Here is a 72,089-nt window from a genome sequence, read left to right as displayed (position 1 = left end):
GGGTTTACTGATTTATGATGATGAAAACTGGAGTAAGTCAATGTTGGATCAGCACAACCACAAACTGCTACATGTGCTGCTTCTGAGTGAAGTGCAATGTCAGTTCGACATGATGGGCCTAACACCGGTGGAAAAGTAAAGCTTTGAGCATGGATCCCATGACACACTGGTAGCATTTCAGCATTCAGTCAGCACTGACAGGGAGCTGATGGACTGAAAGGCCAGGCAGGGCAGCCATTACATTATTGCCAAATTGTCTTAAAAAAAAGACGTGAGAGGGAGAAAAAGAGAAGTCTACAGTCTTCTGTTTCTGTTATTATGAACTTATTTTCTATATGCTTTTTCACTGTTCACCTATTAAAGGAAGAGTAAACCAAGATAATTAGGTGATTCATGAATCCTCCTTCTGATTTTATTTATATTTATGCCATCTCTCTCTTCACCGCTAGATTTTAATCTGTTCCATAACTTGCAAAGCTTTTAAATTTGTGACTTCCTAACAAGTTGGCTTTCTACAGGATCCCAGACAAAAGCAAATATTGGTAGTTATTGCTTTGGATAGTAGAACGCTTGAGTGTGTTGTAAACAGTGAGTTACAGGAACATATGTTTTAAATCCTTGAACAATCTTCAACTTTGTGTAAAGTTTTAAACTTTGTGATAAATACTTTGTTAAGTTGATAGTTGAACAAATACGTTCCAGTTATGATCATATGTTTTTGAACTGAAGACTGGAGATTGTCATGTTTAAAACTACACATTCATGGCCTGAGATAATCAGAAATCTCTTTGGTAAACATAAATGGAGCTATATGTATACTTTTTATTTTTGCATGACCAAGAGAAAGACTAAAATATCCAAGTTAATATACACAGGAAAATGAGTTTCATACTTTTTGAGCTGGTGTTATGCATTTATGGCATAGGTAAAGGGACAGAATTGTGAAAGAAAAATATGACAATCTCTCAAGCTCATAAACAAGAAAAAATGTTTTTTGACAACAAAGATGTTGTCTGTCTTTTTATCTGCCTGTCTGTCTATGAAACCAGAGAACTATCATATTATTCTTTGATTGAATTTTTATTGTTCATAACACTTCCAATTAGCAGTGTCATATTTGTTCCACATAATAAGTCTAATACAATACATTAAAGGGAACTTATTTTAATTATTTCACAGAAGTGTGATGAATACATCCAGTCATTACAGGAATGTATAGGAAAATCTTGAAACCTTTGTAGACACAATGCACAAATATTTAGTCGTTATTTCTTTTCTATTCCCTTCAGATGTATTATGACAAAGGACTGCACCCAAAGATACTACTTTTCACTATAAGGCTTTTTGGTGTTTATTCCAGGTGTAAGGTATCTTCAGAGACATTAGCTATGCTGTTTCCATTTACTTTAAGTATGTTAATGCATGCACTATGATTTGACACGGTGGTCGCAATTGCTTGCCTATATGTAGGTTTCTATTGATAGACAAAATGCCTAGGGTAGATGAGACATCTGCATGGGACTGGCAGATATGTTCTGGGATCTCTGCCCTTCTGAAAGTGAAGCTGGAGACTAGATCAGTCCAGGCAACCTGGCATTAGGTGACAGTTGGCATTAGGTGTGTATGAGGTAGGATTCAGTTCAAATATCTAAACAGATGTCTCTATGAATAAATAAGCATGCCCAGACTTCTATTTTAGTAAATGAAAAGCTTCTCTATAAGGTAATGAAAGCTACAGGGTGATTAACCTCATGCCAAAGTAGGCAGCTACTGTCTGGTCAGCTGAAAGTCTATAGTTTTCATTGACTAATGGCTAAATCTCCATCGACTGCAATGGGCACTTGGGCATACAGGAGCTATGTCTATATTTAGGTATCTTCACTTTCACTTTAATTCTGCCTAAATCTGACTGCTGTAAACTCTTGAGCAGCAGTATCGTTGGAAGCCTGCTCTCTCTGGCAGCTCATGAGCTGTGTCTGTGTAACAGGGCAGACGTGTTCAGTGGTTTGGACACCGGTCCTGGTCTGTCCATCCCTCAGACCCACAGAAACTGCCAAGTTTTCCTCCCTGCTAATGGCAAAGATTTCCTTCAAAAAAAAAAAAAACATATTGCATAACAAAATGAAATGGTTAGGTCCCTTATTATATACATTGATGGCTGGATGTGCTATGGAGTGCATTAGCATTTGGTTTACCAGTCATGGGGATAAAAACAAATGAAAGAAAACTAAACTGTTTAGTGTGTGTTTTGTCAATTTGCAGAGGTCATAGTGGAAGTCCAGGTCATAAACAATGAAAATGTAATGAAATCTTCTCATTCTAGAAATACAGTTTTGCTTTTCCCATAACATATCTAGGATATGTTATAAATAGGAGGCACAAAATTCTAAAGGAGTCTACCTTGATCTTCAGAATATGTATGAAAAATTTAGCCCTGAAGAAATGTTCAGAAGAAAACTAAACTTCTGGCTATTTGCAGAGAAACCTGACTGTTTAGGTACCCTCCCCATTATGTTTTTGCAGTGTAAAATATTGCTTTTCCTGTCTCGAGAATACTCTGAAAGTTCTTTGTCTTTTTCTAGTGTGAAACAGTGAAAATTTTAGAACTTCAGAAGGTTGTTAGGGAAAGGAAATGTCCTTCCTTCCTTCCTTTCTTCCTGATTTCCTGCCTTCCTGCCTTCACCTTTATGACTGTGCAATTCCCATTTTCCTGTTTCCTGAAGCATGAATACTACTGAACACCTTGCACTTTGACAACCATAAGTTAAAATGGAAAAACAAACTAAAAGAGTCAACAAACCCTACTACTCCTGTGCCAAATATCCTATGCATACCCTAAGCCTCTTCCGCTTCCTAGCATAGTTCTGCTTCTTCTAGAGGGTACATTTAGTCGCTTTCTTATCTACTTGTGATAATGGAATATCTTCTCTTCTGTTATTTCAGATGCATTCTCATAGTGGTTAAAATTGCATATATGGGATCATTAAAAAAAAATAATCTGTCTATATGTCTCTTTTTTTGCTGTTCTTTCCAAATGAGTTAGAAAGCACAATTAAGAATGGTCTGCTCAGTCTGAACGTGTAGGTTATACGGTGCTCCTAACTTGTACTTATATATATATATTTAATAAACCACAACTTGTTGAATGTAAGGTTGTGATTTTCCTTTTCATAAGTATCGTTTGCAGAAAAGGAAAAAAACGTGGATTTTAAATTTATTTTTAAATTTTTTTACCAGTCTCTCTGAGGATTTTGTTATATTGCACTTTGGCGGGGCAATAATGCTCCATATGAAGCAGTGTGAGAGGAATGACTCAAGTCTTCCATCATATTTCAGCAAAGAGAGTGCTGAAATTTATGGAAAACTAATGTATTACATAATGTATGATGATAGGGACAATAGTGAGAGTAGTGCACTCTCATATGTGTGATCTCTTCTTTGTACAGACCTTGAGTTCCAGAACAATTTTACTGTTACAGAAACAAAATTTATCCTAAGCCTTTCATAAAACAAAATGGATTCCAGTGGTAGGTTAGTGTCAGAGACCTTCTTTTGTAACATCAGACTGCAATGAAGTCTGTGAATCTGAAAAGCTTTAATTTTTTTTTTTCAGTATACTTATACTCATCAAACTGTATAGACTTGCATACCAGAGAAGTTTTTCTTTTGCTTTTGCCTCAGGCCTTGATGTTGTACTCTCTTCCCACAGCAGACACCAGAGCAGGGTATAACAGAGGACAAACAAAGTCATATTTCAATGTAATCTGAGACAACTCTATAAGATAAGATTTGTTATCAGTGCACATTTATTAATGTTGTTTTCATTTTTCACTGAAAGAGTCAAGCTGAAGTATAGATACAGGACTCACATTTAGACAGGCACCAATTTAATACCTCTTACTCTGTTCAGTTTTTCAAGATAAAAGCTGATGCTATTTATAAAACAAGACATTTAAAAGTGAGACACAAAATAAGACATTTAAGTTGATGAAATATTTATTCTTCAAATTTGTTGGTGAAACTGTTTTCCAATATACATACGCTGAGCTGTCCTTTTCTTTTCCACTTGATGGTGTTGTGGAAGTGTAAAACTTATGATGCTATATGGATCATGTCATTTAAAAAACAAACAAACAAACAAACAAAACAACAAAAACAACAACAACAAAAAACAAACCCACAAACCTTTAAATATTGATATCAAGATCTTAGGTGTTAGATTATACTTGAGAGTAAAGAATTGATGAAACACTCCTGTTAAATGTAGGAGAGTGATGGTGAAAGGTATTTAGAGGGGAAAAATATGGGGTAATTTCTAGCTCTTGTGATACGCTATTTAAACCCAAATTATTTTAAGGTAAAATTGTTCCTCTGATTTCGTTAAGAATTATTCAGATCAACTGTAACTAAACAAAAATTTTATTATCTGTCTCTGTGTGTGAGAAAGACCCTGCATTTAATTTAGATTCTTTGTATTGGAATAACCCTCTAAAGAGCTCAGTAAGATGAGTGAGTTACACATTCCAGCACCACTATGAGGTACCAGTATCTTATTTTTTCACAGGAAAAATAGAAAGCTGTTGAGTGTGAGTGTCTCTCCCATGGTCTTGCAGAAAACTGTAGCAAGTCAAGAATATGATTTCCTGTGCAGACATCTTGGTTCCCAGGCCTATGGTATTTAAAACCAGCCTTTCTTTTGGCTCTGCTTTGGAGTGTTAATAAAAGCTTTGATTTCTGTTGTTTGAAAGAGGACAGTTGAAATGGATATTTCAATAGCATCTTAAAAATGTATTTGTGCCATCACATTAGTAAGAAAAATATATCAATACAAGATTCTGGGAACACGCCATGAAATGCAAGCTTGTTTTTGCAGAGAACTTTTATGTAGTAGGATCTAGTCAAGATAAAAATAATGATTTTCTTTTTTTTATTTTTTATTTTTTTTTCTATGATGGTGGAAACATTGACAAACTTTAAGGAGCTTGTGTCTGGTCTATTTATCACCCTCTGATACAAACTGGGGACAACAAAGATGAAGATGGATTGATTTGATCTCAGATGGCATTAAATGAAGAACTGAAAGGAACTGTATAACAAAGAACAAAAAGCTTCTCTTCATTTATACACTTGTCATGTTTTTGGTATGTTATTTAGTTTCACTGTCTACTTTTTAAGTTCGTAAGTTAGTCTTCAAAATAGGTGGTGTTCAATAAAATAGAAATGAAGAATTCCTTTGTTTTCATTTATTCTTTGATTAGTAATGAGAATTGAAATTGTTGGTCATGTCAGTGACACAAAAGCAATAGCAACTGAAAAACACTGTTGAACATCAAAGAAGTTATCTCATAGCTGCTTGTCATACCTTTTTTTTTTTTTAAATTATAGATCTTGTACTGCCATTTGGTGATACTTATAAGATGTTACAATTATTCTTATACCTTTACAATTAAATTATTTTTCTGTAGGCCTGATTTTGAACAGCACTAGTAAAATAACTTGAACGCATTTTGTATTGCAGGGGAATTGTTTGACTAATTTACAGTTTATGATAGAAAAATAAAATATACTATTTAGGATAAGGAAGCAGAAGAAGTTTCTAAAACTTATAGATTAATTTTTAGCTATGTAAAAATGGGATATTTGAAATGATATTATTTTCCTGAGCTGTGTAATGTTTTTTCTGTCTCTGCTGTCTTCTGTCTATTTATTTATTTATTTATTTATTTATTTATTTTATTATTATTATCTGCTGAAGATATATTTTGGCCCTACAGTCTTAATTCCTTTTTGCATCTTGTCTCTCTGTTTTTGACTCACCATCTACACCCAGAAGTATGAATAAGTGATTATACTGAGAACAAGAGATTTCAGGTACTACTAACTACAGCTATACAATTAAGCAAATCCATCATTTTGTGCATTGCTGTTGAACAGTTGTGCTAAAGTTTGAATTACTTTTACCTTTTTTTTTTTTTTTGTAAAAGTTTTAGTTTTAAATCATTGACTAAGGAATGAAACTAATTCTACTGAAGAATTCAGATTTGTGGATTAGTTTATACATTTGTTGTTTCTTTGATATGTCTGGCTATGTGTTTATGCCCTCAACTTAAATGTTTCTTTAGGGAACCTGCTTTCTCTAGGGAGCCTGCTTTGGCAGGGGGGTTGGACCCGATGATCTCTTGAGGTCCCTTCCAACCCCTGCAATTCTGTGATTTTGAGATTCTGTAATGTTCTCCCAATATGACCTCTAGTGAATACAGACGGTATTTCACTCTTAAGAATCAGACATTCTTGAGTTTCTTATGAAGAGTTTTTTATTATCTGATCAAATGATGGTAGCTACCTCATGGTGACCTTTCAAATTGATGTGGAGTAATGGGAATTAAACTGAAGTAGAGTAACGGGAATGGGCTGTCCATCTCTGTCTAGCTTGCTAAATAGAAATGAGTAGGAAGTAGATTAACATGGTAGCAGGTCTTGTTGATCATTAGATAGTACTTCCTCTGGCAAAAGAATTTACAGTCAATCAAAAAGCATATTTTTTTTTTCCCCAGGATGCCACCCAATAGATCAGGTTGCCCAGGGCCTCATCTAACCTGGTCTTGAACACTTCTAGGGATGGGGCATTCACAGCAATCTGTTCCAGTGCCTCACCACCCTCTGAATGAAGCTAAGTATCTCCTCTTTTAGTTTAAAACCATTCCCCCTTGTCCTGTCATTATCTGATGGAGCAAAAAGTTGCTCTGCATCTTTTTTATAAGTCCCCTTTAACTACTGAAATGCTGCAATGAGGTCACCCTGGAGCCTTCTCTTCTGTAGGCTGAACAGCCCCAACTCTCTCAGCCTTTCTTCATAGGAGAGGTGCTCCAGCCCTCTGATCAGCTTCGTGGCCCTCCTCTGGACCTGTTCTAACAGATCAACATCCTTCTTGTGCTGGGGGCCCCAGACCTGGATGCAGCACTCCAAGTGGGGCCTCACAAGGGCAGAGTAGAAGGGGACAATCTCCTTCCTTCACCTGCTGGCCATTCCTGTGTTGATGCAGCCTAGGATGCAGTTGGCCTTCTGGGCTGCAAGCGCGCCCTGCCTGCTCATGTCAAGCTTTTCGTCCACCAGAACTCCCAAGTCCTTCTCTGCAGGGCTGCTCTCAATGACTTCTTCTCACAGTCTACTCATGTCCGAGATTGCCCCGGCAAAGAGGAAGGTTTTCTGTCTTTGCTTCCTCAGTACCTACCTACTTTTCATCTGAACACTTACAGCATTGTTTGTCCATTTCCCTTTAGTTCCCTTCTACTTCTCTCAACTGAATTCCTGTTGAGAATTTGATTATTCTTTGCTGCTTTTCCTGTAGTCTCATTACAACTTTCTAAAATATCACATAAAGTTCTCATTTAATTGTGTTCACATTTTACGAGAAGATATAAGATAAATTTAAATGGTGGTTGTTACCAGGAAAGTTTTTTTTTTCTCTCTCTTTTTTTTTTTTTTTTTTCCTTTTAAAGATGGAAATTCTATTGAACCTTTTGTAAATCCTCTGGCATTTCTAAAATAATTACTAGCTATTTGGTAAATCTCTTGACTAAAAGTATTTCAGTCAAAGCAGTCACAAAGGTACATGCTTTGAATTCTTGGGCATATGCATTTTGTGGCTTGCTGAGTTGTACTTTCTGAAGTTTTCACCCTAGCTAAGGTGCCTTTATCAGTTATTTTTAGCTGACTTTTAAAAACATCTTCTGATACATTTCATTTTATATTGTTTGTATTCTGGAAACTTTTAATACCTATCCCATTCCTATAAATTAGTGACTGTTGGAGTTCAGATTAATGAACTTTCATTAGTTATTTCCTTTGCATTTTGTTTCCTGTATAACTTTGGAGATGATTGCTAAAATAAATTACTTGTACAGTCAGTGGCTTTAAGTGCTTTTCTGTTTCTTTCCTGCTGTGGTGACAAGTGCCTCACTCAATTGTTTCAAAATGGATGCCTTAAATGACTTTTCTACCTTTTGAGTGTCCTCTTCAGTTACAAACTTCACTGAGATAAAACTTTGATTTGTAGGATCATTTCTATTTGCTAGGATTTACTGCAAGATTCCCCCCCCCCAAAAAAAAATTATTTTCCAATAAGTAACTGCTTCCATGACATGGTTCTGAAACAAATTGCAACCCCAACATCTAATAACCTTATTGAATTAAATGTACCAGGTCTTCAAAATGGCACCAAAAATCTATTTATCACATATTTTTGGGATAAAATTTGGTCTAGTCTGTATGACAAGGACCACTATCTCCTCTGTAATAGAAAGAATGACTTCTCTGTCTCAAACCCAGGGCTATATTGGAAAAGAATTACTGTCGTTCTACTTAGAAAATTCTACTACTGCCATTTCAGGCTGAATCTCACATCACCAGAAACAATAAAACAGAACAAAGACACTCGCAATGAGCATTTTTTCCTCTCTGGATTCATCATGTTTACATAACGTACTGCAAACTGGAAAATATTACATTTTCAAGAATATGTATTTTAAATTGTCATAGCTAGTGAATGCTTCCTTTTAGTAAGAAATAAAAATGACTCTTTAACCTTTAGTACACCATTATTCAAACCATTATTCAAATTCATTGGTAGTCCAGCTATTAAATAAAAAATTCTGCAATGTCTTTTTCCAATTTATCACAAAAAATTTAATATAGATGATTAATTAGGACAGGTTGATGAGATTTGAGCAATGGCAGATGAAAAATCTGAAAGTAAATTTCTATTTCTGTGATCATGATTCCCAAGACCAGAGAACATGAATACAACTTTGCTGGCCAGTGTTTTCTAAACAAATACAGTCATGAGAATGCTTAAAAAAGTAAGTTAATCTGTGTAAAGTTATATTATATTACATTGTTCTTTTTACTTAGTTTTCATATGTCTTTTGCTGTTTTTATTGCCTACAACAGATGCGTTATGTGCCAAGAATTTACTTCTTTTTCTGACTTATCATCTAATCTTTAACTTATGTTGAAATCATGATTGGGTGACTTTCTAAGGCAAAAAGGAATTCCAGAGAAAGTGAGATGTGATTTTGCAGTAGAAGATTTAACAAAAGCCTGGGTAATGGTGAATAAGGGTGTGATTGGTTTTTCTTTTCTTAAAACAAACAAAGTTCTGACTGGGTTTAGATATTTTATGTCAGACGTGATAACATTACTATTATCAGTAACAATGTGGTAACACACACAAAAAAAAGATCAGTGAATCTTTATATTGTTTTTAATTTCTCTAGGACAATGCTAATATCTCCCTTAATTTATTTGTTTTGTTTAGGCTGGTTAGACTGTGTTTCCTTCATTTAATTTTGGTTAAATACTAACTTTTAAAAATAATTTCATTATTCCATCATAGTGTGGTTTTGGAGCCTGTTTCTGCACATGGATCCATCTGAGCTGTTCTTTGAAGGTCTCCATTGGTGCTGAGTAGGCATAAGAGGCTAACTGACAGATTAAAGTACAATAACAGTCTCCTTTTATTAACATTTTAAAAATTGATATTATTGATTGACATTAAAAATCCTAATTCAGATGCTTGTCTCCTACTTTAGCAAAAAAAAAAAAGAAAAAAAAGTAGATAATAATTACACAGATACACAGAAAACAGGAAAATGCAGGGATTTTGTGACTGGGAAAAGCTCCCTAGTTACACATTGAACAGGTAAAATTATTTTTCTGCAACTTTTGATCTTTTCATCATGCTTATTTTGTATCTTTTCTTAATACAATTATAATACCTCACCCTATTAAGATTTCAAATGCAAACATTCAATAATTAGAATTAGTATCAATGGAAACTAGGAATTACAACAGCATAAATTACTTTATGCTCAACTGGCCTATTTTTTTAAGCTCACACCAGTATTAAAGTTTCTCATTGCAATCTAAATTATTTTAATATGACTTATTGAATTATAATTAATATAATTAAAAATAATAAAATATTATTCAAAGACTGTTTATTAAATAGAACTTGTTCCCATAGAAACAAGGAGCAAATGATTAAATTTATTCATGTTTTGTAGCAAATAAATATTCTTCTGCTGTGCATATTTAACGCTTTCACTTCTATGTTTCATAAGAATTTCATGAAACATCAATAGGCAACTATATACAGGATATTTTGTTTAGTCTTTACATGGAGTTTTCGCTGCATTCATTATAAAAACAGCAAACCAAACCAAAACAAAAAAAGCAGAGCAAATTTGTTTGTGTACCAGGAAGAGGCACAGATGTTTTCTTGGTACTGATCTTCAGCAAGAAAGATTTTTAAGCATTGAAGAAGTGCATATGGGGGTTTTGTGTGAAGGCCAAGGAAAAAAAACAAAATCAAAAAAACCCACAAACAAAACCAGAACCTGGAAGAAATAGGAGGTTAAAGAGCTGCATCAAGACTACCAGCAGTCAGCACAGCTTTCATCTTATGCAAGTACTGTAGGCTTGTGTTTGCAAAACCTCATGATTTATTTAGAATTTTAATTAAAGGAAAGAAGTTATTGGAACAGCATCCTAGCAGTACCTAGCATCTGCCGACTGTGGCTAATGATTTTTACAACCTCATCTGCAAACACTCCATTAAAGAAGATAACCATGACATGTGGCACAACTGAAGCAAATGAGTGAGGGAAAACAAACCTTGCCTGCAGCGATCACTAATATAAGAGACAGAATAAGGGTAAAAAAACAACCAACCAACCACCACCACCACCACAAAAAACCACAAGCAACCAACCAAAAAAAAAAAACAAACACAAAAAAAACATCAACCCCCCCATGCAATTTGTGTTAAGTGTTGTACCTTCGAGGCTCAATCTTAAGTCCTCAGGAAGAAGGATCATTACATACTCATGAGCATGAACATCATTACAGCCTCTGGACGTTCCCTTGAACAGAATTTTTCAGAAGTTGCAATTTTGTTTTTGTTTACCAAAGAAAAGGAAAAAGTTGACATTTTAATGTTTAAAAACATGATGCTGTTGAATTTTTCTTTACTTGTACTTGCCATTTTGTCCCTCCGTTTGTAGCTCTTTAAAAAACTTATACTTTGCATTTGGTTGGGATTTCACTGGGCAAAGTAAAGAGCGAAATAAAACAGCTGCTGGGTACAGAGGCAGATTATGGCCAGAAGTCTTTATTGACAGGGACTACAAAAAGGACTATGTGGCTGCAACTTCCCTGCTCCATGGCTGTTGTTTTTCTTCTTTGTTTATGTAATCTATCGTTGTCTTGGTTTCAAGCACATTAAATATCTTCTGGAAACTGGATCCAATCAAGATTCTCTTCAAAGATCCCCCTTTGGGACTTAGCCTAAACACCAGCAATACTAGCATTTGCCTTGGGGGGAAAAACTATAAAAAATAAAAATAAAAAGAGAAGTAATTGCTACAGTATTAGCCAAGCTATTTCAGATTCATTGCTCCTCTTACATAGCTGGAGAATCGAAAGAGCTAGTAAGTGCTGCAGCAATTTCCTTGCCAGTGCAGGGTGCTTTACTGCATTATAATTCCAATACAACAGTACCACCACCAATAACCAGTAGCTATATATTGTGTTTATCTCTGTGTATCTTCTGGAGAAGTCCTGAATCTTAGATCCAACTCTTCTCCAGGCCAATCCAAGCATAAGCACAAGGACCACATGTGAGTGTGCCAGCATGCAAAAACAGTGGTGTCTGCAACAAGAGCTGAGCTCCTCCTGATAGTCTAGGAAAACAGATATGTGTATTTCAGAGTTTAGGAAGGCTTGAAAAAGATGTCTAGAATAATAGAGAATTTCATCTGAGAAAAGTAGAGAGCTTCATTTGGCACAGAATCTTTTAATGGGCAGGCTCTTGTGATAGCTGAATAGTGGTAAAGTTTGACATGTATATTGTGCGGTGTATCACAAGTTAAAAAAAAATCTCCCTGCTGCTGCCTAAAGGCACTCTATATCTGGGTGTATTTAATGAATGTATTAAATTTGTGGGTTATAAGAGACTGTAAAGAGCACTGATACAAAGAAAAGAAACATGCTGCGTTTTCCTTCCCTTGTTCCTTTCCAGCAGTGAGAAAGTTTCTGATCACTGTAAATGACTCTACAGAAAAAGGACTTGCTTTCTTTTGGAAAATGAAGTTCTCCTCGGGGAAATGGGTCTCTTTTCTTGGCGGATTTGGTTTTTCTTCCAATCCCAAGAACAGTATAGCAATGTTTTGTATTGTTCTGGAAGAAAATATACCTGTATAATAAGTATTCTTGCAGTTAATACAATCGTTTCACACCAGGCATCTTTGTTAGTTAGCATGCACTGGGTTTCACTCTATTGTCTGGTTGGCAGGTTTCAGCTGCTTTTTGTAATACTGCAAGCACATATAAGTCCTTTTACAGCTCAAGTGAAAATCCTTAAGCTTTCTTTTGACTGCCAATCATTCTCTATGCATTAAACTTCACTTAAATACTATAATTAACTGTATTTTTTCATGTCCCACATCTTCTCGGTATGTTACCTTTAAATCACATGGGTATCATGGAATTGATTTGCTGAGAACTAGTGGGATTTCAGAAATGTCCTCTAAGGAGATACATCATAAAATGCTGCATGCAGAAGTATTCAGAAAATTCAGCTGAACTTGTATGAGATCTTAAAAGACTTAAAATATTCAGTATTGATTTACAGAAAAGCTTCTGGACTTATGGTGCTTCATGCAACACTACTGACAACTTTCAGACAGAAAATAGAAAAAGTCATTTGGACACAGCTCAGAAAAAAGTCATATCTACTCTTACTGCCCATCTTGCAATTTGTTAATGCTTCAGTTGGGAAGCTGACCTCAGACACATTCAGACTAAGTAGTTTTATGAGGCACTGAAGTGGAAGAAGCAGTCAGAGGTTCAAATGTATCTGCATGCTCAAGCCAAAAATCCCAGATTTAGGTGTTTTAAGTTAGTCATTTTGCTCTGTAATTAGAAACTGAAGATATTCAGCATGTATTTTAAGTATCTGCAGCTAATACAAAATTGAATGGGGTTTTCAGATACCCTCAATTACTCCCAGTGATAGTTGCAGCAGATCTGAAAAAACATGTCTTATTATGCAATTGTCAAAATATATATTTCAATATTTAATCTGAGAAAGCTAAATGCAATTTTCATGGTTCATTGGTTTCTTCTTTCACTGTATGAAACATAGCTATATCAGAAAATCTATTACAGTCAGATCCTGCTTTCTTACCTGGCTGGAATTTGTGCTGCCTGGTCACTTGCGGTTCAAATGGTTTGGGTGGTCAGAGATATACATGCTAGCCTTGTGAAAACAGTGCAGATATGGAAAACATGCCTGATTTTCTTCTGTTTGTTGCATTACCTTTGTCTGATTTGTTTTCCGGGAATGGATTAATGGGCTAGAAACAATTCATTTTTCATATTCTTAGATAAATTGGAGGGGGCAAAGAATCTGTTTCTATTTGAAATTGAATTATATTAAGACAGTAGAGATCTGTTTTTAGAGCAATTTTTCAAACTATTGCATCACTTCTTAAATTTAAAATTACAGTACCTTATTAGCTCTAATTAAATAGATGGATAGGTGTCTAATCTTGTATTTCTAGATTTCAGTATTTATACAAGCTCCCTTTACATCTCTGCTGCCTTACAAGGTAAGATATAATCTATCATCCTTGAGAAAATAAGTTTGCTGCCGTAGTACTTTGCAAGCTGTGATCCTAAAGAAGTGTTCCTTACTGTTCTGTGAAGGACTAACAGTTTTTACAGTCAGGTCTTTGTCAACCAATAGTAAATTATCTTAAAGGATTATAGAATATGCTAAATACTTCATATATACAACTTTAATAACTGCTAGTTAGGTGGCACACAGTTGCAAACCGGAAAGGAGGATAGTTCTAGGAATTATGAATTAAAGGCAAGCTAAAATCAGCTAGCCTGTGGGAGAGACATTCATAATGATTTTGTGGATTTTTTTTTTTTGGTTGTTTTAAAAAATGAAATTTAAAAACATTGAAAATTGGCCTGCACTTGGACGTTTTTAGGGGCAAATAGTCCCTTTCCTTTTTTTAGAGATAGCAAATACGCAAATGCCCTGGACTTTCCCTTACACATGACCAGACTGCTGAGTCTTTGCAGAAAAATAGGGCTAGTAGGACTAATTTTACTGTGGACTTATGGGACCAATACATGTGTTAGCTGGCACACAACAGCATTCCAGAAAAATGAATACACTGTATAGCCATACCAGTAGTTCTGGCCCAAGTGCCTTTTGCCCTGTATAATTTTTGAAAAGCAAATGCCTATCCTGTCAACATTTTGTTATTTATAGGTGAATTATTTGGCTTGAGGATTAAATGTACTCAGTGACCCAGCAAGTAGGACCTTTTATCAGATATAGTGCAGTGCTGTGATCTCTCCCCCTGCCATATGATTTGATGTGGTTAATTGGAATACAAATTCTCTATTTCAAATCTAAATAAAGAACAGTATGGTTACCAAATGCACTGATGGTTTGAGTTTATGCTTTTATCTGACTTATGACTCCCTATACAGGTCCTCTCTGTTCCCTTGCTCTTTTGTGTGATATGAAGCACTCCTAGACAATTCAGATTTTTTTTTCTTTTTTTTTTCTTTTTCTTATCAGTAAGGAAGATCTAACACCTGGAATGTTTTTATTGACCCTGGCAGTTTTTCAGTTTGACAGGTACAAAAAAAGTGGGTAGCACCCAAGATATTTTTAAGAAATGATGCAGTCATTCTCTGCTAGTTCTCTTCTCAATTTGTAAAACTCCTTCAGTTGATGTGAACATTGGAGGTGAATGTGATTTCCGAACTTGGTGAGAGGGGAGTACCGTTGGCTTTGAGGTTGTTTTTGGTATTTTGTTCAGAGTGCTGATGGACTACCTTGCTCGTCTTCTCTTTTGCTCTACTGGCATATTCTTTGTTTGGGGTGGGGAAAATTCACTAATAGAAGGTTGACTGGCAATTAAGAGTTATTACTGTTACTTTGAGCTGTCTTTCCATCCATATTCCTAAACTGGTAGCATTAGTTTTGCCCCTTAAAGCACAGCATGTGAAATTATTAGAACGGTAAGAAAGATTTTCTTGAATCTACTGTTTTTGTATTTACTGGGTTTGAGTTTTTACTGTTTAGCCTTCTGGAAGTGCATAGTATAGGCTTGAATTGTCTGTTTGTGAAGAGATGCTGAACAGAACCCATGAAATGAGATAGTCAGGACTGAATGTTTGGAATTAATATTGTGGTGTGCAAAGTATTTATTACAGAGATGCTACTGCTAATTAATATATTTGGTTTTATTGTTTTAACAGTTGTATATGGCAACGGATAGGTTTAAACAACCCTGGAGCAAAGCTAAACTGGGAGCTTTATAGCTCAATGATTCTTTTATATTGTTTCCTGTATTTATTGGAGATCCCACACTACTTGAGGCTATGACCCAGTTACCCAATGATACCAAACACAATGCACAACAGTTATATGTAATCTGAGTGAATGTTTCAGCATGCATTGTGGTTGAGCTTTTTCAGCTTTCTTCCCTGGTACCACTGGATTTTTCAGCTTTTTCTAAGATTTCTTTTCCTCTTTATTTAGGTTCATTTTATGTTTCCTGCTAGTGAAATTTGGTTTTAGAAGCTCAATCATATTTCGTTTAGATTCCTTTCCTGAAACTTTCTGTTTCTGTTGTTTGTCAGTGTCTTTGAAACTGCATCTGCTGTAAGAAACTCCTCTCTGGGTCCATATTTTCCACACATAATTTTCTTGAAAATTCCAAGTGTTAAGATACAAAATATTTTTATGTAACCCAGCATACTGCAGTTTGTACTGTTACTGACATGACCACATTCTGCATATAGAATGAATGCAAAATCTCTCATCTTTTTCTATTTAAAGATGGCTAGCTATTCCTCTCCTATAAATATATATGTATTAGGTTTAAGACCTATTATATGAAACATTGCTTTTTTTTTTTTTTTTCCAAATCTTATTGCAAATTATCCAGAAACATTCAAGCCACATAACTCCAGAGAAAAAGAGAGAGCAAAACTCTGGGCAGGTATATTCCTCTTGAAGTCACCTCCTTCATTGCCCAGTGTCTTGAACTTATGGCCACACTTCAAAGTTTGTTTCTTTCTGCTGACTTCTTTTCTTCAGAAAGATGTACTAAGTATTGTAGATGATTCAGTTGACTGAACTGAACTGGTTATTTCTAAGTTTTGATTGGTGGCTGAGTGTGCATCATCTTATGCTGGGTAAGAGTGCATTTCTAAAACATTCTCCTGTGATGCCTAGAAACCCTTCAGTTTATATAGCGAGTTTGGCAACAAGATGGCTTAATTCCACTGCTGACAGTTATGAAGTGGAAACCTGCAAAGGGCTAGTAGTTAGTATATGTTGATCAGTGTTGGTCATGGTATATAAAAATGTGGAAAACTAACCTTTCTGGTAACTCAGGCTTGGCAATATGAAGAGATCTTTATCCCTCTGCTTTCCTTGCAGCCTTCCAAATGACTGCATTGTGGGTGTTGACTCCCTGCAACCTCCCTGATCCCTTTTGGATGTAGGTGAGAGGAAGCAGTTTTCTGCAAATGGAAGCATGGAAAAATGTGTCCAAGGACTAAGGGGTTACAAGTAGGAAATACAAATCTGAAGAGGAGTCCTGAAGTGTTCTCTCTCTCCTTTTTTTTTTTTTTTTTTTTTTTTTTTCCCTGAGCCATGCCATGCACTAAATTTTCCAAAACATGGGAAATGGGGACAGTTCAGGTCTTCAACCCCAGTGTGCTTTGTGTGCTGGAAAAGGGCATGTCATAGTTTTGGCTGGGACAGAGATAATTTTCTTCATAGAGGCTTACACAATGCTGTGTTTTGGATTTTTGATGAAAATAGTTGTGATAATACATCAATGTTTTAGTTGTTGCAGAGCAGTTCTTGCACAAAGCCAATGCCTTTCCTGCTCCTGGTGTTGCCCTGATGTCTCACTCCATGTGGTGTCATGCTCAGTGATAACAGCTGGGGGAAAGAAGAAGGAAAAGGGGGGTGTTCAGAGTGAGGGTGTTTGTCTTCCCAAGGAACCATTCCACAGGATGAGCCCTGCTCTCCTGGAGGTGGCTGAACCCCTGCCTGCCTATGGATAGTGAATTAATTCCTTTTTCTCCTTTGCTTGCACACACAGCTTTTGCTTTACCTAATGAACTCTTTTTGTCTCAATCCACGACTTCTGGCACTTTTATTTTTCTGATTCTCTCCCCCATCCCACCTGGGAAGAATGAGTGAGGGGCTGTGTGAGGGTTAGCCACCTGCCAGAGTTAAACCATAACCGGGCAAAGTAGTAAACCATTAGGCATGGGTAGGTGCAGAGTATGCGCTCAGGTCTGCTTGGACAGAGACATACATAGGTACTCATTCTGTTTATAGCCTACTCCTGTCATGTTGGTCTGAGAATATATTGTCTAGACACTTGATTCAATGGCAATGAATGGAATAAAATGACAGTGCCAGTGTGCAGGGCACATTTTCTCCAATTTGCAGCTAATCAGTTTGGTAATGTGTGTGTTAAATAATCTCTGTAAATGCCTGAAAATACAGCTTAATGAATACCCACTCATATGCTTGAACATAAATGATTACAAAGATTCCATATTACTACAGGCAATTAACTTATACTTATTTAAGATTTACTTTTTCATGGCCAGCAGGGATGTATCCCTCCTGGGTTGTGACCAGATGTTTAAACATGAAAACTGTAATTTTAGCTTTTATAGCAAATATATGCCTCAGTGGTAATGGATTTGACTCTTTCCAGCAAGCATCTCAAATCCTGCAATTTGGTGGTCAGCTTAAGGAAAAAGAAATGCTCTGCAAATGAGTAAAAACCAGTCTGCAGCTCATATCAGTGGATCCTCTGGAGCCAGCTGCATAACTAATGGAATCAGCTGCTGGCCTTTTCACCCATGGGGAGCACATTCTCTCTTAATAAAATAACTGCAATCCTGCAGTCTGACATAGTTTGGGAAGAAGTGAATTTTGGACTCACTGAAGCACAAGCCTTTCAAGCAGCATGTTTGGTTAGGAGTGAATGAGTCCTGCGTTAGAGCTGGTAATGGAGAGGCAAGATGCCTAGAATCTATTTGCAGCTCTGTCATTGATTCCCAGCAGGCGCACAGACGCATTCAAGTGTTTGAAACTCTCTCTCTCTTTTTTTTTTTTTTTTTCAGTATCCATCTCCAGCAAGCTCTGTTTAATAAACATTTGTTTCTGCAATGCCCCTACACCTAGTTTTATGTGCTTGGGAATCTAATGCACTTAAAGATGCAGCTCCCAGGACTGTCTCTCTTTCCCTGCCAAAGCTTAATACCACTTAACAAACAACATATGATCTCAAATACTTACAACAAATCTGTTACCCAGATATAACAACTTTCTTTTTTTTTTTTTAATCCATGTAGAATTTTACATCATTGATTGGACTTTTTCAAATATAAGTGATATATATATAACTTTTTCAAAAATAAGTGAGTCTTACTCACTATTTTTGCAGTGACTAGATCGGAGTGAGACTATATCAAAGTTACAGTTTTTGAACCTCAAATATTGTTCAGGATGACTGGTTCCATATATTTTCATGGGAAGGGAAGGTTATGCATAGCCAGCATTTCAAAATCACTGTCAGCTATGCCTAGAAAAGCAAGGGCCTGAAGACAGAACTGTAAAGTCCTAAGTACATTAATATTTGTCAAAGAAAAGTTGTATCTTTGAAATGGGAAATTTAGTACCCTTTGTGGCTCCCATCTGGAATCTAGGGTCTATTCCTCTTGCAGCACGTCTATTTGAGGGAACAATCTGGTGAGAGAAGGGGGCAATCTCTGCACTGATTGTTACTGTATGATTTACACAGTATGATCATTGCAGCTGACAAGCACTGGATTCCTCTGCACACCTGTATTGCCCCATGTTAAAGACTTCAAAGAATACAGTTCCCAGTTCTGTCTCTTCATTTCCTGAGCAAAAAGTAACAATCAGCAAAGAACATACAATCCCAACTACTTTTAGCTATAAGATGGCAGATACTAAAACCATTGTTTTAAAATAGCTGTTTCAGCCTCTTCATATTGATACAAATTCCTAGTATCTCTGAGAGTGCCTAATATTGGGACACATTATTCTAATTCTTAGCTATTTACATGACAAATCATGTTTTATTGAATTCACGTTTCATCAGGGTCATCCTGTAATTTAAAAGAGCAGCTGACAAATGCTTGAAAGGCTGAGGATGGAGCATTTATGCTTCCTGCAGGAAAGAAAGAAGCAGAAGAGATCTGGGGAGTCAGCTATTCTAGGAAAGCCATTAGGTTCCTGGCAGCTCACGCCCTGCGTTATTGCTGTGCTCTGCATGGACCAGGCAACCTTGCCTGAACAGATACTGAGCTCTGGCAGCTCAGCCTCCCATGCTGCAGACATAGACACGGAAACGTCATTTTTTACATGACAGCAGTATATCAGCTGAAACCTATTTTCCTTTAACCATTTGAAGGGCATTTTTGTGTGTTCTCAGACAGCAAGCAGGTGTTTCACACTTTACCTCCCACAATAGTATAACAGGGAACACGCAACCTTAGGCAATCTGTAACTGTTCCTCCTCTGCCTCATCCAAAGCTCTCCTCTAGGAGCCTGAGTTCACACCTGGGAATGGACAGGCTTGTTGGGCTGCTGTTTCCCCTTTGTTTTCTTCTGAGGGGAGTATGTATTGAGTGGTGGCAGCTGGGGGAGCCCAGCCTTGCAGCCCACTCATGTATTGCATGCAAGGGCGCTGGCTCAGGTGGGGGCAGCTATTGCCCTCCGGACCTGGGGTGAGAGGTGCAAGATGTGAAATAACAGCAGCAAGGCTGGTACTCTCTCTCTGCCTGTCTCTCTTTTGAAGCAAGTCAATGTCAGAGTACCTGCTATAAAAGAAATAACTATAAAAGAAATAAAAGTTGAGGTGGCTAGATAAATCATACTGTATCATTTAAGGGGTAATATCTTATATTTATAGTGCTTTTTCATAAAAACAGAAAGCTCTTATAAGTAAGAAAAAAGGGGAAGACACTGGAAAGCCCCAAGAAACTTCCTTTAAAGCACTAGGAACAGAAAGTGTTTCAGGAATGTGCACAATAGGGTGTAACATTTGCTGTCCACACCACTAAGCTATGCCTCTCAGGGTTGTGAGCAAAGCAAAATCTGCTGTCTCCTAGCTGGTATGTAGTTGTTACGTAGAATGTAGTAGCCTCAGGAACAGCCCCAGCTGCTAGCTATGGGGCTCTGCATGGGCCAGACTGGAGCAGGCTCTCTTGGCAAGAGCTCTTCTGCCAACCTGGGCTTTCTGCTGCCACAGGCAGCAGGATGCTCTGGTTATACGTATATGTGATCCTTTTAATATAGCCTATCCATGCTGTCAGCAGGGAAAGCCATTATTGGGGTTTAGATGGTTAATTTACCTTGGAGATCTGGTTGTCAGGTGCAAAGCCCTGTTCTGAAGTATTTCTGATTGAGCAAATTGATCCATATGGTCTGTAATTATAAAGGGAAACCTCCTCCCCTTCCCCATCTCCTAAACCTTCTCCCTCTCTCCTCAAGGAAAACAAGCATATCTAAAGATCAAGAAGTCTCCAAAGGTTTTCAGTGTCTAGGAGAAGGCTTCATTCAAAGAAACATATAAGTCAAATGAGACCTGGGATAATTCAGAATGAGAGAACAAAGCAAACACAGCCACAGAACAGGTCACGCTCCCCTCCACTTTTTATCTTGCTGGCTGAGGAAAGGCACTTCAGGTTGGCTTTCATCTCTTTGGGATTGCTGCTTGTGGTCAGCTGGGGATTTGGGTTTTGAAAGAAGAGTTAGCAGCTTTGTGATGCGTGCATGGAAACGTCTACTTCTGACCTAGAATTTATCAAAGGAGCAAAGCAATAATGGCAGTAAAAGAATTGTTGGAGTTGCTCTGCTCAGTAATGCAGAGATGCTCTCTGCAGTGATGATGGATGTAATTGCTAAGGCCAATTAGAATAGCCAAGAGGGGAAAAGCCAGTCAGTATCACTTTTTTACCTTCTTGATAGCATTAACAAATCTACAGGCCACAAAAGTAAGCCATTTACTAGTGACATTCTTGCAAGTGCACACACATACACACGTAAGACACTATGTAAAACAAGGGACATGATCTCTCCAAATATTTTTGGTACTTAACATTTTTTTCTGTGGAGAGTAAGCCTTACTCTTCAGAGCCCCTTACTGACCCTGGATAAAATTGATTAAACATTAGCAATTTAACTCTGCTAGTTTTAAAAGGTATTCATTTATTTATGCATTTATTTATTGTCCTCTAGAGCGACAAACAACAAGAACATACAAGCAATTTTGAAACTGTTATATTAATTTTGATTGAGGACTGATATTTGATTTGTGACTTTGAATACCTTTGACCATGTGACTACCTCTTTTTTGAAGAACTACAAATATAAGCAACATGAATATTTTTACGGGGCTGTGGTGTATTCTGCTGGAAAAGCTTACTTTCTGCTGAGTCAAAGATCAGGGAAAACAATTGAATGTAATGAAATCAGCCTGGTAAAAATAAATATTTTCTTTATGTGACACAGAATTAAGAAACTGCTGAAATTTAAAAATTAAATCAGTCTCTGGTGTATAGCTGAGCCCCTTAGCAGCAAGTGCTGCCGGATGCAATTGCTAAGGGTAATTAGAATAGCTGAGAGTGTTTTGAAAGCATTGTAGAATTTATTCTTTTACTTTTATTTTTTTAACCTACAAGATGTCAGGAAGAGGCTTGTCTGTTGCATACAGTCCTGTATATCTACTTCAAAAAGAAGCATCTCAGACTTCTTCTCAAAGCTTCTGACCATGTCGGTATTAGGATGTTGAAACTGGATAGACTCAGGTCATAGCCAGTACGGCTTTTACTCTTTTGGAAGAAAAATGAAAAAATTAAAACTGACTAAATGAACTTACCCGAAAGAAGGCACCTCACTGAAAGAAACAGAAAGGTGAAAGAAAAATGAGGGCATGAGGATGGATGAGCAGGCAAAATTTGAAGAATGCATCACAAGAGCTAAAACAGAGGCATGTGTACAGGGAGGATGATAATACAGAAGGTATCTGCAGTCTAGGGCCTGCCTTAGTTGCACATACAGATGACCCATATGTTAAGTACAAGTCTGAAAACTTTTAAATGTGTGTTTCCATATCCTGGACTAAGCTCTATGATCAGCCCATGATAACAACAGAATTAAACCAAAATCTATTTGTAAAGTTTCTTAAACAAAAAGGAATAAAAGTCATGTTTGAATTTAAACATAGTGGGTTGTTGCCACTCTGAATTTAGAAGTGAACAGCAGCTTATTCACACCACGAAAATCATCAAAACGTTGCCAGTGCTGGGACTTGGTTGAAGATAAAAGATGTTATATATGAAGAAGACTACCTAAGATTGCTGACCTACCTTTGAAACTACAAGTTAGTTTTGTGTGGCATGTGAAAACCTCAACTGTCAAGTAACATTAAATAGCTGTGAGCTTATGTGGTAGTTTCTTTTCATGAAATCGTTGGTAATGAAACATTACATGCTTTTATCAGCTGATGCTTTCTGATGTACATAGTTTGTTTATTCCTTATCATTTCTAGTGACAACATTCACAAATACAATTAGTATCCATACCAATGTCCAGTATGATTAACAGGCAATTCAAATACAGTCTAAATAACCATTTTTATCATTAGACTGAATATGTACCTGAGATTCGTGAAGAAATACTTTGTTGTGGGGTTCCAGATTTCCTTTCTCTGAGCTACAGTCTGACAGCTTTTTATTTGATATTTTGAAACATGAGAGTTAGCCGTTTCCCTGTGATTTTTCTGAGAGTTTCTCTTGGTTTCCTACATGTTTTTAAGTGTAATAATAAACTTCCCCTACATCACTAGGTATCCTCTTATACTTTTTTTATTTTTTCCCCCCCAAAAAGGGGTGACAAATTAGGTGATATTTATAATCCATTTCCTTCTCGTGACTGTTGTGATTTCCATTTGGGATGAAAGTGTACTTTGCTTTCTATGGTGTCATTATGAGTTTTGTTTGGAATATGTATCATTCTCTCTCTGTAATCCACTGAAATGTCTTGTTGCTTGTTTAAACACTCAGGACAGATAGCTTCAATGAGCAATCCCGTTCATCAACATCTCTAGTCACACCTACTACTTCCTGGCTTGGAGAATATGTTGCCAAAATGTGTTAGGCAAAAGAAGTCCTGTTGCCTCAGTGACTAATGGTTCTTCTCAACAAAGATCTTTTTGCCTATAAGACACTTTCTCCTATTTTACCATTGCCCTATAACAGCTCCATCAATGTGGCACTGTTCCACAAGGCTGGGCCAGCATTTGGGAGTACATATTTTTGCTGCTGCTTGGCAAGGCTGGGTCAGCAGCTAAGAGCCCAGTCCAAGAAGCTGTACTGTCACATTGGTGGGGTGCTGTATCATGATAAGAAGCTTTGCTTAATGGGCTATACCATCTCAGGTTCCACATCATGTTAGTGCAGTGTGGGATTCTCATAGATGATCTGGTTCATCTCTGGCTACTGTGCCTCATGGTCTGACCTGTTCACTTGGGTGCAACAGAACATGAACACACCTCTAGCCTGTGCTTCTCTACCCTAGGCTGCTCAGGAAGTGAAGTCTGGGCAAAGTTTTCTGCCTATCCAGTTTTTCACATACTAATTAATAACCTTTGAATCCATTTGTCCATTTTCAAGTAACATAAATGAAGTTCTCAAAGACATCAAGATTCTAAGCATTTCCTGGAGCAAACACCTAAAAAAGTCTGAATAGAGACACACTTGTATTACTACCAGTGAAGCAGGCCCCCAGTATCAGTGAAAGCTGAACTCTTCTTAGACATCATAAAATTTGCATAGGTGTAGAGGAAGATGATAAAGCTTAAAGCTTAAAGGTGTGAGCTTACTTAGTGTCAGGAAGGATTGATTTGTTCTTTAAAAATACCCTCTTATCTTCTTTTACATCTCTTTAAGGTAAGGATTCTTTCACCTTCTAGCAGAATCTCTTTAGGATCTTCACTTTTTAGGGGGAAAATTACAAAGGACATTTTTCCCTTCTTGCAGCATATATACGATATTGCAGGGCAGTACCATGCTAAAGCAGAATTGTCAACTCCTTTACGCTTGTAATGCATTCAGCTAGTTCAGCAGAGCTTATTGCAGACAGATTTTGTTGGAAAATGCATTAACATTATGCGGTATTGTATACTGAAACTATCAGATCCATGCAAATTCAGTAATCATGTTATGTGAAGCATCCTGTTTGCCTGGGTAGCCAGGGGAAATAAATGTATTAATTAAACATTTATCCACATCCAAACTTTATTTTTGAATGATAATGAGCAGTGTGAAACCTATTGACCAGCCTAAATAATGAACTATGAAGCAAATAAAGAAAGTTTGCTGGAACCCTCTTAGATAAGTGCTAATGTATGTGTCGTGTTATGCTTCTATATTTCCATAATGCTTACTAATTTTTCCTTTGTCCCCACTATTTTAAAATTCTGCCTTGATAAACTAGGTGCTTCCAGCCAGCCAGAAAAAGAATTAAGCCATTCTCTATATATTTTTTTTTTCCTGGAACCGCTTGCATGATGTTTTATGTTTTCCTGTTATTCTACTAAAAGAAGATTGAAATATACCTTAATATTGGACATGATTATAGTAGATCAGGTTAGCTACAATTCCCACCCTGATGGTGACTTCTTCCGAAATGGCTGAAAAGTTGATGTGAAGAAGTTGTACTTGTCTGTAAAGCAGAAAGTTTGAAAATTAAAATGAAAGATTTTTGAAGATAGGATAATTCAAAAGTTAATGTCTACCCTACTGGTTAGTCCTTCTGAGTCCACTTGTACAGCTGAAATGGTAGCATCTTTGAGAGAAAAAGTTACTCCATTAGCTTCACTGATAGTGTGGAGTGTTAGGATGGATGAGCTGAAATACATTGTTTAGCTCCAGGTTTGAGATTTTCTGAATTGGGTGTTCCAAAAAAATGAAGAGGAAGTACACATCGTAGAGTATGGTGGATCTCTGGAACCTTTGTTTTCAGGCTAGGCCACAATTGATTTTTTTTTTTTTTTTTCCATCTAGAAAGTAAGGCAATTGTTAAGGAGTATTTTAAATCATTACAGGATTCCTGTCTCCAAACATTTGATATTTGTGGGACTTAATTCTGTTCAAGTTTATTTTGATAAAGCTTTGAGAGATTTGTTTTTTTGAATGGATTAGTCATTTCTTGGAGGCTAACAATCTGGGTCATCTTTTTAACTATGCATTTTGTTTTAGAGTGTGAAAATTAAAAGATGCGAGAATTACAGTCAGATAGGGATACACCAAAAAGCTGCCAAAGTTTGCATGCACTTTTAAATAGGACCTGATTATCCACTAAACCTCTTATGGAAATGAAGGATTTTCTATTTATGTAAGACACATAGAGTAACATGAAATAGTTCATAAAGGGTCTTTTGCTTACCTTTTTTGATTTCCTTCAAATTTGTCCTGTTTGTATAGTGGTTCTACTTGCACTGCATCTACTTAAACTTCAGGTTCTTTATACAGAGATTATTCCCTCACATATCTGTTTTATTGAAATAAAGTTGCAGCTTAATATTAACAGATTAAATGTAAATAGGAGAAAAATTAAATGTAAATAGGAAAAATATAAAATTCTAGTTTGTACACATCTGGAGTACACATGTACCATGTACACAGACATGGTATAGGACTGATATTAGAAAAGAGATAAGAGAAACAATATAAAGTCAAGAAAAGAGAAACAGATAAGCAGGTAAGACATAGGAGGACTGAAGAACTGATGTATTCTTTAAAAAAGAAATCTCAAGGGATGTAAAAATTGTAAAGTGCCTTCAAGTAACACCTCCAAATGAAGTTGCTACCTACAGTTCATTGAACACTGCACAATGGAACCAGATGATCATAAATAAAATCTTATTCCTGCATAGATTTTAAAATCTTTGTTGGTCATCTCCATTTCAGAATATTCTATTCTATGAAAATCATATTTATTCAGAATCAGTAAAATGCTAGGGGAACGATTAATTCATGTAATTGATGTTTAAATGTTATTTATTTACAACACAATCAAAAACCAGACTTCACTGGAACAGTTATTCTATATTAAATACTAATTGATTACTAACGTGGAAATTGAAAATCAATTATCATGGGTTTTGTATGTAGTCCTTTATTTCCTGATCTCAGCAGATCAATTTTTAATAATTTGTTATTAACTAATATAGATAAATGTCTTCTTGAATATAAAATAAATTGATATTTGAGGACTATCAATCATTTAATTTCTTTATTTCAAATAGGATTCTTTTAGAACCATGCCTGTTTCATTTCCTCCTTCTTACATATTTATGCCTCAAGTTAGCAATGACTATAAAGTGAGTAGAAAGTCATAAGAATCTTTTTGTTCTTTTGCAGGTAGTAAAACCCTTTCTCCTCCTTCAGCTGCACAGAATGTGCTTGTGATTAGATAACAAATTCAATAAAACAAAGCATATTGACTGCTTAAGGGAGGATTTTTTTTTTTCCAAACTAATGGTGCTAAGAGCTGTAGGAGGCTGTTCAAAGTAAAGCTCCTTCTTCAGAAAGCTGTCATTTACAAGAATGATCAGGATATCGGGCACAACTCAGTTATGGGGAAAAAACAACAACAACAACAAAACAAACAGGATTTTATTGTTACAGATTATGCCTGCAGAGAAATTCTGGTGGAATGCAACTGTTCTAGATATTACCAAAAGTTAGGTATTTTTTACAATACATGGCCTATCTGCCTATTTGCAGTCAAGTGTTGAAATTCTGCGTGGAAGTAAAGTTTTGAAAGAATTTGATGCGCGTTACAACGTGGTGTTCAAAAATGTGAAAACCTTTCCTATAAAGTAGAAAATACTAATGTGATCAGAGAATCATCGAATGGCTCAGGTTGGAAGAGACCTTAAAGATCATCTAGTTCTAACCCCTCTGCCACAGGCAAAGATGCCACCCACTAGATCAGGTTGCTCAGGGCCTCATCTAACATGGTCTTGAACACCTCCAGGGATGGGGCATTCACAGCCTCTCTGGGCAACATGTTCCATTAATATGTACATATTACAGATTAATATTAATTGCATGTAATTAATATTAAATGCATGTTAATATAACAAAAATGATAACTGTTTCACTATATCTAAGAACAATACTTCAGCGTTATCCTCATTATTGTAGCGATAAAATAGAAAATATCTGTTTTGACACTTTTACCCCAAAATATAATAAAATTGGATAGATTCTTGTGGCATGTTTTCATTTTAATGTAACTGTCATTTTTCTCAGAGGACACTGTCTGTCCCACCAGCACTATTTTAGCTGGCTTAGAATTACTTTCTGTTTAACTGAGACACAAAGGGCATGCTTTCTAGATCACATAGGAGCTGGTGACTGTCTTCCATTAAACACTGGAGCTCCTGGCTTTGTAAGAATTGTTCTTTTCACAAGAGAGGTAATTTGGGTATGTTCATCTCTGAGCTGCATTAGCCAAGCACACACTGTGAATACAAGAACTGTGTCAGCATTCATCATAGTTCAAAAAGTGAAGATATGTCTGGCCATACCATTTTACAAACTGGGACTAGATATGAGGTACAATAGCCTTGCTTGCGATTTCACAGTTCAGGCAACAGCTTAGCGTCTAGAAATCTGAGAAACAGCATGCTGTTTCATTACAGATTATCCTGATCTACACATTTTAGTTTGGAATTTGAAGAAATGTGCTTCCTGGTGTTCTTGCTCCTTTAGGAAATATTTTTTTTATCATTGCTATTTTTTTGTGTTAGCAAAAAGGAAACAAACCAACGACAATGTAATGTCTGGTGTATCTCCCCTCCTTAAAAAGGAAACAACAGGTCTGGTTAAATGATTTTTACATGTGCCTAGGAGCTTTTCATGGAAATTCCAATTCTTGAATGTAATGCATCACAGTGTGAGGATCTAAAGTTCAATTCTGCTTTAAAGATCTTCTAGCCTGTGCTTTTATTGCAATTAGGGCTGATGCTGTTATTGATTTAAAATAGTTGCTAAAATAAATCTCTTCAGTAGTCTATATTAAATCAGTTTGATATCCCCATCCAGTTCTCAATATAAATGCTAAAAAATCATGATCAAATAATTCTTACAATCTATTGAAGTCTCTAATCTAAGTATCTTGGTGATTCTCAAGTCCTCAAGGCCCCATGAAAGTACTGTATTTTTGAAGGCTGGTGTACTGCTCGATACATAGGAAAATAGGGTTCCACAACACAATTAGAAATTGATCAAGTTTCAGTGTGAACGTAATCACAAACTCACATAACAACTGGAAGCTTGGAAACACCATTCTTACATGGTGTTAAAGGAATGAAAAAAACTCAGGGCTTCTTATAACAGGAGGTGTTTCATAGAATGCTACACTAGCACCTTGTCATACAACAGCTAAGCAAAAGAGATCTGTGTCTTCTTTTCACCTCAGAACTGTCCATGTGCACATAATTGCTTTGTGTCAAGGTTAATGAGGGAAAATTTCATTTAAGCTTTTTACTCAGACAATAAATCTGTCAAAACACAAGAAGTTTCAGGTTGCCTGAGTCTACCAGTGAAACATAAGTGACAGAGGTTTTGTTCAAAGTCACTAATCAAATTAGTCTTTCTACCTAGTCATAAACTGAGGGACCTCAGATTTAGACCCTCCTTCTGACTAAAGCTATGCTTATCCAATTGAGGAACTAAAACAATATCATTTATCTTGTTTCTAAGCCTGACTAACTCTGCTGGAAAAGTGAAATGAAAACTATTTAATGAGAGTGAGAACTCATTTATTAAAATGTGCAAAAAGTATATCTAAATAATTTGAATTGATAAAATAAATCAGATGAAATTGCATAAAATATCCAACTCCCCTATAATCCCATATCTGATATTTTACAAGCAGAAATCTAATCTAACTGAACATGATATCCACTGCAGCATGTATGGTCAATTATTAATGCAGAAAGTGATCATTGTGGCCAGATAGTTTGATTAAACATACAAAACAGGATAAATGGCTTTAATTCAGACTAGACAACATCAAATCTTGATCTGCATATATCAGAAAATTTAAGAAAATCCTGTGTGTTGTTTGAGTGGCTAGATGAATGCAAGTTATGACCTTGTGGTCTACTGAAGTGGGGATAAACTGATGCTGCTTTTGAATGAGTTGCTCATTCCCATTCCCACACTTTCTCCTTGTGCCTCCACAAGCATTACTGCCATCAAACTGTGAGCTGCTCGAGCAAACAAGTCAGATTAAAAGCAATGTAGAAAAAGAAAAGTGAGTTTTCAGCTGTCTTGAGTCCACAGCTCTGTTCACTATATATTCTCCAAAGGATTAGTTTCTGTGTAAGAGAAACTAATTTTATTTTATTTTTTCATATTTCTAGTCATTGCAGTATCAGGCTTATTATTTTCACCTGACACTTTCTTTAGCAGAAATAACAGTTATGTAGGTCATCTATTGGTAGTGACAATAGTGACATGTGGTGTGCATCTACTGAAAGTCTGTATGCTGGCTGTCCTGATAAGGTTTCATGAGTGTGCTTACCTGTTCCTTGGAGATGTTCTACTTCAGTGAAAAATTGGATTTTGTTACTTGTGTTGCACACTATATAAGCAAACATTAGTCTCAAGGTGACAACAGCAATGAAATACTTTTTTCCTCCTCAAAATAGTAGCTTTGTATTATATAAGCAGTTAGTTCCTAATGGCAGAACCTCTCTTTGCAATGCATCTTTCCAGTGTTCCCTCAGACCACCACTGTTTAATCTTTGACTTTTTGGATTCATATAACAATGTGCTACTCATAAAAAAGTTTAATTGCCACTTTCTGCTTCAGCACTCTTCTAGTTGCTAGTGATGAAGAATGCTGGCAATCTTACATTTCTAAACCATGTTAGCTTCACAGGCAAAAACTCTGTATTACTTCAGGGATTCAGAATTTAAATATTTTTATTAGGTTTAGTGTGGCTATTATGACTATGGTTATGGCTTTTATCAATATTTGCCTTTGTCAAAAGTTCTTTTTTCTTGGTAGGATGGTTTTGAAGCATTCACTTAGGGACCCATTTGGAGACAAAAGAATGAACCTATGAGTAGCAACCATTTATTTCATTCATGCCCCGACTTATGTTTTACTTATCCCCAAGCTATTGAAACATCTCTGCATATTTATTTATTTATTTATTTTTAAATGTGGAGGAAAAAAAGTCTATGACCTTGAAAAATCCAAGCATTATCACAAATATATATTAAAAATGTGGTTGCTGTTTTTCCTCTGTGCTCTGTTGAACCAGTACAAACAAGCTTAGATGTTTCTTCCACAAAGACTCATCCATGCATGGTTTTCTGCGCACATGGAAGATACAAAACACAAGACAAAGTTTCAGGTATTGTGTAAAAATGGCTCGTACTGTATAATTATTACTACACAATACACAAAACTATGTGAATGGAAAGTAAGTCTATGTAGTGGATAAGAGCAATAACTTTGAATGTTGGGCGTGATTGCCAAAACCTGTTCTCTGCTTCTGGAAAGAGACATTTCAAATACTCTCCTGCAACATTGTAAACAGGGGTCTCAGTATTCATCCTCAACTGTTTTTAGCCAAATTCTTATCTTTACTTAAGAGAAAGTAGCATGGTCTTATGAAAGTCACAGAAGCTAGCAAAATTTCCTAAGTTAGTCTCTTAACGCCTATTGAGGCACCATTGTGTATATTGCCAGACATCTCTGCATAGTACATAATTTAGGTTTTGATGAGCCATTGTTTCCATGGAGATTCTAATTCAGAGGTTCTGAGGTCAAAAGAGATTTATCATAGCCCGATATTGGGAGGCTTTAATTCACGTGGAGGGCTTAATTTTAATTCTTTCGTTAAAAAAAAAAAAAAAGTTAAAAGGAATTTTTGATTTTAAGAAAGCAAAAAGACAGCAGCTAAAGACAGAACTAAGGGCTTAGTTGCTGAATATAAAGGGTAGGGTAATTTATTTTTGATAAAAAGAGCATATGATTTTTGATTATTACATTACAGGTGAGTAAATGCTTCTTTATGTATTGATTTTTTCAGTGTGTTTTGACTAGGTAGAGAGAGAAAATGCTAAGATATTCTGAAACAGTTTATTTAGGTCTTGAGTAAAGATAAACCCAGAGATCAATAGTGAAGTGCTTTAAAATGAAATGAAACAGAAAATACTAAATATCCCTCTTGCTGTTTGGGATGGGTTTTTGCTCATTCTGTACAGCTTGTGAGAGCAGCTCTTTATACTGCAGTCTGTTGTGTACATGTGATTCATCCAGTTATGAATGTTGTAGTTAACTGGATGAATTGTTGGAGCTTCTCCACAACTTCCAGCTCTTTCATAGAACAAGGAATGAGGGGGAAAAGGAAGGTGCATTGGGAGAAATGGCAACATTGCCAAGATCACCATCCTGACAACAGGTCTTGGCTTTCCTCAAGGGGTTGTGTTGCTTCATGCTCCCCTGTATTTTCATAAGAAGGAGCTTTTGCTTTCTGGAAAGCTGTTGCTGGCTTCTGGCTGGAGATTGAGATTATGATTTTTTTTTTTTCTTTTTTGTCCTCAGAGGAAGAGAATTATATGTACTTTTTTCCCCTGCAGCAGAAGAGACAGGTTATGGTGGGGGCACTGAATAAATGGAGCATTTTGTTATGTAACAACCAGGGTTGAGCATGTATGTGACAGGCACTAGTTAGTCTACATTCACCATTCTGTTGAAGATAATTGTGTGCAATAAAGAGCCAGCCCCAGCATCTGTGTTTGTGGGGATATGGAAGCATGCTTCCTCTATTATGTGCTGTTATAATTCACAGATGTTTGCTGGTGGCTAGTGCTAAAAAGACAGTGAATCTTTATATCAGGATTGCACAGAACAATACTCACAGTGAAATTCCCTCTGTCTGGAAAGTTTAGTCCTGCAACAGATGTAAAAGCCCCAGTATGCACAATCTCACTGCTCAGCCTTCTGTCCTCAGTGGATGCAAAGACCATGCCCAAGACAAAGTATGTAGGAATATTGTCAGCCTGCCTTCCGTTATGCCTTGCTGAACCCGGGGCAAGTTTAATAATGCAGTATACAGAAACACAAAATTAAAATCAGTAGGGGTTCTGTAAAGCAGGATGCACCTGTTTTACAGAACAGTAGGGATAGAATGTGGCAACAGAATAACCGTACTAAAACATATTCAACCGTCTTTCAGCACCTTCAACCTCTGAAGTTTAAGAATTCCTTCTATGAATTCACACACAAAAATTAAGAGTCAGCTATAAAAATCTCCCCTCCAATCAGAATGTAATATTTCATCGTGAATAAAAAGGACCCTCACAATCAACTTCTCATTGTACTCAAGGAGGTCTATGAGATCACACACTTAGTAAAAGAATAATTCTTCAAAACTATGAGGAATCTGAGGAACTCTCTTGAGAGAGAAGGAATAATCATTTGTGGCTCATTTTTATATGATGTTTCTATTGCAACAACAACATTAAGACCTACAGAACACTGCAAAATTTATGAAGCTACCCATTAAGATTTTTCTAAAGTTGTTAATGAAATTGTAGTTGCACAAGTCAGATGTTGGAATATTCAGCTTTTATTACAAGCAAGATGAACCTGAAATGAGATTCCCAGGTGCATCGTAAAATGAAATATTTTCACTCTGCAGCTCCCTCCAGTAATTTGTAATACTGGGGTTTGATTTCACTAGCTTGTACATGCATTCCAAAATTTTACTTTTAATACTCAATCTGCCAGTTAATTTCTACTTACAATCATAGAATCACAGGGAAAAAAAAGGGGGGGGGAGGGGGGAGGGAGGTGGAGGAGGGGGATGGGATGTCATCTAGCCAAACCTCCTGCTCAAAGCAAGACTAATTTCAAGGTTTAGGTCAGGTTGTTCAGGGTTTTGTCCAGTTGAATTTTGAAAATCTCCAGGGATGGAAACCTATTCCAGGGCTTAATCCTACTTACTGGGAAGAAAGCTTTCCTTATATCAAGACCGAGTTTACCTTGCTGTAACCTGTGCCTTTTTGCTGTATACCTCTGGGGTGAGTCTGGTTTCACTTTCTGTATAGTTTCCCTCTAGACTGTGTAAGATAGAAATTAGAAAAAAATTCCCTTAGTTTTCTGTTCTCCAAGTTAAACAAACCCATCTCTGTCAGCCCCCCCTCCTACCCTGTGGTCTCTCTCCCCTCAGCATTTTGTTGTCCTTTGCTGGACTCTCTCCAGCTCCTAATCACAAGTCATAGGTCTTGACAATGCATAAAAACGCAAGTCTTCAAGACTGACTACTTGTAAAAGACATCTCTTTTGATGGTATAGCCAGCTTCTTATTAGTGACTTCTTTTGCTGCATTTGTCATCTGATGACATCAATTCTCTTGATGCTACCAATTAACTGTCTTCCTTCTCCACTATATCTATTACTGTATGAGGAGCTGAACATGGGAAAACTAAGGGCTATAATGTACAGCAGACTGTAGAGAACAGAGGAAAGTGGCATTTTTGCACTGACTAAAAATTGCTTTGTTTTGATCTCTTGAAATTTTTGTGAACATTTTTTTTTCCCCTCCTTTCTTTCTTTAGAGTGCCTAAACATTGGGTCATTGCTATATAGATCTTGGACTTGTTCTTATATGCTTTATTACATTGAACAATCCAATTTCAGTTTCATGTCTTTGTTTCTTAGTTGTTTTAGACAGCCATGGGAGACATACCTACAAAGCTCAAGGGGTGTTTGGGTGCTACACTAAGTATATGAAGTAGACAAGTGATGGCTAAAACTCTGCTATTAGTTACTTTTATTGTTCTCCATAAAGAGACCTCATATGGCATTTTCATGACATGGGATTTACATTTTGCCTTTTTTTTTTTTTTTTTTTTCCCCTCCAGAAAGTCTTTAGAACTACTCAGATCCTTTCTTGTTGTGCCCTATTTCTCCCCACATGCTCTTCTTTTGTTTCTATTGTGCTGTTTCTCCACAGATTGCCGTGTCAACTGTCTAACCTCTGATTGCCTTTCTGGCTGGGCAGATCATGTACTTTATTCCAGTAGCAAGCAAAGGCCAGTTCCAGGGCCAATATACTGTAACATCTACCTATCACATTACTGGACCTCAAATGCAAATATAACATTGTTCACTGCAGTACTGAGCCTGGAGGTGTGTCCTTCCTGTTGTATAACACTTTCCTACCCTCTAACATTTGGCTGCCTGGACTGAATTCTTCTGTCTTGTGAAATTAATCCAGCCCAGAATTTACTCCCTCAGGAAAAGGAGGCCACTGTGAAAAGGTTATCAGTCAGGTTATTGTTCTCTGTCCTCTGTCGTCTGTCATTGCAGGTTGAGTGCTGCAGTCCTACAGTGAGGTCCTTTTTTGGGGTATGCGAAACAAAGCCCAAAAGGCAGATGTGAAAGAAGTTTAAATCATTTCTAATTTTTCTGAACACTTGCTTGGATCTAACTGAGGCATCTCTACTTAAGAAATCTGATTGCTTTCTACATGTTAAATAATGGGAAATACTTTTTTTTTTTTTTTCCAAGTTGGTGTAAAATGAAAGACTTTTACCTCCTGTTGCAAACAGTAGTGAAAATACCTGTTTTAGCAGCTCTTCTACTTAACCAACGATTTACCAAACAATGAGTGCTTCATTTAACCTTTATTTTAGGGTACAGGAAATTATTTGAATGTAAATTATGGTTCTAGTCTTTCAGCTCTGTTTTTATGGTTTTCCGAGAATTCCTTCACCATTAGGAAGAAAATGGCCTCAGATTCTTCCTAATTTATTTTAAGCCTCAGTCTTCCAATGTCTGCTTTTTCTTAAGGAAGAATGATAGCTTGATGAGCTTTCTTCCCTCTAATAGATGCATTTCTCACTGCTGCTATTATATATTTTGTCATTTCCCATTTGTTATTTCATTTTCATGCATTCAGTTCGCATGCTTCCCTATAGGGGTAAGGTCACGATTGCTAACCTTAATGTATATCAATTAACTTTCTATTTGTTGAGCTTTTTCCTCTCTGTGCTAATGTCTGTAAAGCTGTCAATAAATGGTTTTGTGCATTCTGTATTTTGAGCTGAGTATTGCTGAATAACAAAGGATCTATCCACCTATGTAGGGATTACTCTTTGTTGCATCACTCACTGACCATTGAGACTTTAAAGGTATCTGTTTGGCTAGTCATATTGTTTTCACCTTGTCCATACACTGTGCAGATCTTTACCTGATGATATGTAGTAATGCTATTCTTTCATCTTTTTCTAAATGCCAGTCAGGTCCCTCCTCTCCTAGCATTTTGGATTCTCTAATGTGTCCCTATAGTTTGTCCATAGACCACACTCCATATGATCTTTTTGGAGCCATCTCACTTCTGTGTGACACGATCTTTTAACTGTGTCCTGGGTTAACTCTGGGTTGTTTTTTTGACCTAGTTATAGTTATAATTTGCTCTTTCTATGGGCTTAATTACCATAAACAATACAGTAATTTGCTGTTCAGTCTTCTGTTGCTTACAGAGATTCATTTTGCTCTGCTTAAACTAAGTACTTTTTTTTTTTTCTTTTTTTCCCCCCTTTTATATGGAGCCCTGGGCTTAACAAACGGCTGCACTTTACTGATCTAGATAGTTAAAAGTCCAAATTGCCCTAGAATGAGATGACCTAAAGATATATATATATATATTTAGTCATAAAGTAAATTAAACAGACCTCAGTGCCACCCTCCTTCTAGACTGTGAGATACTGAGCAGCACTGCTTTTCTCACAGATGTTCTCTGATATTTCAGATAAATATTTTGACAGGGTCTAGACAAATTCCATTTGTATAAAATTGCCCAGCACTCATTTCTCCATCTGCAGTCGGAGTTGGCTGTGGCAGGTGAAGAAGACTAGGACACTGTGAGCACTGAATTTCCAGGGAGTTTTTGTTGAATTGTTGATACAAAGTAGGAAAATTATCTGGTAAAGTCTGTCTATTCTGATTGTGATTTCCGTATTCTCCCTTCTCCCTCCACTGCCTCCAGCTCTGATACGGTTCTTAAAAATTTTGGCTGGTCTTAGTGGATGAGAATAGGAATTAGAACAGCATGGGATGTGCAAATTGCAAAATTCACAGAGATTTCAAGGCATGCACATTTAGGAGGAGAGTTTTCCTTCCATTCATTGATGTCACTAATAGTATTAGTCAAACTTTTCTTACTTGTACAAAGCTGTCATTACAGGGATCTGGCAGTACAAAGGATGCAGTATACCCTCCTGTACCTGCTAAGTTCTTTCACCACTTTACCTGAGTGGTGTAAAATAGACATAGTGGGAAGGAGAATCTGGCCCAAGGATAGTATCATGCATGAAAGAGCAAAATATTGGCAGTCTCAGCTGGCATGTGGATCTGGAAAGATAATTATGTCCTGCAAGATGTACAATACACACCAGGCAGAGGTTCAATAAGCACTACTTACCTACAGCACACAATTTCTTAGCAAACAAATGCCTTTCAAACCCCTCTGTGAGTTTGATAAATGTTTTATTTGCATGGCAAGGTGTGAGAGAGGCAGGAGCTGACACATCAACATGTAAATAAATCCTTTGTCAGACTTCTCCAGAGATTCTGGGTAGTACTGTTCAGTGGAGAAGCAGTCTGGAAGCATGTAAGAGGAGCTATCAACATTATTAAAATCATAATACAAACTGGACTAATGCCACAGTTTATGTCATTCCAAATGATTTTGCATATGTGTTTGAGAGCCTTAAGTTTTGTTAAATGGGCTTTCATGCATTTGAAACTTGTATTTATGTTTCCACTTGATACATTGTTATGCTGTTACAAATCAGATTAGCAACACCATTAGTATTTTAGGCTTCTTCCCACATGCATTTTGCAAGGTATTTTGGAAAGAAAACGTTTTGAAGGGGCTCAGAAATGCCTGGCAGAGCCACTTGCAGTGGAACAGAGTGGTGTGCTTGTAAGCTGTAGCCACAATCTGATAGTTTTGAACCATGCAGGATATAGCAGAGAACAGAAGATACACAAATACAATTACTGCTTCTTAACCTTGATAGTGCAGGGTTATTAACAGAAGTTGTGTTTTGTAAAGTCGCCCAATCATGTGTTAAATACACTTAAAATCTGTGATGTATATATGTCTACCCACTCGTATGCACACACAGTCTAAGTCATTATAGAATTATAGAATCATAGAATGGTTTGGGTTGAAAGGGACCTTAAAGATCATCCAGTTCCAACCCTCTTGCCATGAGCAACGACACCTCCCACTAGACCATGTTGCCCAAAGCCCCATCCAATCTGGCCTTATACACTTCCAGGAATGGGGCATCCACTGTTTCTCTGGGCAACTTGTGCCAATGCCTCACCACCCTTAGAATAAAGAATTTCTTCCTAAAAAACAACTCCATGTGGGAGATGCTGCTGTGGGTCTTCGCCTATTAAAACCTCTCTGCACGTCTCTCTGCACCATCTGCCGCCCCAGCAAATTTACAAATATCTGTGCCCCCCTCCCCCCCCCCGGCCACCTTTGTCACTCACCACTTTAATGAGTAGATGAGTAGGTCAGGCTTGAAAAGATATAAGTAGTATTAACTTATATGTTTGGAATATAGTGCATTTCTTAAGTGGAGTGCAAAGCTCAAAGTACTTGGATTTTAAATAACACAACAGAAGTTTTTATGAGCAGATCCGTCTGGGAATGAGTAGGATCAAAAAAATTTCCTGGAAACTCTCTGAATTTGCCTGTCTACCCAGGCTTACAAGAAGATTTAAACTTATATCCTTACTATGCCTGTTAAATTAAAGATCTAGTCTTCAGTGAGTGCTAATCCTCTTTCTCTGGGGAAAAAAAAAAAAAAAAAAAAAAGTAAAATGAAGAGAGTTGCTGTAGGCATTACAATATGGGCAGATCCAAAAATGTTCTCTGTCTAACTACTGTGGGGAAGTGCATCTCAGGGACTACATAACACTAGAGGTTTATCGTGTGCAATGTCAGATACAGGTACTAAGGAAACAGACTCTGGATGTACATCAATTTCCAAATATCACGGACACACACAGTGTCTGGCTTCAGGTATGGGAAGACTGCTCTAGCCAGGCAGGACAACATAGCATCAGTGAGGCCTGTGAAGTGGACCTTTGGCTTGTCTCTTCACAGTTATAGGGAATGGGTAGGGTAGGTGGGAAGGCAGTGCTGTTCTGCCCACAAAAATACAGTACTACCATTGTGAAAACACAATCTTTCAAGCAGGCTGCTTAGCTGTGAATTTAGTCAGTTTATTTAATATTCTGGTACCAATATAGAGATTAAACAAATGACCAAATGAATGTAATGTAGTTTGTTCTAAGGGATGTCTTTGCAAGGATGCTTTCTAAAAAGATTAATAACAAATATTCACAAATGCACCCTACTTAATCATACTTCCTCTAAGTTAGAAATGGCCATGGTGTTGTTATACTACTGTCTGAGGAGAAATATTTCTCATTCTTGGCTGTGCTGACAATCAAGATCTTAGCATCAGTCTGAGATTCTGTGATTATGATTACCCCCTCCCCATCCCCCCCAATTTGTGCCTTTCTGTTATTTGCATTACAATACTGTCTGTGATTATTTAATCATATATTATATCACCCACATAAATCCTCATGGGAGTATGGAACAGACTTTTTTTTTTCTTTTGAGCTGAATCAAAGGTTTGTACTTAAAAAGTTTGATGTTCATAAGTCCTACGAACTTCTGAGACACTAGAAAGGAGGTGATGAGTAAAGCAGTAAATATAGCTTTGGCAACACTACTATTTTTTTTCTTTTTCCATTTGCTTCAGAACACAAAAATAAAAGTTTTGGAGAGGTTATTATGATTTCAATATGTCAAAAAGTAAAACAAACCAAAAATGTACCAAAATACCTACATTTAATAATAATAAAAAAATAAATACCAAATATATTTGTCTTTTCTCGTTGATATAGGAGAATTTTGGAAGCAGACAGTTTTTAAACCAAGGGTCAATAATATAAGTGCTTGTATTTGAAAGCTCCTTTTCTTTCATGTAATTCTGCACACTGTTTTGCTGTGAAGGTGTATTCTGTTTAAACTCCTCTTATACTATTCTCTCTTAATCTCTTCTTATTTTATTCACTCTAAAATTGCGTTTTCTGACAAATTTTCTATTTGTTAAAAAATGACCCCCAGAAGTCAACAGTGCAAGGAGAAAGGATATTTTGAGGGCAAAACCTGTAGACTATTAAGTATTCTATTCCTGGTCTTCCACATTTTTTTTCAATGTAATTGTGGGCCCCATACCCAAAGTTTTCACAGATGGTTGATAATATCAAGCTCTTCCTTTTCTGGTTACCTGTTTTTCCACAATTTGATGACTGACTTCCAGAAGTATTGACTATCCGCCTCTAGTTGTAACTCTCTCTTACTTATACAAAATAGTCTAAAATTATAATTACTTCATTAAGTCAGTCTCAAGTCTTCTCAAACTGAGCATCCTGAATGAAAAAAAGTTTTAACACGTTCAGTTTTAAACTCTGAATCTCAGTCTCATGTACTAAACAAAAACATTTTCCTTTCTATGGGAAGAGAAATATATTTTACAGGAATACTGTAGAAATTAATGTTGGTAAAGAGCTGACATCCAGATTCTCAAAAAAAAAAAAAAAAAAATCTGCATCTAAACTGCAAGACCTCAAAATGCTTCCATGCTTCAGCTTTGACTCTAAGTCTAGACCAACTTTCCTCAAAGTCAGCGTGGTGGAAAGGTTTACTGTTGCACAAAAGAGTTAGAACTCCTGTGAGCATGGTTGGGAGACATGGCTCTTGAGGACCTAAACCAGCATAGCAAACTCAGGGGTTGGGGATCCAAAGGGGCAAAGCTGTGTGAGGGGTGTCACAGCTCTTGCTCTGTCAGGTGGGAGGGAGGAGCCTCGATCTCTGAACATGCAGGGCTCATGGAGCTTGCAGGTTAGTACCAAGGTTACTCATATAACCACATTGTGTTACTCATGGTCTTCACTGATCAGTTGTGTGAGTTAGTGTGCCTACATGCTACATTAGTGGTGGTGGTGGCAGTGGGGGGTTATTTCAGCAACAGTAGATGGCAAAGAACTGAAATCTATAATGGAGCTAGCAGTGTAGCCTTGTTTGCTATTCCATCCATGAGAAATGGGGCCTTTCTAGTGTGAGGTTTATCTGGCTCATTTTTGATACTTGCCTTAGATGTAGTACTTTGACCCAAAATAGAGCAAATGAATAATACTATCTCACCGTCTTTTAAGAGACAGATCTAAGACTATCTACTCTGACTGTTAGAGAAGAGCCCAGAAAGAAATAACTGCCTTTTTACACTCACATGATGGACAGTAAATAGTGAATGGAGCTACATGTTAAAAGAGTGAGGAGAAAGAAAGAAACTGGACTAGAACACATTTAATGAGAGCCTTTACTATTATTATTATTATTATTATTATTATTATTATTATTTTAATCTAGTCAATCCTAATTGTATCAAGATAAACTGTGTTAGATGCCTGGAATTACCAATATCTGTATTTTTCTCTTTAAGATGTTCAGATATGTCTAATTTTTTCTTTGCTTCCTCTTGTCAAGTATGTTATTGATTTGCATAAGTGCATAGAGAGATAATTTCTGATATTTTATGGACATCAAGTCAAAATATAAAGTATTATCACAAAGTGTTATAGTTCAGTTCAACAAAGATAACAATTTCAGTTTTTCATCAGTAATTGGCACAGAAAGTATTCATTAAGACTATGTTTTATGATGTCCTCCTTCCAAAACCAGCACAGAAGAACAGAATCAACTGTACTATTTGATAAAGAAATGACGTCAATCTTTCCTTTCATTGCTAAGTTCAGGATAGCGAATTGGCTCTATAAACATCATGAATGCTCTTAATCGTAAGTGCTCTTAATTCTCAGATTTTTTTTTTTTTCATGTGTTGATATACAGACGTATATGTGTATGAAAATGAAAAGTAATAGCTCTACATCACTTTAGTTTGCACAGTGCCTTATAACTAGCATTTTAAATCTCAGATATAAACAATGGTTATTTCTGGAGGTTTTGTTACATGTGAGACAGAACAATCAAAAGGGCAGAGAGAAAAACAAGTGTAGAGATTAAAGGTAGGAGATTCTTCTTGTAGAATGTAATAACATTTTTTTTTATGTGTTCTTTCCTCTCATAATTTTTTACCCATCAGCCACAAGCCACAAGTTGATAGCGTTGGGGAATGTGTGCAGTGCTGGACACCACAGTGCCTGGATGCTCTGAAATTTTTCATTTCTGCATTCTGAGCACAATGACAGATGCCAGCTGTCTAATCATTCAATGTTCATATCTCTTGCACTTTCCTTCTCTCCCAGTGTCAGCCACGTTTGCTTATCACGTTTTCTATGTGAGAACTATTTGAGCCCAGCGTGGTGAAGTCAGGGAGCAGGAAAAGAAGCACTCTAATTCATTCTGATAAAAATATCTTTTTATCCTACTGTTTCTATTTCCTGCTTTTGTCTCTCAAAATCCTCAGAGAGGAGCATAACTAAGAGCTATTAGAGGATTTTTGTTTTAAAGTTCACTTGCACAAATTTTACAATCTGTTGAACAGCTTAGTGGGAAAAAAACAGAAATCTCTATTGCTGGATAAGGGATATCCTTAAGAGGGTATCACAGAAAGGGTCATTAGCACCATTCATCTTCTGCATTTTTTCTTTAATGTAAGTAACAACAATTGCTACATACTGTGTTGTACTCAAAGGTATCAGTGAACATTAATCTTGCTTTGAGCCTACCTACTGAATCAGCACTAGCAGCAGAGGTACCTGCATGCTCAGAGAAGATGAAAATGCCTGTGGTATATGTAACAGCAAAGGTTTTTTTTTTGAAAACTTAAGAGGATATGACCTCTTTATCACCTAAGCAGGTTTTTGGAATTGTATCACAAACTTGGGTGTTTAAATTCCATCTATACTATGCTGCTGATGCCAAAGTATTCTTCTGGAACTCACTGCATGATCAAATAAGTGTCAAGAACAGTCAAGTTAGAGTTGCATGTGAGGGACAGAAAGGTCTTACTACTGTGTTGGCTGCTTTTTTATTTTCTGTGAAACTGGCATGCAGTGGTTTCTGTAGCTTGTAACTTTTGTTTGAGCAAAATACTTAATTTTTAATGAAGATATCAGGTGATATCATCTGCAATATCACTTGGTAAATTGTTCTAAAGGGTAATATCCTTGGTGGCACTGATGATTTATTTTAAATCTGCTATTGTCCAGATCTTACTTCTTTCATTAGATCTTATTTTTTCTATTAAACTAAGCCTAAGTATTACAAATTTCCAAAAAGTATTTGATAATGCATTCAAACTGTTATTATGTCAGACCTTAACCTGCTCATAATTACAAAAAAAAAAAAGTTTCATTTAACTTCTCACTGTACAACCTGAAATGATTCATCTTTATTTATTTATTTGTTTATTTATTTATTTATTTATATTAAATTCTCCTAGTGTTTTCAGTGTGAATAGAACTGGACAGAACACCAATGTAAAATTATAAGAGAATGAATTAATTTCTATAATCTGTATTAAGTTACACAGTTTTTCTTGTATGATGCCATTTTGCAGACTTTTCTTTAGCAGCAAATAAAAGTGAAACCAAGAAAATTAAAGAGACCAAATTTGAAGTTCTTTTCACAAATGGTAGTCAGAAACTGAGCCCTACCACTAGAGGCTCTGTTAGAAGTCCTTGTAATTTGATTTACTATTTAAGGAAGGAAATGAAGTGATTTCAAAATGAAATTTTTTACTCTTTTTGTCACAGAAAAAAAAATGATAAAATAATTTCCTGTAATTGAAATAGCAAAGCTACCAGAGTTTGAGTGATTCTCTCATCCAGTGCTGGAATGGTTAAAGTTCATAGTCTACTGCAGTTGGAAGATGAAGTTTTTTTACTCCGGGAATTATTGATTTATACTGATGTGCTCATTGCTAATGGTCTGAGGTTTAGTTTGTTGATAGTCCAGACTAGATGTTTTAAAAAAGAGGACTGTTGACTTTGTTACAACATTATTCCGAGGGGGTGATCTGTAAAATCTTCAAAGCTTGCTGCCTTGCTGTTATTAGTGGTAGAGATACTGAGGTTAAATGCTTGAAACTTACCTGCTTGCATATATTCTCCTCCATGGCCTTAATACCTTGGTTAGGGAATGAGTCCTCCCTAAAAACAAATCAAAACAAAACAAAAACCAACCAAATGATGTTGCAAAATATATGAGAAGTTCAGAAGTGGGAGCTGCTTGGAAGCAAGAGAGGTGCACTGCAGTTCAAAAGTCTCACTTTTAGAGTTATATGATAAATTAGACATATTGTAGCCCAAATGATACTGCTGACCCTGACTGAATCACAGAATCACAGAATCACAGAATCACAGAACTGAAGGGGTTGGAAGGGACCTCGAAAGATCATTGGGTCCAACCCCCCGCCATAGCAGGTTGCTTAGAGCAGGCTGCCCAGTTAGGCGTCCAGACGGGCCTTGAATTTCTCCAGAGAAGGAGACTCCACAACCTCGCTGGGCAGCCTGTTCCAGTGCTCCGTCACCCTCACCGTGAAGAAGTTCTTTCTCATGTTGGTGCGGAACTTCCTGTGTTCCATCTTGTGGCTATTACTCCTTGTCCTGTCCCCACAAACCACTGAAAAGAGGTTGGCCAAATCCCTCTGTCTCCCACACCTCAGGTATTTATACACATTGATGAGATCCCCTCTCAGTCTTCTTTTCTCCAGGCTGAACAGCCCCAGGTCTCTCAGCCTTTCCTCATAGGGAAGATGCTCCAGGCCCCGTATCATCTTTGTGGCCCTCCGCTGGACTCTTTCCAGGAGATCCCTGTCTTTTTTTTGTACCGGGGAGCCCAGAACTGGACACAGTACTCCAGGTGAGGCCTGACCAGGGCAGAGTAGAGGCGGAGGATCACCTCCCTAGACCACGCTCCTTTTAATGCACGCCAGGATCCCATTGACCTTCTTGGCCACTAGGGCACACTGCTGGCTCACGGTCAACCTGTAGTCCACCAGGACCCCCAGGTCCTTCTCCTCAGAGCTCCTCTCCAGCAGATCGTCCCGCAGCCTGTACTGATACGTCCGGTTGTTCCTTCCCAGGTGCAGGACTCTACGCTTGCTCTTATTAAACCTCATTTGGCTTCTTCCTGCCCATCTCTCCAGCCTGTCCAGGTGTCGCTGAATGGCAGCACAGCCTTCTGGCGTGTCAGCCACTCCTCCCAGCTTTGTGTCATCGGTGTACTTGCTGAGGGCAGACACTATTCCCTCGTCAAGGTTGTCGATGAAGATGTTGAGCAAGAGCGGACCCAGCACTGACCTGGACTCTGTGCCACCGATCACCACCCTCTGAGCTTGGCCAGTCAGCCAGTTCTCAACCCACCTTACTGTCCACTCCTCTATCCCATACTTCCTCAGCTTTGTTATTAGGATGTCATGGCATACAGTATCGAAAGCCTTGCTGAAGTCAAGGTAGATGACATCCACTGCTCTCCCCCCATCTACCCAGCTGGTGATGCCATCATAGAAGGCAATGAGGTTGGTCGAGCACGACTTCCCCTTGGTGAATCCATGCTGCCTACTCCTCATAACATTCTTCTCTTCCAATTGCTTGGAGATGGCATCCAGAACAAGCTGTTCCAACACCTTTCCAGGGACAGAGGTGAGACTGACTGGCCTGTAGTTTCCCGGATCCTCCTTCTTGCCCTTCTTGAAGACTGGAGTGCCATTGGCTATCCTCCAATCTTCAGGCACCTCTCCTGTTCTCCAGGACCTTTCAAAGATGACAGAGAGTGGTTTGTTGATCACCTCTGCCAACTCCCTTAGCACACGTGGATGCATCCCATTGGGAACCATGGATTTGTGTGCATTGAGCCCACTCAGATGCTCCTGAACCACTGTCTCATCTACCTGGTGGAACTGTTGAACTTTAACCCATTCATCAGTGTGACCATGATAAAAAGGAATTGTTTGTAGGTTTTTGAAGTGGAGGAGAGGGGCAGGTGATAGAAAAAGGGTTTTACAGGGTAATTCAATGGGTAAAGGATCAAAAGAAGGGACCTGACAGTACTGTATTCTGTAATGTGCTCACGTTCTCCTGGACTTTGAAACCTTTGCTGCAGAACAAATACAAAACACAGTAAATCTCTGCATTTAGCTATCTCATTTTCATGCAATGCAAGTTTGAAGCAAGTAAAACAAATGTATCTTAGCAGTCACAGCCTTTGATGGTTGCTTCTGTGCTGAAAGTTCTCCTCGCTTTAGAGCAGAATAGTGTTTTGAAAAAAAAGTAAACCTTTTCCTTTAGGGGAGAAAAAGCCTTAATTGAACAGCAAATATTAAAATAGCCACAAGAACTGAGTATCCTGAAACTGATGTTCTACTTCCCGTAAATTCAGGCATCTGTCATTCATTTTATACCAAGGTTAATTTACACATGGACCTTCTGAGAAATAATTATCTTTCCATTTACTCAAACACGTTAGCTCCATGAATCTTAACTCACAGCTATCATTTGCAATCTGCTGTGTAGTTTTCTCACTATTTCAGACCATTTTTATATTGACCTTTAAGGCAACAAAATAATTAAGCACACCAGTGTTGTTCTTTAACTTTAAATTCACTGCATTAACAAGCTCATGGTATAAAAAGGCCACCAACCCATCCATTAGGTCTGATCATGCCCTTTTAAAATCAATAGCAAAAACCACAGTGGTCTCAACTGGTTGTCTGTAGACACTGGAAATTACTTTTATTCACAGTCATAGAATAGCAGAGGTTGGAAGGAACCCTTGGAGATCATCTAGTCCAAGCCCTTTCTCAGAGCAAAGGGTGCTCAGGACCATGCTCAGATGGGTTTTGAATACTTCCAAGGATGGAGATTCCACAACATCTCTGGATAACCCATTCCAGTGTTCAAATACTTTCACAATAAAACAAAACCAAAACCAAAACTAAAAACAAACAAACAAAACAAAACAAAAAACTTTTTCTTTTGTTCATATAGAATTTTCTGTGTTTTGAGCAGTGCCCATTGTCTCTTGTCTTTCACTGGCCACCAGTGAGGAGAGTTTGCCTCAGTCTTCTTTACTCCCCTACATTGGGCATTTACACACATGCACAAGATCCCCCTGAGCTTTCTCCTCTCTAGGCTGAACAGCCCCACTTCTCTCAATTCTGACATGAGAGATTCTCCAGTGTCTTAATAATCCTTGTAGCCCTTTGCTGGATTTACTCCAGTATGTCCATTTCTCTTGCACTGGGGAGCCCAGAACTGGATCCAGTAATCTAGGTGTGGCCTCACCAGTGCTGAACAGAGGAGAAGGATTATCTGTCCTGCCTGTTGGTGGACTCTTCCTAATGCAGCCCAGGAGGCTGTTAGTGTTCTTTGCAGGGAGGGCATGCAGCTGGCTTGTGGTTGCCATGTTATCCACCAGGACCCCAGGGCCTTTCCTGCTATGATCAACAATGAATTTTGGCAAAAGTTCTTAAAGAATCATTTGGAAGTAGGAAAATAAAAGATTTTAAAAGCATACTCCTTATCTGCATATTTTTCTCCAGCTCTGAATGTAAAAAAAAAAAAAAAAAAAAAAAAAAAAGAAGCTGAAACTAGGAAATTTATAAAACATTTAAGCGTAATATTCAACTTAGACTGTTATTTCAATGTGAGTACAAATTGCCTAGTATTTGTTTTAAAACTTATGCCTACCTATTCTGCTCCATGCATCTATTTCCATCCTGTAATTTAGTTAGCTAGAATTTTTCTTGGGAGAAATAATACAAATAAATGCATGCTTTTATTATGTAAAAGGTAAGATAAGTAATTGGCTTAAAATTATGTAGATATAAACTGTTGCCTGTCAAACTAAGACAATATAGATTGCTGCTTGTCAAGAGAGGGAGGGGAATGCCTTTGTAACTCCTGTACCTGATTAAGTTTCATAAAATAATGAGGGAAGCTTTTCTACTGAAACTAAGTTATTTTTTGAACTTAATTACATATCAATACTAAATGACATCAATTAATTTCTAACAACCTGTAATGCACTTTTAACAGAAATCCTAAAAACCTGTAATTTGCTAAAAAGGTAATTTAGTTTCTAAATTAAATTTTAATTATTTTACACACATCCTTTTGATATACAGCTAATACTGGCATTGCGTGTGGCTTGATGGTATTTTTTTCCCCCAAATTAAATTTATATTGAATTTCTCAAGATACACTCACTTTTCCTTGTAAATATTTCAAAGGTTTCTTTGGTATCCTGAGCTATGGTTACTGACACAGTATTTTGCATGAGTAACACACCATATAACAGAAATGGGTTCAGTTTCGTGAGCTCTCAAAACCCATCACAAATGGCATTGCTCTGGGTACCTTTTTGGTATGGGGCGATACCAGGGACCCCTGAAGCAGGTATAAGATACTCGTTGGCAAGGTGTGTTTGTAGCAGAGGTGGAAAGGAAGTGTTGGAAAAAGTTCCTCTGATCCATTGTGACATTCTCAAAGCTTGATTAGAATGTGGGCTGAGAATTTTCTAAGCAGTTAAGTGAGGAAGAAATCCTCACAAACCTCCTTCTGTTAATATATCAGTCCAATTAGGACCCATTGAAAAAGAGGAAGAATAATAATTTCAATAGACTGGTGCAAAAAAGTTGTTTTGATTTCAGGATGAAAGGTCAGTTTTGTTCCAGATATTCTGAAATTGATGAATGCTTTTACTTAAAAACAAGAGACTTGGATTTTCTAATTCATTTATTAGACAGAGTTTTTACACTTTTATCCTTTCCCCTTTTTAAACTCTGATTGAATTCTCAAACATAGTGGGACCAGTTATTGAAGTGAATTCCTTGATTTCCTTTATTTGGCATTTGTAATAAAATCTTTTTAATATTTCAAACTATGAACAATTCTTAAAGACATATCTAAGTAAGGAGAGTGTTTGGTGGGAATGGATTTGATCAAATTCAATCATTTTCTGGAGGTTAACGCTTTCCTTCAAGGTGCTGATGTTGTGTAAATTAATGAGATGGTTCTAAAGCCTTTACAATTACTTTGCTTTGAAAGTACTTGTGTCAGTATACTATTTATAAGGGGCAAAACCTTTTGGCAAGTATTCCATCTGGGGCTTCTACTGACCAAAGACATGAGAATTGTTTATGTTATATTTAATCCTTCACCAGCAGTTTCACAGCTGTTAGAAAAGAATATTTTAGAATATCATCTCCCTACTGCAGATCTCCTAGTAGCTAAATTTTAAAATCCACACTAGGCTTTGCAATTTTGTTTAATTTTTGAAGTTTATGTATTTTCTCCGACCTCAATGTACTTTTAAGATTTAGCTCTTGAGTACTTCATATTTATGGCTGCTGGTTTTTTTGTTGTTGTTGGTTTTTTTTTCAAAATTATTGTTGCAAAGATTATCACACAACCTCTCCATATTAGTAATCCTTCAACATTTTCCTATCAGAAAAGCAGGCATGCACAGCTTACATTTTAATGTACATGTGAACAAAACTCTGTGAAGCCTGATAGGCTTTAGATACAAAAATGAAACCATACCTTCTGTTTGTGGGATCTGTGTTTCGAAATAGTTCAGGAGAAGAATTCTGTCTCTGAAGGCACAGAATATATCTAGGCCGGCTTGTCATTCTGGGGAGAGAGAGTAGAAAGGTGGCTGGTCAGAGTATTTTTTTTTTTTCTTTCTACTAGAACCTGTCATGAAACTTAGCTTACTGGGAAGCAAAATCTAGTCTAGAATACTATATATAAAGTCCTCTCATTACAAACTAAATGGGAGAAAATTATTGTGATATAGCAATAGTATTTTCTGACATTTTATTGTGTGGTAAAGTCTAATTCATAAAAGAACATTTTAATTGCATGGCAAAACAATAAAAATGTTTATAAGGACTTCCAAGTAATTAATAGGCAATTGTTAAACATGAACAAGAGGTACCAGGTTTTCACTGAACTGCTGAATAAAGACCCCCTCCAAAAATAGTTTTAATTTTGTTTAAGCATGCAGAAATTTTGAAAGAATTCACATAGTTATTAATTATTACATTTCAAAGTACTCTTAAAGCAGTTATAAGAACTGGAAAAGGTAATATATGTACCTTAGTTCTTCAGAGGATGAAATCTTTGGAGAAAAATGAAACATTCAAAATACAAAGGAAAAGTCTTAAATAGACTCTGCATGTCAGGGGAATGACTACCTGAGAACGACGATGACAGAGAAGGAGAAAAAGTTTTTGCTGTTGTGTTTTATATAACAGAAGTAACAGAAATTAAAACAGTAGTAAATGATAATGCACCTCTTCTTGAATCATCTTATGGCTGCATACTTTTAGTCTGTCCTTTAAGGTGAGTCTCTTAATCAGTAACACTAAAGTCAACTTTAAATTAATGAAGGATAAAAATATTAATATAATTAATAGAGGTAAGTGCAATATGATTTAATTCAGTATTGCATTAGTTCCCCAAAATTATTTGGCCAGATACCACTCAGAGCAGCCCTTCAGAGCTTGCTTTTTCACTCTTCATCTCTTTCTTTCCTGCCAACCATGAGACAGCAACACTAATGAGGTTCTTCCAAAGCCTTTTGTTTTGACGTGGAAATGCCTACATGAAATGAACTACACCTATAGATACCATGATACCATGAGGATTTGTTACAGGTTTTTGCTGTTGTTGTTTTTATTTATTTGTTTGTTTGTTTGATGGGCTGGTCTTCTGAAAGACTCTGTGTCATACAGACTCTAAATGTGTCATACAGACTTTTGTGCAACCAAACCCTCAGTTCTAGACTCAGTGATGGGATTTTTGCAAGAGCAAGGTCATAGAATCATAAAAACATTAATGTTGGAAAAGACTTTCGAGATCATCTGGTCCAACCATCACCCTACTACCAACGTCACCCACTAAACCATGTCCCTATGAACCAGGCCCAACCTTTCCTTGGCTACTAAGATGGTGAAGGGCCTAGAGGGGAAGATGTATGAGGAGCAGCTGAGGTCAGTTGGACTGTTCAGCCTGGAAAAGAGGAGGCTGAGGAGAGACCTCATCATGGTCTACAGCTTCCTCACGAGGGTAAGTGGAGGGGCAGGTGCCAGCCTATTCTCTTTAGTGACCAGCAATAGAACCTGAGGGAATGGTGTCAAGCTGCAACAGGGGAGGTTCAGGCTGGATATCAGGAAGAGGTTCTTCACTGAGAAGGTTGTCGTGCACTGGAACAGGCTCCCCAGGGATGTAGTCACTGCATCAAGCCTGTCAAAGTTCAAGAATCATTTGGACTGTGCACTTAGCTATATGGTCTGAATTTTGGATAGACCTGTGTGGAGCCAGGAGTTGGACTCGATGATCCTTGTGGGTCCCTTCCTACTTGGGATATTCTATGATTCTGTGATTTCCTTGAACACCCCCAGGGACGGTGACTTGACCGCTTCCCTGGGCAACCTGTTCTAATGCCTGACCACTCTTTCTGAGAAGAAATGTCTTCCAATTGTTTTAATTGTTGAAGAGTAGTGCTCTTTGTTCAATTCTTTGTTTTAATTGTTGAAGACTAGGGGCATGATGTTTCCCTTTTGCCACTCACCAGGGACACCGCTCAACTGCCAGGACTTTTCAGCTATGATGGAGAGAGGCTTGGCGACTACATCAGCCAGTTCCCTCAGGACCCTGGGATTCATGTCATTGGGTCCCATAGACTCGTACCTGTTTAGATTCATCAGGTGGTCTCGAACCTACTCTTCACTTACAGTGGGTGGGACTTTGATCCTCCAGCCTTCATCTACGGGTTCAGGGAAATTAAAGACTTGGGAAGCCTGTCTACCAGTGCAGATGGAAGCAAAGAAGTTGTTGAGTACCTCAGTCTTCTCCATGTCTGTCACTGCCAATTACTCAGATGTAGGAACTCACTCCTAATATAAGAAATTAGCCACCTGTAATTGCTTACACACTACTATTTCCACCCCTCAGTCTATTTTCACAAATGTTAAAGGCTCATGGTGGCCCTCAGGGACTCCTCCTGTCACCCCAGTGCAGCAGCCCGAAGAAAGCTGGGTCCTCTCTTGTGCTCTTCCTTAAGGCTTTGTGCAGAAGGGATGCCACCTCTTGCACAACGGCTGGGGGATGGGAAAGAACTCACACAACCCCTGAGAATCAGCAACAGAGTTCTTTATTGCCGGGACATCTTGCAGGTAAGCCTGCGGGATGTCCATGGTGTTTGGTGGCTCCAAGCTAATGCTTGGGATGGAGCCTGAGCGACGAGTAGGGAACTCACCGGGCACTCCTGCGACGCTGTTGGTGGACTTGGATGACAGAGAGCAAAGACATGCCAGGGTAGCTGCAGGTTTGATCTGGCCGAGGTGGATCCACTTCCATTGGTTCCACGACTTCTGCTGGTGGATCCACCTGCATGGGCTCCACGGTGTTTGGCAGAAGAATAAGCCACTCCTTGTCTGGGACTGCCCAAACGGGATGCCTTCCATCAGGAATGTTTTCAGGCCAGGGTGCAGAACCAGGGGCTCATCCACTTCCACCCCTAGGTCCCATGCCACTGTCCTGTTGATTTCCATTTGTGGGTTTGATGCTGTCGTCTGATATACGGCCATGGCTGGGTCCCACGCTGTGTTCTGGACTATGGGCACGCCTCTGCTCCACCCAGCTGTCTTCCTGACTCTCCTGCCTTCGCCCCACACCACTGTTGTGCCAATGGGAAGGCCCAGGCCTCCTGTCGCTGTATGGCTGAAGGGGCGGCCTGTTCCCTGTGTCGTTGCGGTGCCAGTGGTACCACCTGTAAGTGCCTGTGGGCTGCGTGCCAGAGGTACCTTGAGCACTGGTGTCAGTTCTGCTGCAGGCGCTGTCCCTCTGCCCATGACACTTCTCATTAGGTGCATTCCTTCTCGGTGCTTCCTTGGACTGCATCGCTGTCCTCTCACACCGAGGAGGCCTGCCTCTCACCTTCCTGCTTCTGGACTTCTTCCTGCCACACAAGCTGGCTGTCAGAGTGCGTAGAAGCTCAGCGAATGGTGAGCCAGTTGCAGGGGTCCTGTTTTATAGGGCCCGGAGCAAGGGCGGAGCAGTGGTGGCCACTGTGACTTCAGCAAGCCTTCAGCAAGACTTCAGCAAGTGATGGAGTGGCCCACGTGTGGCCAAAGGCAGCTGTGTTGGGAGCAGCCTGGAAGATGCCCTCACATGGAAGAAGGAGGAGGGTTGGGGGGGCTAAGGGCCCCTTTTCTGGGGCTGGCTCCCCCAGGCCATTTGGCTTGCCAGAGAGAAAGGCTGCCCCTCGGCCACAGGGACTGCTCTCCACCTCCCATCCCGTGCCCTGGGTTTATTTTTAACACTAGTTTTTATGTAACTAAAATTAATTTACGGAAAAGAACAGAAGCAAGGTGCATCTTCAGCCCTAATTCCAATGTGCACTTTGTGCTCTGAGTGAAGAATTTCTTCCTTACATCACATCTAATCTAAATCTCCCCTCCATTTGTTCAAAGCCATCATTCCTTGTTCCATCGCTACACTCCCTGATAGAGTCCCTCTCCAGCTTTCTTTTAGGCCACTTTTATGGGTTAGGTTAGGTGGCAAAACTGCAGGACCTTGCAAATTGGATATCAGGAGGAGGTTCTTCACTGAGAAGGTTGTCACGCACTGAGACAGTAGTCATGGCACCAAGCCTATCAGAGTTCAAGAAGTGTTTGGACTGTGCACTTAGTCATATGGTCTGAATTTTTGGGTAGACCTGTGTGGAGCCAGGGTTTGGACTCGATGACCCTTATGGCTCTCTTCCAACTTGGGATTTTCTATGATTCTATGATTCTATGATCTTCTAATTGGATCTGAAAAATCCTTCTTGGTTAACATATCCTAACTTATTTAGAGACAGCCTAGGAGGAGAATATAATGCTGTGCAAGAATTTTCTAGAAAATGATAAAGCTAAAACATATTAATTCTGCGTAAAACAACCACAGATTAACATCTTTTTTGACATGGCAAAGCTGGTTTTTGTTTTTTTTTTTTTTTTTTTGGAGTGATCTCCAATTTTAAAGAAAATAACTGATAAACTCATTTTATTTTACTTTAAGATTCAATCTCTTAAATATTTTTTTGGTAACAAAAATATTCCATTTTCAGTGTTTTTGAAACTAAGATGAGTAAATTGAAAGATAAAGTGTGGGAATAGCAAAAATAGAGCTAGGTATGTGCAAAAAATTTATTATGTAAAAACAAAGTTTGGCATGAGATTTTAATAAAATGCATATTTTTTCAATATTATGCTTTTTACCAAAGCAAAAGTGTTTTGTATCAAGAATAGACTGCTGACACAAACCTCTAAAATTTCATTTTCAAGAACAAACAGGAAAAGGTAGGAAAAAAGGGCTAAATGCATGCACAAAACTTTCAGAGAGGGAAGAGATGATTGTGTCATTTCTTTCTGCTACCAACAGCCAGATTACTGAATAAGACTGTGGGACAGGCACTGCAATTACTTCTTTTGCCTGAGGTTTGACCCCGATTACTCTCTTCCCAGGAAAGTGCATTAATAACCTTGCCATAAATGTTCTGTCTTTGGAGATCTCAGTCACTTCTGTAGAATCTCCTTTGCCTCATCTGTACAAATGACTTTGCAGTGAAGGCTGGAAGCAGGCTTAGCAACTTTTGAATTTTCCCAACACCAAATGTTGTGTGATACAACACTATATGCATGTGGGTGGAGGTGGCTGACATGCATAGCACATCAAAACAGCAGAGCTTCAACTCACAGGGACCTTGACAAACTTGAAAACGGGGCCAACAGAAACTTCATGAAGTTAAACAAGGAGAATTGCAAAGTCCCAAACCTCAGAGGAATAATCCTCGTGTATTGGTACTGGCTGGGGGCTGGTTGGATAAGTAGAAACACTGATGGAAAAAGGCATGTTTAGTTTGCTGAAGTGGAGGCTCAAAATTGCCAAATGTAGAGAGAGATCAGAGAGCCAAACTCTCCTCCATATTGACAGGTGATACAACAGGGAGCAATGGTTACAGTCGGTGGTGGAACAGATTATCTGGAGAAGTGAAATTTCTGCGCTTGGAAGATTTTAAGTTTCAGCTAGGCAAAGCTCCATATTAACCCTTTAGGTATTAATCCTGTGCTGCATGGGTGGTGGGACAGGACAACCAGTCCCGGTGCACCAGTCTGGTCAGCGGTTTTATAAGTCTCTAACTATTTATATTTTTGATATGAAAAATGCTATGGTTTCAGCATGGGAAACTGAGCACAGACTTGTTTGAAAGCCTCTGATCATGTTGTTTGGGTGAGAGAAGGGAAAGCAAAAGATTTGCTGAAATCCTGTCTGGGGTTGTACAGACAGAAGCCAGGAGTGTCCTGTTTCCTCTGTGGTTTAACTACTGAACTGATAGAGAAAAGAGGGGAATATCTTCCTTTTCTCCTCTAACAGAGGGAAATATCTCTATTTTCTCCAACCCAACCCTGAACACTTTTCTTCTCATGTGACAGAACTTGACGAAAATCAAGTCAAATTTATAAATAGTTTGAGATGACAGAAGCCACCTTTTAGTAGAATTTTCCAATCTTGAATATTCCTTGTCCAGGTTTACTGAAAGCCTGAAGAGGGTTAATTCAGAAAGAGTTGACAGAAAAAGCTGCATTTACACTTAACAAAAATACTAAATCTCACAACATTGCATATCGTCACAATTAAAGAGAGACAACATTTTAAATTATAGAAAAGGTTTCTTTCAGAAGCTTCAATAAGCATGGTTTTGAGAATTTTGCCACATTTCAGTATATGATAGGGACTTTACCAATCAAAATTTTGCAAGGTCAGGATTGACAGGCAGCTGGATAACTCAAAGAAAATGTTCACTTGGAAATAAATGGAACAGCTAAATCAAACTTATTTCATTTGGATTAATTTTTAATCTTAAAAAAAAAAAAAAAAGGTTAAGGAAATCATACCTATACTGGACGAGATTTTTTTTTTTTCCAGATTAACAAAGTGCAGTTTTGCTTCCTTACAGTCTTTCATTTCTCCCCAGATTCCTCTACATTCATGAAGTGTCAAGTTAGCTAATTTTATTTAACAATTTGAATAGACAATTTCCCCTTGACATTATTCACACACTTCAACTCATAAAGAAGAAAATAATAGCAACTGCAGCACCTGAAAGGTGATCACTTACAGGCTGTGTTGTACGACCTTTCTGAAGAAGAATGTAATAAGTCTATTATATTGAAACAAAAAGGTGTGTGGGCCTAAATCTCAAGAGAAATAAGTGCTGCCTTTGTCACAGTCATCCAAGGCTTCTTGGAAACAATTAGCAAGCAAGTCAGAGATCCAGCTGAGAGAAAATAGCAGTCAATAAGGCAGAAAAATTCCCAAATTCATTTTGGAAATGAAAGAGTTCTTACCATCATTCACTGTCTAATAGAAATAGTTAGGACATTTTGATGAACTCTGCAGAAAATGGAGATTCTTGAAATAGAGGCTTTTCATACAGAATTTAGCTGAGGGAGAGAGAAGGAAGAGAGTAGGTGACAGCGACAGTTAGGCAAAAAGTCAGGACAGTTCCTACTGGTCCATTGCTCCTAGTTACCAGTCTTGGGCATCAGCAGGCCTGGCATCACCTGGCATTCATCTCCATGTAGCTTTCTGAGCTACAGGATCTTCCCACTAGCCAAGAACTTCACCTTCTGCTTTTTAGGCTCCCTTCTTCTTTCTGAGACCATTTTCTTTTGGAGTCAGCTCTTCCCTATTGGTTCCCAAGCCTACCATTTTCTGACTCTAAACAGTCTATGTGCAGAGGCACAATATGTGATCAGCTTTCTAATTGGTGTCTCTGACTCATTTTTTCTTATTAGTTGGAGGATTCAGGATGTCCAGACTTCACCAAAATTCATAACCAGCCCACACCAACTGCAGTCAGCACGTTGCAGTCTTCTGCCTGAGAGTCCAAAAGCTCAGTTATCTACCACCTGCTAGCATTCAAAAGTTAAGCTGTTTTTCCACCTACAAAAGCATATTCGGAAAGTCCATTCCTGACTTCTGTCTTCAAATGTTCTGAGTCCCTAATCCTGGTGGGGACTCTAATCTCTGGGCTCTACCTGGATGATGGGAAATCTGAAAACATTGTAGAGTGTCTGAGGCTTGTTGGATACAAAATGAGAGCAAAAGCATGAAACCTTGAATCCTGTTGCAAAATAGATTTTTGATTTTTTCATTAGTTTATGTAGAGATCTCTGAAAGAAGGCCTGCTTCCTGGAACAAATTCTGAAAAATGAAAACACTTGATATTGCAGGAAAATATAAAAAGTAGGCATCCAGTGGGCATCATCAGATGGAATTGCAGAGAGCAGTAAGTGCGGACTGATGATCAGCCAAAGCAAGCTAAATAAATCTTAAGGGTGCTGAATGGGTACTGCAACCTGTTATGTTCTGATTTAGGTAGACTGCCTGGATACATTACGGATATGAGAAGAAATTGCAAAATGGTTCTATGGGTTACCTGGCTGTCAGCTTTTAACAGATTAACATTAGATCAGATTATTATTAATCAGTTTATTATTCAACAAATTGTAGACAATACATGAAGATCCTTGGTACAGTAATTGCTTCTGTCTTGTCTAGATTCTGTCTGAATATTATTATTATTTTACATTAGCTTTACAGAAATGTCCAGAAACTCTGACTGGGAAGTCATAAATAGGTAGTCTCTGTCCGAGACATCTTGCACTATAAAAGGAAAGTGAGGCAATGGTTGACTGTGGTGTGAGAGTGGAGAACAAATATGAGAGAGAATGAAGATGAGCTCATGTAGTGTTATCAGAGAGCTGTGGCTTTCTACTGGTTTCTGCTGCACAGATGTATTTCTGAAATAACTCTGCTGGAGTCTTCATAACTACAGTAGAGTGAACTTGATGTGGGGTCAAAATCAGAATTCTGTTGTTTCAGGTGTGATACATAGATCAGTAATCCAGTCCTCTTAATGGTGCAGAGGGCAGGCATTTATAATGTGACAGAGATTTTTGCAAATTCTGAGACATTTCCAAATCTCGGTGATGTACTGCTTATCCTCCCAGGTCACCGATAGTCTAAGACTTCCTGGGTTCCTAAGACTGATTAAATGCAACAGCAATACATATATATAAATGTATATATGTATATATATATATGTATATATATGTATATATATGTTAATACATTTAAAGCTCTTTTACTAACGGAAAAATAAGATTTTTTTTTCACTTTTTTTTTTAATTCATTTTTATTCGTATTTTCTGATAGGAAAACCAGATAAATGTAGCCTTGCTATAGTGTTAGCTAGATTAAGTCCGAAAGTATGTTCCTCAACTAATGTGCTCACACACAGTATGGAACTGTTTTTACATCTCATTTCCTTAGCAGATGAGATGGAAAATTAATTTAGAAACAAAATCAAATAAAAATACAGAATTGTTTTCCCTTTAATAATAATAATAAAAAAAAGTTTTAAAAAAATAATGAAAGTGCCAGTAGAAGAAAGGTTTCATGGCCTAGCTCATAACCCCAATCAACCTTCCTGACCAAGGTAGCATAAGAGAAGCCAAAAGGTAATTTAATGTTCATCTTAGACTATATTACTAAATCCTTTTACAGCTGTAATTAGAATACAGCTAGTAACAGGTCTGTTTCTTATCTGTCATGAACAAAGTGTTTGTGAGTAATATAATTACTCTGAGTAATTTATTTTTAATTCAATTTCTTTTGCACCAGGAAATATGACACAGAATAATACATCTTGATGAACAGGGACACCATGTTTTGAAAACCATTAAAAAACAGTTGGGAACAAAACTGGCTTTTAATACGTGTAAAAGTACCACTGGGCACAGACTAAGAATCTGCTAGAGCATGTTTTTGTCTTTTTGTTTTAAAAAACACATATTTTGGCCCGGATCACAGATTCCTAAACTGTAGCATATGTGCCACAGTTGGCTTGTAAGCCACCTCCAAGTGATCAGCACAAAGACAAGAGCTACCTCCACCAGCAGCGCTATCTGCTACTGCACTGCTCATCTTCAAGGCCCTGTAAGGTTTTGTCTAGATCTTTTATGTCATGGATTCCTGTGACAGATGAGAAAAGTCAAATCTTGGTTTTGGTAACTTCCTTAGCCTGTTAAAGTGTATTAGCAGCTGCCTTAATGTAAAGGGCAGTTGAACTATATATAGCCTGGTGTAATTTTTTTTATGGGGTTTCTCTTCTCCAAGGGGTGACTGATGAAAGAGAATGTGACCTGTCTTCCCCTCTCAAACCAACAGCCTCTGCTCTTCCCCTCCTTTTCTCCTCTTGGAAATTCAAAAGGTTTCATGTCTGCTTTCCTCTTCTAATTTCTGTGCATTTGAAAAGATCCCCACTTTCTCTCTGTGCAATGACACCAGCTCCTGAACTCTGAAAAATCCATTTCTTGTGTAGGCACATGACACATTTCCACTCCATGCTGAGATGTTAATTAAACTGGAGAACAAGTAACTTCAAAATAAATTATTTATATGAAGGCCTTCAATTATCCATACAGGTTTGTCAACTGAGGAAGCTTTGGTAGGTTTCATGAAAATACGCATGCGTGCGCACACACACACACACAAAAGGAAACAAACAAACAAACAAAAAAAAACAACAAACAAACCAACCAGCAAACAAACACAGAAATCATATGACGTGCTGATTAAATTTCAAAATAAAAAATCAAATTTTTAAATAAAATCAAACATTGCTAACCTGAGCTTCAAGTGTACAAAATACACCATCTCATGATGGAACTTTTGTCATAGACAAAACATTTCTGTTCCACATGGGAGCCTAAAGTAGGTCACTAATTTCCTAAAAGAGAAGTCTAACAAACCAGACAAATACTTGGATATTTCCAGGACTGAACTCCTAATATTCTGGGTCCAGCCCATTACTTCTCCTGGAGCTGGTGTGACCAAATGCAGCTTGTACATAGCTGGTCTTAGAAACTGGAAGAGGCAGATCATGCTCCCCTGGTGTCCCGAGAGCTTGTTCTAAAAATACACCTAAATAAAATGGCAAATGCAAAGCTGAAAACAGCTGGAATTTGGAAGAGGAAGCTGTTAAAATCAATTCATCTAGATGCAGTCTGTGACTCATGAAATCCCTAGGTTGTTGATTGTTTCTTGGAAGCCAGCAGGATACACCAAGGGAAATATTACTGTGTGCCTTTCCTGCTCTTTAAATGCTTTCCTTAGGCATATTCTATTTGTCATTGCCACAGACAGGCTGTTGGGCTGGCAGAATCCAATGGCTACATCCATTATCTAAAAAGCAGAGCAGGGACAGTTTATTGTGGCCAGCTGGCATGATACAACCTCTGTCCATGCCGTTAACTCTGATACCCACTAAAAAAGCGTGGCCATTTTCAGACAGTTTGTTGGAGATGATTCCTGGCCCATACTAACTGCTAAATCATACCCAGGCTTTGTCTGAGAGGTTGCTTGCTAGATGACACAGAGCCCTTGCTAATGGTTTAATTGTTAGTGTGATGGTGTGTTAGCGATCAAGCAGGAGATCTCATGTTTTTTATTTTATTGCTTTAGAGGTTGCCAATGGCCACTGAAACAAAAACAAAAACAATAAAAAAATGCAATTCTCCATCTTGGTTGGCTTTCACTCTTACACTTCTATTTGTTCTAATAGGTTCAGCAAGAAGAAAAGACCAGAGAAGGTTTCTCATGCTTCTTAAAGAGAAAAAAAAGCTACTTTACACATCAGAGAAAATGTTCCCATCTCCTGTCTGAGACCACTCTTACGTGTCACATGCCTCATTCACCCTGCTACCCCACCAAGACACTGGAAAATCCTGTGATTGTACAAAACCCTATCCATTATGTTACTGTTTCCCTCTTAGGTGTCTAAATTAATGGAAAAGTTGGCCCAGGGAAGTGGTGAAGTCACCACCCTTGGAGGCATTTAAGAAGATGTGTGGATGTAGTACTTAGAGATGTGGATTAGTGATGGACTTGGTAGTGTTAGGTAATGGTTGGACTTGATGATCTTATGGGTCTTTTCCAACCTAAAAGATTCTGTGATTCTATTCTCCAGCTGCCCATTTTATATATATATATATATATATATATTTTTTTTTTTTTTTTTGGTCCTGGACTGCCCTTAGAAATATCCCAAAAACATTCTTAACAGAGCTTTAAATTGGAGATATCCAAAAACTTTGGCAGCTCAGACTAGGATGTTTACCGCAGGAATGGACTGTCCTGCCTGGACGTGTTTCTGCTCTGAGAAGTCAGAATAAATGAAAATATGGCACAGAGTGAAGTGGGACAGTCAACAAACATCTCCATACCATGTCAATATATTATAATTCCCTTGCAGACAGTAGTTTAAACATTGACACATGTAAGGCAGTTGGCCTGATCTCATTTGCATTTTCAGCTCCCAATATAATATTTTCCTTCTGCTCTTCTATTACTTATACGGTCCTTTTTCTCTCCTTTTCCTTGCAGCACTTTTGGATAATACTTCTACTACATCCAGTTTTGCAATACAAGTTCATTAAAACCCAGAATCAACTGAGGACTAGCAATACCTGGTGACTCAAAATTTAGTGGGAAAACATTGCCTGTTTTGCTCTATATTAAAAAAAAAAAAAAAAGAGAAAAAAAAAGAGAGAAGTTATTATACAGAAGGATTAACATGATCAGGTGTCTTGTAACCTTTCCAAAGGAGATGGCAATCTCCATACATTAGATGGAACTTGCTGAGAAACGCAATTTCTTTTGCTAACTGATCTATTTCAGTAAAGATCAAGGAATGATTCAAAAGTCACTCACATCAGGTGCAGCCTTAAAAATAATTCAGATTGGTATATAAAAACATCAGTATACTCAATCCTGTTGACCTTTAAAATGGCTATAGATATTCGTTTTGAATACTTGTAAAGGTGAACTCTAAATAAACATATAAATCGGAGCCAGACATATTCCATCATACACGGATTGTGATTCTTATATAAACCTTGGCTCATTAGTTTTTCATGTTTTTATCTCAGTGATTGATTAATTATTTAGTCTTCCACTTTTGCAGATGCCTGATTATCTAATGAAAAATAATGCAGAGAATCTGGGCTGAATCATTCTTTAGAGGAGAAGAGGTGTTAATTTAATCTTCCTTTGCATGATCATGCAATTAAATCAAGCAAAGGTGAACCACAACTAAATTGTCAATCGGAAGACATCTCTGCAGTTATACTATTGTCTAGTGAAACTTTGAGAATGGATGATTCTCAACATGGAAATCTGTTGATTTAAACTACAGAATATAGAATAAGAGGGTTTTTTTTTTTTAGTTTAGGCTGAAATGTTTATTTCTTTTTCATTTCATATATAAGAGTCTGAAAAACAGATGTATCTTGGTGCCTATTGTCTGAATTTTGCACATTAAAATAAAAATGACTGTTAATTCCACCTTTCATTTACATATGTTCAGTTTTGAATATATAAATGCTCCTTGTGTTTATCCTATATTTCCATATGCCATCAACTCTTGTCACAGAAATTATATTTGCCACTTGGGATATTCACTATTTCACTGACTTTAAGCTATTTCATAGGTTTGAAATTTATTTTTTAAATGCTGGTATAAGATTCCTCCTTTTTTCTGATTACTATGTACATTTTCACTTACTATATTTCAGTTAATATTCATTAATGCAACTCAGAAAATCTTTTCCTTTCCAAGAAGAATTAAATAAAGTTTCACATGCAATACATACAACATCTTTAGATGTTTGTCTGGTGGCAAAAGGGAAATATGTTGTATTTGGGCAAAGACGTATCAAATTCAAGAAGTAAAAAGCACCTTGAATGTCTGCACAGCATTAAGTAAGAAATACTGCGACTTCCAACATTTTGGGATGCATTTATGTGAACTTCCTTTTTCTGAATGCCATTGGTTTTCCTCTTCTTTGGACTTGTATAACAAAACACTCTATGTTTAACACTCTAATGTTTAACAGCATTAAAGGGAAATTCAGTCAAAGCTTGTATATTCACTTGCCTCTTTTCAGGTGAGAGAAAGTATGGGGGCACTGGGTGTGTGGGAAAGTAAATTTATTTCATGTTTCTCTCTCCCCATAAATTAGATCCTCTCTCTCTCTCTTTTTTTTTTTTTTTTTCCCTCACAGCTAGTGATGTAACTTGTTATATTATAGAATCACAGAATGGTTGAATTCTGTGGTAATATTTTGTACAACCATTAATTTTTGGAATTGCTGTGTAATGAAGAGAAATAGAATTACCTAAAAAAATTATACATATTTCGTACGTATTTGAGAGTGCAATGAATTGCTCTTTGGAAGTGCACCATGTTCCACATAAAGATGGTGTTTGTGGTGGCACCTTTTTTGCTAACCACTACTACCTTTTGTTTGTTAAGCGTCACAGCCTACATATCATTGCTTCTTTCCATTGCATTGCTTTGTATCATATATTGTTTGTCAGTCTATCGTGCATTTCTTACAATTTTTAATTTGATATGAAACATGGGAAAAGAATAGTGTCTGAAAAGTATTAATTTTGGCAACAATTACACTGTTATCAAGCATGTTTTTTAGTATCTGGTTTATTAATGGGGATGTTAATTCCAGGTATTTGTTCAAAGTTATTTGAAGTGAAAATTCTTTAATGAATGCAGAGTAAATGTATAATAGTTGTATATGTTTATTCTAGATAATATTTCTGATAATGTTGGTTGTTCAGTAAAACTACCATGAACATCTAATATTCCACACAGTGCTGAATTTCTTTTAGAATTTCAGCAAAGGCTCAAGAAAGTTAAAAACAAGAAAAAGTATGTCAACTACATATGTGTGCATTTTTACTTCCTTTTCTCCTAATAATAGTATTAGTTTTTATTTTTATGTGTACAATTAGAAAATAATTCTGATACTGTAGAAAATAATGGAAGAAAAGTTAAAGAAAAGTCCAAAATTTTGGAAACAAAAGATATTAGCCTTAGGCTGTAACTGAATTGTAGAAACTGTACACGTGTGATATAAATGGACTTATCTAGTCCATTATCTAGCTGGAGAAGATATCTTGGGCTCCACACACATCATAAAGGTGAATTATATAAGGGCACTGCACTCAGTGGTATATTGAATGAAGCATTGGCCACAAGGAAAAGCCTTGTAGGATCATGCATTGAAAATGTAAGTGAGTGGCCTTGGCAATAGCCTCAGAGATAAAGAGGTCCATTGCCACCAGAACTTTAAAGGTTTTTAGTAAGACCTTTCTGAGTCTTTTCCCTCCTCTGTTAAGTAAATGCAAACAGAGCACATGCTGGCAGAGACCTCAGCACACCAGGTTACGTCGTCCTTGGGTAATAACTCTCAGTGGAGATTTACTTGGCTACCCCAAAGCTGCAGAGAGGAGTATGCAGCAGCATGGATTGAGCATGAAAAGCGTGACATAAGGTAGAATTAGAGGATTCCAACATCCTGACTGTCCTGGAATTGCATTCATAAGGTAAGAAGTAAGAATTAATTGTTTGAATACGTTGATCCCTTTTTCTATGATGAAACAGAATGGAAGCACTGTGAAGATTCTCAACTTCTGAAAAGCATCAGAACTGCCAAACATCATGATGTATACGTATCAACAATGATAGTGGAACTGCAATCTTAATCCTAGAATTTTTCAGCACTTGATTTTGCAACCTTAACATTTTTAAATACCTTTTGGTATATATACATATAAATGAAAAATGCTTATGTATTCCAACAGAAGAAAAAGGTGAATGTGTGTAGTAAATTCTGCTTGCTTGTTCTTTTATTTTGATTTTGTAGAATCTCTTGAGAGGCTTAAGTTTTCTTTTTGGCAAACTGATGAAATCATGTGGCATTTTCATCTAACATTTTTAACAGTAATACTTTGCACTTATTGAATTTCCAAATGTAATCTTTGTTGTATTTTCCTCTTTTTTTTTCCTTTTTTTTTCCCTTTTTTTTTTTTTTTCCTTTTTCTGGTGTTTCTGAAAAACGTTATTGATATATCCTGGAGAGGTTGCTTAAGTATTATGTTGTGTTTAGATACAGAATGTTTTCTATAAATAAATCAGTATTACCCGGATCTTGTAACAGGAGTGTTTTCACCCTTGACATTTTCTATGAATGGATATATATTTTTTGATTCGAGTTAATACCTAAATTTGGGAAAAGTGTGAAAATCAGAGATAATGCTATCTGGTAGATATTTGGCATAGTCTGAGATAATCAAGTTCAGTAAACTAGGTATCAGAAAAAACAAACGAGAAAAATGGCTGAGGAGGATTCTAAGAATAATGACAATGTTTTCTATTTGAAGAGGGAAACAGATTATCAGTTTAACCAGATTTAGGTAAGGGGGATACAATATTTTGAGTTTAGGAGAGGAAGAACTGAAGGAATTAAACCTCAGAATATGTTCTGTGCCTATTCTAAGGAGAATAATATAATTTACTAAACTCTACGTAGTAAAACTTGTGGCCTGTTAATCTAGGATAGTTAGGATTTGCTGCATGCTGAAGATAATGGTGATTCTGGTGTTAACTCTTTTCTGTGTGGAAATGTTCCAAGCAAAGGAAGGGAACTCATCAGCTTCATTTGCTCTGGAAGACAATGCTTTTCTTTTCCTGAACTGTTCAAAAGCGCATGTCATAATAAAAAATACATTTTTCTAACACTAGAATGATACAGTGTTCCCAAAAGGCATAGAAAGAAACTCTGAACCCCACTTTTTTTTTTTTTTTTCTTGATCATGTAACATCAAGCAAAGAGAAGATTGTTGAAGAGATTTCTGATGAATGAGTAAAGTAAGTAGATAGTAGATTTTGGAATTGTATTTAAAACTGGCACAGTAAACCCTAGCAAAGACTGAAATGATTTGAAATAAATGATTAAATATGTAAAATTGACTAATAATATTATTGTTAATTTCCAGTGACTAGAAACTGTACACACAAAAAATGGTTCTGTAACATAAGTATTGGAACACTGTATGTTGTTTACTGCATGGAAATTATCTTGAGGACATTGTCTTAGGTAACAGCTCTTTGTTACTGATCCTCAATTTCTCAGAATTAATTGAGCTTTAAAGACTTAATTCCACATCTGTTGAAGTCAAATTGTAAGAACAACATAGTTGGAAATAAAACCATCTTTTGATAACTCTTAATAGGCTACCCAAATGTCTTTTGAAAATACTTAAAAAGGCAACAAGAAAACATGACAGTAGTGTTTTGAAACAGTGTAATGTAAATTCCATGTTGTGCTGAAAGCTCCAGTAGCCTGATTTCTAAAGTGTTTGTTACAATCTAGATTTGATTTTCTAGATCAAATTACTAGATTCAGAAAAAAGCACTGCATAGGGAAAAATGCAGAGAAAAGAATAACAGCAATAATAATAAAGCCCCCTGGGGCTTTATGTTTAGAACAGAGAGTTTGGATATAAAATTACAAATGAAGCAATACTTGAAGGAGAAAAGTGTTAAGAATATGCTGGGAGGCAATATTAAGTGAGTTAACAAAAGGACCTTCTGACTGATTAACTATTAGCCAGTTAGAAGAAACAACTTTCAAATCTGAAATGAAGGTAATGTGATTAATGAAAAAGAAAATGATCACACTTCTTATCAGCCTAAAGGCAATGTAAATGTAACAGTGTGCTTGGTGCTGTGATGATATTGTAAATTGTTTATCTTGGCTTGCAGTGAGAAACCATGCACAGAGAGATTTTATGCAAAAATTTTGCAATAGAATGGAAAAAGAAGAACAATAGCTGTAGGGTTAATACAATGTTCCTTTTACTAATCAAGTTCCTTGTTCAATGTTTGAAGAACACAAATGTTTCAGCGACTCTCTCCTAGTGCCATGTGGCAGATGGTAAATCTAGAGGTGAAAATGAGAAAGAACACATGCCAGTCGCCTCTTCTGATAGACATGTTTGGCCTCAACATTGTGGTATAAACTCTCCCAAAGCCTAAAACCATCCAACAATGAATTAAAGAAAAAAAAAATATGTTAGACAAGAGGAATGGAATGGAAATGCCTGACTGAGAATGACATTTGATTGTGTGTAGGCAGTTCTTTCATTGAAAAGGTGTTGTTTTCTTCTGGCTTCAGGGACAGCAGTGTGGTGACTGCCATTTTAAGAAGCAAAGTGTTCCAAGCTGAGTGAAATCTGTCTCAGCAGTTTAATTCTATTCTTCTTCCTTTTTTTTTTTTTTTTCCTGAATAAAAACACCACTTTTAGGTTTGTGCAAGATCTGTTCTTCTGAGCATGTGAATAAAGTATTTTCTTATTTCAGAAGTAATTTAATTTCAGCAAATATTGAATTTATCAGTAAAGATGTAGAATAGATAGAGCAGGTACCAAAAACTCTATTATAACAAAAAATTAACAGAGTGCTTGAGTTCTTGATGTGATGTATTTTGAATGTGCGGACTGAGGAGTGGGCTGGTGGGTGAAATTTAGCTTTCTTATTCTTAATTAAATTATTGCATATTTTAAAGCTGAGCCAAATTTCTTCAATATATTTTCAGCTATTTCCTCTTTGCTATATTTATGGTCTTGAAACTCACCTAAAACTGTCATAGAGTTAGGGACTTATGCTTTGTTCTGAAAACACAGATGACACCAATCAGTAAAGCTAAGAGAATAACTTCAGTAAACAAATTATTTCTTCATGAATATAGTGTTTTTTTTCCTGTAATTTGCAGATCACTATCTAGAGTCTTGACAAGATATCACATTTTTTAAAATGTATTGTTTTAAACCAAAGCTGTAACAAGCTTTCACTGCAGCAAATACTTTACATGTACAGAATGAAATGGCCTTTGGTTTCTCAGTTATTCTCTGTTGGCCCCACATTTTATCCATAGTTTTGAATATATAAGAGTTACATTATCAACATGTGGCAGGGACTGATATGTAGGAGCGCTACTAGTTCAGTGCATTCATGAGAAATGGAGACATGCAAACAGGTCCAGTTTCCTCATTAGCAGTACTTGCTTTGCCCACTGCTTGGTTGAGATGCTTGTGCCATGTTGGAAAACAGCCTCTGAGAAATGGTCCTATCACTCACTATAACCAAACACTTCTGCATTCACATGACAGACATAGGGTTAGTCTTGTGCAGTCTCCTTTTCCTTTGTCTCTTTACAGTAAATAAGTAGCTCATAAGGCTTGTGAAAGAGATCTCTATCTGGCAATGCCATTTTCAGAATGGTAACACCACTGAATTTTCTCAAATGATTGTCACGCTATGTTTTACATCTCCCTAACAGAGGTAGTTGTAGTTCCTAACCTGCGTGTATGTAATCCATAAACTCAGGTGACACATGAGTTGGCATCTCTTGAGTACCTCAGATTTACTGTAAATTTACAGGCCATCAGCACAGACCTGTTTGGGATGTCTAACACATCTAGGAAATGGCAACCCTATTTCACCCTTTTTACATCTGACTTGAGTCTGCTGCATCCAGACCACCAGCATGGCCTATGGGGAGGTACGTCAGGCATACAGTATACTGGGTACTTCATTGATGATCATGCTTGGACCTCACTAATAAAAGTGTCGACATTTTGTGACATTTCGTATTCCACCTGGGAAAAATTTCTGGTCAGGAAAAAAAGACAAGTCCAGAAAACAAGTCTGGCAACCTCAGCTATATCTGGAGTTGTCAATTTCTGTGAGGAAAATTGGGACAGCATGTACTGTGCATGGTTTCCAGTATGGGTCAGTGCTTAACGGGCACGAATAAACCTTACTGATGTTTTGTGTGTGAGTCCAAGGAAGCCTGAATTATTTATCATGTGCCAGTGTAATTAGTGTCATAAACATGAGTTAAACAGTGGCACACTGAGAGGGACAATCCCCAGCCACCAGCCAACATCATTGTGAATTAGTAGTATTGACTCACAAGCTCAGTAATGGGCATGTGGTTGGCTAGTTAGAGAAGATTCATTAATTACCCATATATGGATCCTGTAGATCTGAGTTCAGTTCTCCAGGATGTAAAATGTGCAATGGCACATTTCTGGGGAATATTTTGCATATCTCCTCTATGTGATAAGAATTAAGTGATCCAATTTAGAAATTGGATCCTGAGTGTCAACATGGAGTCAAATAGCCAGCTTCAAATAATCTAAAGTAACTCTGAATGGGAAGAGAGAACTCTGCAAATGGCATTGGTGAGAATAGTTCATGACTGACATTTGAATTCTCGGGCTTTCCTGACTTGCGTTCTCTCTCATGCATTTCTTGTTCCTTGTGAATTATACATATTTTAATTTTCACACATTTGCATCTTAACATGACAGAATAGACAGCAGTCTCAGCACTCTCAGAGGTATCCCATTCATTCCCATGTACGTCCAATTTACTTAAGTGGTCCCTAAATTCACCTTCACGTACCATGAGCCTCTCTCTCCCTCAAGCTCAGTGACTAAGCTCAGAGACATGGGAGGCCTGAGAGTAGGCCTTGCCAGTAAAGGTCAAGGCAAGGAAGGCTCTGAGTCTTTGCCATGTCCTGTCATTAGACTGCCTTCCACTTTTATCATTGGGCCAACATTTTCCCCCATCTTGTGGCTCACGCACCTGTAGAAACCCATGCAGCCCTGCATGTCCCATGTCACTTCTACCTTTCAGCCAATCTTTGTCCTTGTTAATTCCATCCTCATGTGCCCAAGCAGTGCTTCCACCCTACTCTGGGGAAGTCCTGGCTGCTCCCTCTCTGTGTGTTTCCTTCAGGGGGTGGTGGTCTCATCTAGGTGCTCCCCATCCAGCTGCAGTGGCGTCCTACCACACAGTCTTTGTTGTCCCAAGTGCAAGCATGGACTGTATTTTGCATGAAGGCTGAACAGGCCTGCTGGGCACCTTTGCCCTTCAGGACAGTTTCCCGTGGAACAGAAGATATCAATGAGCATCTCCCTCAATCTGTCCAGTATCTGTGCCAAAACCTGTCCCCAGCAAACTCCAGAAATAGGATTTCTCATACCCTAACATGTTGCCCTTCTAGTCAATCTTGAGAGTCAGGGCCTGAAATTATGTTTTTTTCCATTTGTCTAAGAAGGCTTTGTCTGCCTCCTCTTCATGGAGAAGTCTAGAAAGATGTCCACCAGGGTACCCCCCCCTCAGCACAGGGACCAGGGTGTGCACCTTCTGGAGGAGGATCTGCCAGCCCCTGCCGCAGGGAGAGCTCCTGGTGTTTGCTGAATCTGAGGGCCTGAGCTGCTCCTCTCTCAAGAGCTCCATCTGGGCTGAGGTTTCTGAGGGGACAGAGACAGCTGCTCCTGTTAGTGCTATTTCCTGAGACACAAGTCTGTAGTAATGAGGCAGGTCTGAGAACCAGCCAGGAAGTCAAAATCAGCAATGAAAGTTCAGGGTCAGCAGAAAACAGAGCAAGCCACCAGCGTAGCTAAAATGCAGCTGCAGCAAAGACCTGAGATGAAATACAGCTCCTGAGCAAAAGCACAGAGGTCCCAGACAAGGCCTTTCAGAGCTTTTTCTACCAGCTTAGATGTTTTCACAGCAATTTGATCTGAGGTTATACAGCTGTGCCACATCAGACCTGACACTGCAATCAGGCAGCTGAAGCCCTTATAGAGTCAGTGAACAAGAGGCTGCAGAGTTGGGTGGTGTATGCTGGTCTAAGGGCAGAGAAAAGGAGTCTCTGTGTGAGTTGCTCAATAAGCAACTTCTCACAGTGTCTTTTAGATTCTCATCATGGTTTGCTTACCTTGTGAACATGAGGTCCACAGCACACTTCTTCCTCTTGCACTGTGCTCCAAACAGGATGTACTTTTAAACCTTGAATAGCTGAAATTGAAGGTCTAATGTTATGGTGTTTAACCCAAAGCTTGTAAGTAATGCTTTTTCTAGAGAATGGTCTAATGTTGCTTATAGACGTGGGAACTTGATGCTGTTATGGTTAACAGGAGAATAACATGTTGTTGCCTGTGGTATTTTATGAATATTCCTACCTGTGGGCTAATGGCTTAATGTTATTTAACATCTATACAAAATCACCTTATTTTCATAGATTCAATGTGGAATATTTTTTCAGTTATTTAAAGAAAATGCCACCCAGATTTTAACTGTTTTGCTATTTTATACTTGGGGGAAAAAAAAGTTTATAATACTTCACAATAAATCAATAGGAAAACACTCAACTAAGTGTCTTTTTTCAGACTTTCATCTTCTAGTCAATGGTGAAGATGAAATTGGAGAAAGCATCTTTTAAACTACGATAAATTGTCAGAAGCAGAATGCACTGGCCAGGGTGCTATAATTAACAGTGTAAAACAATGCATGTAATCCTGACATTAAAATATGTGAATTATGTAAAGTATTGTAGTCTTTTGCAGATTCAGAATCAAGAAGCAAATGTCGCTGGCGGTGCAGCTTTGTTTCAATCAGTTTTGTTCTTCATCCCTTTGTGGATGACAAATTCTGGCTTCAGAAGCCTAAAATCTGATTCCCAGTGCTCTGACTGTGGGAGAAAAAGATGACCATCCCAACTCTGTAAAGCTAAGTCAGCACATTAGGTTAGATGAGGACTGGTATACTGTATCTGATGTCAGGGGAAGTAAACGCTCTCCAGTCGGTGAGTACTTGCATTGTTATAACACAAAAGAAAAAGGCTGGAATTATTTTTCCTGACTCTTGAGTTTCTCTGTTCTTTGACGTTCATGTAAGTTGAGTTTTGCTGATGTCATGTACTGATCAGATAACCACCAGGCACCAGTCTGGCATGAAATTCAAATAGGAGACATTCAATGTCAACATCCTGATGTTGACCCAAACAGGGAAAAGTGGTCATTAGGATATGAAAGAAAGGAGGAGTAATAGGGCCTGATGATAGCTGTCCACTGGGGGTGCAAACCAGCCAAAGAGCAGATTTTTATGGAAATCAAGGGGACGGAGGGGAGAAGCGTGCAGAAGAGGGGGAAGAAGATTCTTGATGCAAGTTCAGTCCTAAGAATTAAGATATTCAGATTTAAGAAAAACCTCTGGCGTAAAACAGATGTCAGGACAAATTGTGCTAATTGCATCAAAACACAACTTATTTTTACAATTATCAATACTATATTTCAAAAACAGTCCTCTAACTTTGTTGGTATAGGGAAGGTATAGTGTGGCTCTTTCCCCTAGAGAAGCCCACTCTAGCAGAAAGGAAACTAAATGGCAGAGAGCAAACAGGACTACCAATGTAAGGCTTCCTTGACATGGGCAGCCTCCCTGCGGTACCCAGCACAGCTGTATCTGTAAGGAGAATCTCACAAACATCTTTTTTCCTCCAAGATATACACAGTGACAAGAGCTAGAGCTATTCATTTAAGCATAACTCTGCCAAACTACTTTATAGTTAATGCTACAAAATGGGGAAAAGGGAGCAGATCCTTTCAAAGAATGTCTCAGATTTATTAAAAAACATGCAAGTCTTTATTTCCTCTCATCTCCTGCAAAGAACACGAGTGTTTCAATGATCATTCTTGAATAAATCCTAAAATATGCTCACTGCACATGCCATTTCGTGTACTTAGCCAAGAGCAGTTAAACATTATAACTGATTCATCATCTGTTCCACAGTGAATTGCTTGTTACAGCAAACCATTATAGACTCTGCAACATATGTTTGAGAGTGAGATACGCAGGGTAGAACAGGGACATGATTCCCGTTTATCTCATGGTCTTTTTTTACTGCACTGCCAGTGAAAAACAATC

The sequence above is a fragment of the Anser cygnoides genome, chromosome 3 (assembly GCF_040182565.1).
Source record: "Anser cygnoides isolate HZ-2024a breed goose chromosome 3, Taihu_goose_T2T_genome, whole genome shotgun sequence".
Lineage (NCBI taxonomy): Eukaryota > Metazoa > Chordata > Aves > Anseriformes > Anatidae > Anser > Anser cygnoides.
Note: the sequence above shows the minus strand (reverse complement) of the source record.